Source organism: Strix aluco, chromosome 11 (assembly GCF_031877795.1).
Source record: "Strix aluco isolate bStrAlu1 chromosome 11, bStrAlu1.hap1, whole genome shotgun sequence".
NCBI classification, from domain to species: Eukaryota; Metazoa; Chordata; class Aves; order Strigiformes; family Strigidae; genus Strix; species Strix aluco.
Genome location: NC_133941.1, coordinates 24,817,881 through 24,889,420, shown reverse-complemented (window position 1 = coordinate 24,889,420; position 71,540 = coordinate 24,817,881). Strand labels below are relative to the sequence as shown.

General features: G+C 48.4%; 2 protein-coding genes across 2 annotated transcripts in view; one reads left to right on the top strand and one right to left on the bottom strand.

Annotated features, from left to right (window-relative positions):
- Positions 1-13,696, bottom strand: part of MAJIN (membrane anchored junction protein) — a 15,101-nt gene extending 1,405 nt beyond the window's left edge. Inside the window, exons 1-9 of the mRNA XM_074836014.1 lie at positions 13,596-13,696; positions 8,706-8,751; positions 7,364-7,439; positions 5,479-5,604; positions 4,148-4,179; positions 3,244-3,353; positions 1,635-1,689; positions 862-934; positions 304-448 (exon numbers count right to left, since the gene is read on the bottom strand). Of these exons, the coding sequence (XP_074692115.1) occupies positions 304-448; positions 862-934; positions 1,635-1,689; positions 3,244-3,353; positions 4,148-4,179; positions 5,479-5,604; positions 7,364-7,439; positions 8,706-8,751; positions 13,596-13,696 (764 nt within the window). The remainder of the gene's footprint in view (positions 1-303; positions 449-861; positions 935-1,634; positions 1,690-3,243; positions 3,354-4,147; positions 4,180-5,478; positions 5,605-7,363; positions 7,440-8,705; positions 8,752-13,595) is intronic.
- Positions 13,697-48,875: 35,179 nt separating this feature from the next.
- LOC141928096 (antigen-presenting glycoprotein CD1d-like) lies at positions 48,876-70,531 on the top strand. The gene is made up of 11 exons (XM_074835759.1): positions 48,876-48,897; positions 49,163-49,420; positions 49,577-49,858; positions 50,179-50,248; positions 63,105-63,201; positions 65,613-65,676; positions 66,792-67,049; positions 69,414-69,695; positions 69,797-70,081; positions 70,218-70,314; positions 70,436-70,531. The coding sequence occupies exons 1-11, from the start codon at positions 48,876-48,878 to the stop codon at positions 70,440-70,442; spliced, it is 1,722 nt and encodes a 573-aa protein (XP_074691860.1). The 3' UTR covers positions 70,443-70,531.
- The last annotated feature ends 1,009 nt before the right edge of the window (positions 70,532-71,540 follow it).

Below are 71,540 nucleotides of genomic sequence, written 5' to 3'. Positions count from 1 at the left end.
GCTGGTAAAAGCCACATTGGACGGGGGCTGTGACTGAGGTCAGTGACCCTCCCATGAGGCATTTTCTTCCCAAAGACAGCTCAGAAGAGGAACATTTATTGGCAACACTGCACCTTACCACAAGACAAAAGGACCTCCCTGAATGTTCCTTTGCCTTGGCAGACCTGGGGTTAACCACAGAAAAGAGGTATCCATGCTTCTAGATGCTGTGGTGTCACCTGAACTGCCAGAGTCAGGCTCAGGCTCCGACACGGGCTGGGACAGAGCCAGGACAGCAGCTGCTCACAGCAGCAGCATTAGTACCTTCTCCAGAACCTGGAGAGACCTCTTCCTCCTGACTCCACACTGCCTTTGTTGACCCTGTGGTCCATCTGCTGCAGTGGCTGCACTGCACCCTCAGCCTGACCAGCTGCTGTTCCGTGTCCAGGGTCAGACTCCACAGGTCCCCCTGTAAGAAACAGCAGCAGGAACAAAACCACAAGCTGGCTCTCTCCGCGCTCCCCGCGCACCCAGCGGCAGACCCTGAACTGAGAGGTGGGTCCAGGCTCTGACTGACCCCACACCTGGGAGCTTCCAAGGCAGTCCCACTGCAGACTGACCTGGAGGTAGGCTCCCATCTCCCAGCCCAGCTCTGACAGAGCTGCGGAGCCCAGCTCTATGGGTGGGAATTCCTTATGCAGGGTGAGTCTCTGCCAAAATCACTGGTGACCTACCGCTTCACAGTGCTTCTGATTCCTAATCTCACATGATGGAAAATACCAAACATGATTTTTGAAGAGAAACTAATACCAATGTAATCCTTGCAGCTTTTGATTTAAAATGACCAATTTGAACGAAACAATCCAGGAATTCCTTACTTACAGAAATGCACTTGGTTGCAGCCCACAGTAAGGGATGCTGAACTCCACTCACACTCACTTTCTCTGGAGGGATTCTGAAAGGAAAAGGAACCCCAGAACTGTTACACCATGTAAAATGCCATTGTACAGGAGATTTTGGTTGGTTTTCTTGCTTCAAGAACTAAAAGACAAGGCCTACTCTCTTATTCTGTCATTTGGGGTTTCTTCCTGCTACCTTGAGGACTTTCTTCACCAGTGTGTTCCTGCCCTTCCCTCCTCAGGCCATTGCTCAGGACAGCCACGGGACTGTGGCACTTCCACGCTGCTCCTTCAGGATCAAGTGCCCGTGTTGTACAGGCAATCCCATGTGTGTCAGGCAGACAGATTTCCTTCAGGTTTCACGAGACCCAGGCAGTACGCCCTGGCCACCTGATGTTTTACGCAAGCCCACAGACCACAATTGCGTAAAGGCTCGGCCAGTTGTGGAGAGGTCCGAAAGGGTCCTGCGTGTCACCATGCAGAAACACGCAGAAATCCAGGTATTTGATGCAACTGTTCACCTCCCAAGGAACAGTGGGAGAAGCAGCTGTTCCTTTTATACCACCAGCACCTGTCTTTGGACAATCCCAAGAGGAATGAGTTTAATTCCTCAGAAAATACTCTCAATAGTCACAAATGCAGGTGATGCAGGGAAAAAGGGACTAAAAATACCCAAGGGCATTTTCATGCTTGCCAGTTTAAGAATCTAGGACTAAACATATGATGTTGTCTCTTTCCGAATATTCTGTAGCTTACCCTTTCAAATCCACGCTTTGCTTTACTCACATGGTGAACACACTCTGTTCCAGTCCTAAAAAGAAGTCAAGGAAGTAAGAAATGAGTTTAGGAAAAGTCACAAAAAGGAAGCAATCCTGTAAATGGCTGTTCCAATATTTCATTAGAAATCAGGGTTTTAGCACCTCTAGCCAACAAGACAGATACCCTTAATCTCTAGTTGTACTCATGTTTCAAAGTCTCATTTAAAAAACGAAAATATGCACTCGTTCCAGTATTAGGCTTTCTGCTTTTCTAGTAATGAAAAGAAAAAAAGATCAAGAGGTGATCTGACTGCAGTAGACAAACTCCTTCCCGGTGCGGGGCAGTGCTCAGGCTGAATGAGCTCTTCAGTCTAACAGAGTCATCGGAAGAAAATGACAGAAGGCTTGAAGTTGACACCTCCCCGACTTAATCCTGAAATCAAGAATACACTTTAAAATGATTTACTGTTTTAATCTTCTTTTGAATAGCCTAACTTCTGGGGCAAGACACAGGACTAAGAGAGAACTGCCAGACTGGATCATGACAGAGCCATTTCTGGCCTTGTTTTTTCTGAATCTACAACTTGCATCTTGGCTAAAAGAGATTAGAAAGCATTCTGGATCCTGGTCTCATTCTTCACTCATTTCCAGCAGTTTTCTTGTGACTAGAAACTGTCGGTGGGGGAGGGAAATGAAAGGACTACATTTGTATGAGCAGGAAAAGAACTGGCTTCAGACTTCTCCCCTATCAATCACTGCAGGAAATACGTTTGGGAATTGGGCAGAACAGAAGGCAGCAAGCAGATGATTTGACACGGTCTGTGCATCGCCATGGAAGGGGAAAGGTGAGCAGAAACACTTCTGACCACAGCGCTGCATCTGGAACTGGCTGCCGCATGCTTGTGATTATTAAGTACAGGCACAAATTTTCTTTCTTTGAAAGCTACACTCTACAAAAGAAAGAAGCCTGCTGGACTATAACTAATAACGGGCTTGCCTCTGAAAGGTACTCAAGACCCAAGCCTGAAGTTAGCCACCATAAGCCAGCACCACACCCTCGGGCTGAAGGTGGCCAACAACACCCTGAGCTGCACGAGGAAGAGTTCTGCAGCAGCCGAGGGAGGCGATCCTTCCCTCTGCTCAGGGTGCTGAGGCCACTCTGGGTGCTCTGGCCAGACTGGGCTCCCCAGGCCAAGACTGGGACTCACCAGGGTGAGCCCAGCAAAGGGCCACAAAGATGAGGAAGGCACTGGAGCACTTTTCATATGCAGAGAGGCTGGAGAGCTGGGACTGTTCAGCCTGGGAAAGACTGAGGGGGATCTTATAAACGTACACCTGAGGGGAGGGAATGAGGAAGAGGGAGCTGGGCTCTCCTCAGCAGCACCTACTGGCAGGACAAGAGGCAAAGGGCACAAACTGCAAAACATGAAATCAAATCTGAACACAAGAAAAAACTCTTTGACTGCAGCTGTAGATTCTGTCACCTATGGAAGAGAAGGAAGAAGACAAATGGGGCAAAGGATTACGCAGGAATTACGTATGGAAGGTACAAGAGACACTCAAAATATTGATATGTGCCCTGGAAGAGTATTTTGGAGTCAACTGACCTGTCCATACCCAACTGTGGGCATGAGGTCTCTGCTCGGACTTCCACTCTTCTCCTCTTCACCGTTTCTTCCACCACAGTACTTTCTGATACTGCATTTTTACCCTTCACCTTCAAAACATTGCAGACTTGGTATTGATAAAATTGATTTTGACTTTTCTATTTTAACACAAAATCCAGAGTTAATATACATTCATATTTTGCAAAACTGTTCATGTTTATACAACGAAAATCAAAAAATGATTCAGGAAGATTAACTGCTGTATTCAAACACAAGATAAGTACTGAGAGGCCATCCAGAGAATTATGCTCAACAGTTTTAAACAATACTGCTTTCCAGGACATCCTATTTGCTCCTTTTTTTTGAGGAGGGCCTAGGAATGTAATAAGCAAGAATGTAATGCTAGCAGAGACAGTGGGGAATTTGGACAGGACATCTTCACTAATTCACTCCACCTTCAGACACTTACCTGTGTTGAAAACAAACCTTCCCACCTCCCCTGAGCCCTCACGAAACAAAACCTTTCCAAAGAAGCTTAACGTTGTTGTTTATGACACATACAGCACCTAGGAAAGGACTTAAGTATTCAGCAAAATTGACCTCATAGAGACTCTCCCAGTGAGGAAACCATTGGTCAGCTCAGCTCGGACTTGCAGAAAACACATTTAACTGAAGCCAGCAGGACCCTGCGGTCCTGAGGCAGGACTTCATTCAGAGTCCAGGGGAACTGACAGGAAGATTTCTCCCAACTTGGCTGGTTTTAGGGGAGAAATCAGTGCCACCTGACATTGCCTGACTGACACTCAGAAGTAGGAGAACTATTGCCTATATATATATTCTGCTTCTCCAGACTATTTAGAATATAACTTTCAAAACCAAACCAAAACAAAACCACACAACTTACAAGCTCGTCACTGCCCTTGTTTACTTCTTTACCTGCAACAGAGGTATTATAAAATTTGGTGAGTATGTGGTGACTGGACTTTCTTTAACCAACAAAAGTACATTTTTGCACTGCACCTCACTTTCCAAGAACAAGATAAACTACTTCGAAACAATGCTGGACTTGCATTCCATATGTTGTAATTGAAAAACTGCTGATACAGCTCTTTCAGAACTAGAATTCCTATGAGTGGGATACCACAGCTCGATGGGATGGGGACAATTGCTTTTCCTGAAGAAGTCAAAGGAGTCTTCAGAAGAGAAGGAACGGAAGAACTGTTTGCGTCACCCTGTACTCTGGGCACCAGACGGAAGATGCAAGGACAGCTGGAGCACAGCCCCCAGAGAATACTGGCCAGCTAACCTCTGATGCATGGGATCCATACATGTTTTCCTGAAGAGGAATCCCTGCCAACAGAAACTCGAAACATCACTGCCTGAAGGTAACAGCACCTACAACTATCTGCAGAGGGCAATGAAACAGTGAAGTAAGGTGTACAGGAAAGTGAGTGAATTCTCCACCTTTACAAGTTTTTACATCCAAACATGGTATGTTTGACAGGGGGTGCTACACACCAGCAAATGGGTGACACTAAGAAATGACTACTTGTCCATTTTAGAAAGGAGACCAGAATATCTACTACACAGTCCCAAGAAAAACCAGCAGCTTTTCCCAGGGACCAATAATAAGAACAGGGAATAGTGAAAATAAACACTCGGTTTGCACAACAGAGGAGGTTAAATGTAGAGTCCCACAGAGGCCTCAGCTGGGGCCTGAGGCTGTTCAGGAAATTCACAGAAAACCTGGAAAATGAGACATTAGTGAGGTGACAACATCTGCTAATTATACAAAAGACATATTACTGTCATTATTTAGAAAAACAAATGCATTCTTTCTTTAGGAAAATAGAAACAGAGAGTGTGAAGTTCAATGTCAACAAACATAGTCAAGCATGAGGAAGCAAAACATGCGTTCTATACACACGTGCTGGCTCCAGCCAAGCTACTGACATGAAAAAATGAAGGTTGGGAGCCACTGGGCACTGATTCATAAAAACACTAGCTGAAGAGTCAGCAGTGGTTGAACAGGCAGAGAAATGCAGGAAATTTTAGAAAAGCAATACAGAACAAAAGAGAACACACTGCTCTGCTCTATTTCAAATCCATGGTACAGCCTTACTGCAGTTTTGCTTCCTCTAATTCAAAAACACAGTGGGCGAGGGGAAAGGGAAAAGCAAGACATAGACCACAGATGTTTCCAGAAATCATCCAAACATAACCATACCGACTTACCGCAAGATAAGTTTTGCTGAAACGAGTTGAGCTCTAGATACATAGTGCAGATGTAGGGATAAGGCACAAGATGGACACCCTCATGTTTGAATCTCATCTCCGATACTCTCTCCCATTTACTCAAATCTGAGAACGACGATAAGACTTAAGAACACAGCACTAACATGTCAAAGGGGCAGGAGTCCTGACAGTGTCTTCTCACAAAGCTTCAAAAGCCATACCACATGGCACGGAGGTGTAAGGGAGCAAATACAATCTGTCAGTACGAACTCTGTGAAAAAACACTAGTAGCACATTACAAGAAACACTCACCCAGGTGATACTCTCCTGTCAGTCACTTGTTTTAATAGTGTTGTTTCCTTAACTGTATTTGGCTCCAGCCCTGACATCCTCCCACAAGAAACAAGCCAGGCTCTTCCAACCCTATGAATAAAACCTCACCAGCTTTCCTAACTAAAAAGTAAGTCTTTTCAACATTATTTTAAAAATTGAAAAGGCTAGGAATCATAACAGTAGCATCGTGACATTTACTTCCCAGTTCAAAATGGGAGGAGAAAAGATAACTGACACGGCAATTGCCACAGTTACAGACGCTCCTTCCTGTGGATGCAGCTCTGACACCCAGAGGCTCATGCAGGCAAGAATGGATGAGGCTAGACAGCACTCTCCTTACATGCCTCTCGTCTTGGGAAGAAACAGGTAAAACGAATACTTTGAGTCCATTTGACAGCAGAAACTAACATCCTGAGGACTGTAGGTGGAGCCCAAGATTTGCCTACATGAAGCACTGACACAATCAGTTCCTTTAAGGGATGAAATTGCTCATCTGAGTTTGGTTTCAAGGACTCCTACAGCTGGTGACTGACTAAGGGTTATGCTAGAGCGAGGGGCCTGACGCAGAGACTGCAGGACAACTCACCACGCCAGGCCTCTGAGCTTGCAGTTCTCATCAGGGCCCAGTGCTGGCTGAGCATGTGGATGGACTTCCAAGTTCTAGAAACACACGTTCGTGAATCAAACACTCCTCAAGCATGTGGGCAAAACTGGCTGAGCTTTAGAGAAGCAAAGCAACAAGAGGTTTCGTTTGTTTGCGTGCTTCCTCTCTGATGACGCTCTTGGCTACTTTCTCTTCCAGCAGTAACAGGCATAAGGTACTATCACATGTACCTGCTTCTGACAGAGGAGGAGGATGACCTTGCTCTTCCCTGCTATGAGGAGGTGTGGCAATAGTGCAGCCTCCCAAGACTGGGAGGGAATGCCTTGGAGGCAGAAACACCCGGTTGTTCGGGCGTTTGTTACTCCTGGGCACCCAGAACCACAGGAGGTGATGCCACAGGGCTTGATCTGATTCACCAGCTGACACACCTTAGGACTGGAAAGGCTTCTCATTCAACTAGCTTACTTTTCTCTTCAACATGAGCCTCAGGAGAGTAATTTCTTTTTAACCCTTTACACTACAGCAACAACAATATTTAATCCTAATGTACCTTACAAGAAATCTACTGCTGTCTTCTCTACCAGTGGGCCAATGTCACTGAGCCTGAAAGGAGCATTTTGTGGCTATGCACTGGCTTTGCCTGCAATCGCATTAGGTGGGCTTCCTGTGACTTTATATACACACATTCATTTCCTCTGGCTAAATCAGATTTGGAGCACAGGGTTGTTCATCTGAAAACAAGGCAAAATACTCTTTTCACAACAGTTCTCTCTCTGGTGAAGGCAACAGCTGAGGAGGACCTTCACCTAACATAAAACTGCAAAACTCAAAGGAGTCATACTCCAGCTAAAGACCTGCACGCTGCTAGACATGAATGTTGAATTAAGCAATGCCCAACAGATACAAGTCATTGTATCTTTTCTTTTATGAGCAGGAAAGAAAGGATACACGGAAAGATAGTGAAGTGGTCTGTAGAAAATGGATGTAAATCATCCAGATTTCCAAGAATTACTCGAATCGCCTCCTGGAGAGGCCAAAAAAAGAAAGGAAGGAAGCAAGAATATTAACAATATAGCCACAATTCCACTGGCAAGTACAGTTTCAAGGCTTGGGAAAAATTGAAAATTACTTTACAGTTCGCATGAATCATGGAAGAGCAGGTTCTAGATATTTTGCTTTTCCTCCTCCCCTTCTTCACCCTACTCCCTCCCATCACCTTAGAGAGCGCTGCACTAACAGACTCATGGAAATTGAAGTGGATTAATCTCTTAATCTTCAATTAACACAGAAGCATTACTATGGAGACTAGAGGTGTGCTTTTAAATTTAAGAAATTTTAAATGTAAGAAGTCTCCTTGTTGCCAGCAAAACACTTGTAGTATTGATCGGCTTCAAAAGTAAACATACTCCCCTTTTTCTGAATATTGGCCCAATTCAGTTACAAAGGAACTCTAATTCAGCCCTGACAAACTCCTGCTTTACAAATGGGAAACTTTTTCTAGTAATACCTTCCAATATTTTCAAAAGTGAAAAAGAAAAAAAATTTTCCATACCAATTAAAATCAGCACATTTTCTTCAATAATATTTATAATGCTATTACTATACTCTTAAGATTTTTAAAAACTAAGTAATAGGAGCATTTTGAAGCAGGCAGGATATTTGTCTCATCTCCTGGGGAGTGGCAGGGGCTTTCTTCTGCCTCAGGAAGAAAATGACAACCACAGAACTCGTTGGTTGCGACCAAGCGTGCTCACAAAGTTGTGCCATCATTAAAAGAACATCTGCCGATTCCACTAGCCCCACAGTTATGAGGAAAGCACGTGCAACTGAGCATTAGACTAGCCTGCGTCAAGCTAGCTCACCAGTCCTGCCACAGCTCCTGAAAAAACAGGAGGGTTTGACAGCCAGTCAAGCCTGAGAAGTTAAAAGCAGAGGTCAGGTCTGAGGCAGAGAGCGAAACCATGGGCAAGTGCTCCTGCAGAGTGAATCTGAACAGGAATCACAAAGGAACAGGGTGCAACTAGCTTGACAAATAGGAGCCTTCAGTCGCCTCATTTTAACAGTCAGCAGCTTCTTTGAAATATTTCAGATAAAAGTATTACTCTTCTACACTAATGCTGCCTGGTGATGACAGTTTTCACTTATGTCATTTTTTCACCCTCGTACTCGCCAGAGAAGTTCCCTGTTACTCTCACTTGAAATGCTGCATTTGACAAAATGTCCTCCATCCCATAACAAACAAAAGATTTGCTCAGCTTAACATTCAGCTAAGGTCCCGTGGACCTCCTACCTCTACCTCCTTGACAGCACTTTCCGTGGTGTCGAGATCAGGAGCGCTGTGAAACAAAGAGAGAGTTAGTCCCACCCCAGTCAAAAAGCAATGGAGCTACATTCACTGGAAGAGTTTAAACAACAACAAAACATCATTCCCCCTGCACAGAGAAAACACTTAGCAGGCAGATGAATTCCTAATTTACTGTTCTTGAAAAACATCCATTAATCCACAAGGACTGTTTCTTTTCCATTCTCTGCCCATTTGTGGTTTGTGTGCCTGAGGATACAATGGGTGGCAGAGATCAGATCTTTTCAGCCAATCCTTGGTAACCTTTAAGATTGTTTTTTTGACCAGGTGCCCTCAAACCAGCACCTCTGTCTTCCAGCCTATCGCGACACCATTCTGCTCAAGGGACTAAAAGCAGGAACTGGCAGGACATGTCTCTTAATCCCCTCCACCATGCAAACCCGCAGAGGAATGGGCCTTCACAGCACTGGAGCCAGGCCCTGTGATGCTGGGAGTTGTCTACTACCTGCATCAAACTGTCTTCCCAAATATTAACCACACCTTTTGTAAGCCATCTTCTCAAAAGTTGTTTGCTGTTAGGTATCAGCCAACAATAAAAGTCACAGGGAGAGAGAAAGTCTTAAAGAAAATCCAAACCCATTAAAAAGTAAACAAATCACATAACTGTTACTTGCAAATAAGTCAATGAAGGGGAGTGGGAATTATGGCATGCAAGAATTCTCTGGTAGAGGGTCTGGTAGGCAGCCATTCTCATCTCCTCCACATTCAGGGGCCCCAGCCAGAACTCGGTCAGAGATGAGAACTTGCCTTCCTCTTCAGAAAGGCTCTCTCCTTGCTTGATACGGAACAAGCTAATGAAAGGAATTACACAGCACCCCAAGCAGAAGGACAGATATCACCCACCCAAGGCTTAGGCTGCGGGCATGAAGTCTCCATGAATCAGCAGGGAAACAAAAGTACAATTCAGGAAGGGACGTTGCTGCAGTGATGAGGAGAAGAGGCTGGAAGGAATGGAAGAAAGCAAGGCACCACCCAGGGTCTCATGACAAGGATGTCAGACCTGCTGCATGACTGCAGGGGATTCACTGGCTGGCTTGGGGGGGGGGGGGGCGGGGGCTGGAGAGGAGGGGGTGATTGTTTTCTTTTAAGCCTGGAGTGTAGGGATGCAGACTCATCTTTAAGGAAGGGAAGAACCTTCCTTGTTACCTGGATTTCCCTGGGGATTCAGGAGACCTTCAGTGAAGATGACCTCGCTCTGTCAAAAGCCTGCACACGTGTAGATGACCAGCTCTATGACCAGCTGGGATCAGCTCTTGCAACTCTTTCAATGTTCTTTCAGGAACCTGCCCTCAGATCGGTCACCATCTTATTGTGGGCAGAAGGAGTTTCACTTCCCAAACCTGCAGGCTGGCTGACAGCATTGCTTTGGGCATGAGGCTACGTATGTACTTAGGAATTACACCTGAGGAACTGGGAGTGAATCCAGATGCTCGGAACAAGAACTCCCTACTCACCACAGCCATGACACGGTGGGGGAAGAGTATCACAAGTTTTCCTGTAGAAGGAGTTGCTTTTGCTATGTTTGACCATGGTGATATGAAGACCGACTTGGTGAGCTCACTACAGTTCCAGAGGTCATTATGAAATACAAAAGGTGCCACAAGTCTCCGGTCCCATTCCCTCAAGTGTATCAATGAAAGAGCTTACTCACAGGCAAGAGAAACATTTCAAGGAGCTTCTGAACACTACACAACACCACAAGACAGACAACACCCCTTCCTCTCCAAAATCAACATAGAGAACAAAACAAGGAAGAAGGTTAATCCTCCTGGATCTGACACTGCTATTCCAGCAAAATGCTAATAAGCAAAGCTAAAGAAGCAACTGCGCTTCAGTCCATCCCAAAACCAAGTCATGCAACAGAATTTCAAAAAGCCAGCCTACTTCTACAAAGGAAAAAGGAGACAAGTGTGGCACGAGATTTAATTAATGGAGCTTCAGGCCTGGAGACAGCCTAATTGGCACGATGTTCACAGCACATCCACTTCCATTCCTCTGCAGCTAACAACAGTCCCTTCCAGAGTAAACCCAGGCTCTGGCAATGTCTGTGCACATCTGACTGCAAAAGGAAACCCCCTCACACTCATAAACCCACTCTCTAGGAGATGCTTCAGGCCTTGCCTATGGCATTTTAGCCCCACTGCAACCTCCCTGGGATGAGAACAGGTGTTTCAGGATGTCACCATGCTGTTCTCTTTCCCTGATGCAGGGATGCTTGCTGCCTGAAAAGGATCTCAGTGAGAGTTTCTGCATGGCTGCCACCATCTGAAAAGAGGTTTAACCTCAAGAGTTTATAAGACCTTCCAAAAGCCTTTGAGGGAATCAGCCTTAAACAGCTGTCTGCTGGTGAGCACAGCCTTGAAGGATGTACACAGGGAGCCAGATTATATGGAGCCACTGCTTTGGGGGGGGTGTTTATTAATATTTATGAATACTATCATTATTAATTATTTGTCAGAGGTCAAGACAGCAACAGCTCATAAAGTTTTAGACCAAGTTTGAGCTCTGCAGCACACTCCTTCAGCAGGACACAATCTATAAGCAGCATCTGGTTTGGATTACTACCCTTAAACCTGAGCAGCTCCAGCTCCCTTTCCAGAGTAGCTCAAACTGCTGTGACTACTATAGGCCACAGCCTCCAGGATTCTGAGGCCCCTCTCAAACTAAGAGCTCCAGAGCTCCTTCAGTGAGCTGGTCAAGGTTTTGCCCACCCACCTGTCTGCGTGACAGACAGGCAGATTCCTTCAGGGCAATACCCTCAGGGAAAGTCTTTTTTTCATCCCTAAAAGACCATCTTCTTGACTTCTTTTACATCCTCCCCATCTGACCAGACTACTCAGCACCCTGTGCTTTAGTTTGCTGGCTACTAACTCACACGTCCTCTTTGAGGCTTACCACACAACCGTTACTTCCCACAACCCTCCTGCACACCCAAAGGCTGTTTTCCTTTCTCTTCCTTGCCTGCCAGCAGTATCACAGGCTAAAATACTCTCCCTTCACATTCATTTCTCAGGCTTGTCACTGCAGTGCCTTCCAGAAACTGAGAGAAGCAGTCCTGCTCAGCCCCTCTGCCTGCAGGAGAGGCATGCTGTTGTTTCAAGACAACAGCACGGGTCTGTCACAGAGACATCTGAACAAGGAGTGGCAGTGGAAAGGGAACCTTGAGAAAAAATCCCGAGAGCACAACAAACATCTGCTGTCAGCAGCTGGTGAGAGTTTCCAAAGACTCCTTCTACATCCACGCTCAAGCGCCAGACTGCAAGGCCAGCGAAAGGCACGTTGCTAACAGCCCAAGAAATAAGCACATACCTTGAGTACAGAGCTCCAAGGCAGGGCTGGTTCTGGCTGGGATGGAGTTAATTTTCTCCACAGCAGCTTGGATGAGGTCATGTTCTGGGTTTGTGCTGAAGACAGTGTTGAGAACACAGGGGTGTTTTCAGCACTGCTCAGCAGTGCTTACACAGTGTCAAGGCCTCTTCTGCTCCTCACACCGCCCCACCAGTGAGGAGGCTGGGGGAGCACAAGAAGTTGAGAGGGGACAAGGCTGGGATGGCTGACCCCAAATGACCCCAGGGATACTGCAGACCACAGGACATCATGCTCAGCAATACAAGTGGGGGAAGGAGGAGGAAGGGGGGACATTCGGCGTTACGGCGTTTGTGTTCCCCAGTAACCGTTAGGTGTGACAGAGCCCTGCTTTCCTCGAGACTAAACGCCTGCCCGCCGATGGGAAGCAGTCAGTGAATTCCTGATTTTTCTTTGCTTGCACACACAGCTTTTGCTTTACTTATTAAACTGTCTTTATCTCAACCTTACCCTTCCGATTCTCTCCCTCAACCCACGGTGGGGCAGTGAGTGGCCATGTGGGGCTTAGTTGCCGGCCAGGGTTAAACCACTGCAAAGGCTCTAGAGCTGCTCAGGTAAACACAAAATTTCCAAATACTGTCAGTAAAACCAGCCTCTTTTTCCACTGAAGCACAAAACCCACACACTGCAGTGAAATAGGAGTGGTTTTTACAGTTCAAATTACGCTCTCAGGCCAGTGCCCAGCCTGTGCACGTACAGGAGCAACTTTACAGCGACCACTTTTCATGGTCAGTGAAAGAAAGCAGGAAATGAGGAGCCCCCAGCATAGCCTTGTAGCCCATACCAATGTTTGACCAGTCATCATTGGCTCTGTTGTGTAAGCCTGATACTCTGTGGCTCTATTATGTCAGCCTGATAGGATCCAAGCCTTGCTTACGACTTCATCTCAAAGAAGTGATAAAGGATTGAGAAGAGGTGAGCATCCTGCCCAGAAGATGCCAGAAAGTGGGTGATTGCCCAAGAAGCATGAAGTCAGCAAAAATCTGTGGAAACTGGGGGAGCAGTAAAGGCAGCAGGGGCAGATTGTGACTACCGACTCAAGTCAAGACCCGAAAAAACTTGCCCCCCCCCACCTGCAAGGAGCACACATGCTAATTTACACAGCAAGCGAGGCTAATTTAAATATAACTAACTAATAGCAAGTGGAATGATAACTATGGACCAATGAGTGTAAACTTCGATAGGTTTTTACCAACCACGTCATAGGATAAACGGGCTGTACTTCCTTCGTGTGGTGTGCTGGCTTTGTGGAATCACCCCCCAGCAGCCACCTTTGTGCAACTAGGGAATAAAACTGGTACCTCGGCCCTGTGTGTGAGGCGGGCTTTCGCACACGGAGTAACGAACCCTGCCTGAGGGACACCACCAGGGGCTGAGTTTCGGGTCTCATCAGCTCACTGCTACATGCAGCCATCAGACTGCACATTGGCTTTTCAGCTTGAACACGCTTACCTGTTGAAGTTGCCATACCGGATTTTAAACTTGTACACGAGCCTGCCTGCGTGGAGAAACCTCGTTTCAGGCAATGGATAGGTACATGGTTTCAACGCCATCTTTCTCCCTCCCTGAATGCCAGCCTAGGGAAGCAGGAGAGTCAAAGGTCAATGACTAAAACCCTTCACCACAGCTCATTCTCTCACAGGAGGTGACATGCAGCTTTTCCTCTAGAGGACACCCGTCCTGCCGGCATCTCCCACAAGTCAGAAAACCGCTGATCCTGGTGTCCGCTCCAGCCAAGCCGGCTCTTTCTGAGCAGCACTAGAGGACAGACTCCGAGCTGAGGGCCGCTCCGCCTCAGCTGCACGGCTCTGGCAGGGTCAATCCCCAGGCCCCTGAAGCTGCACAGGCCTCTGGCCCCGGGAGGGCTGTGCTGCGGCCCGTGACCCACCCCCGGCTGCCGCGGGTCCCCACAGAAACCCGTTTCTCTCCCCACCCGCACGTCTCCGCGCTGCCCCCCGCCCCCCCGCGGACAGCCCCCAGGCTGGCCGGGCCTGCTGGGGGAAGACACCGCCCCCCAGCCCCGCTGCCGGCCTGCGAGGCCCCCGGGCGGCCCCGCCGCTGGCGACCCCCGGGCAGCCCAGCGCTCCCCTGAAGGGCAGCGGCCGCCGCCACGGCACCGGCCCCGCCGCGCCCGCCGCGCGCACTTGCCTCAGGCCGGGCCGCGCCGAGCAGTGACAGCGGCGCCCGCAGAGGCCGCGGCCCCCAGCGGCGCGGAGGCCCCGCCCCGCCCCGCCGCTGGACCAGGGGCCGGTGCCCGCCTGGGGCGGGGGGTCCCGGCGGCCGTGCCGGAGCGGGCGGCGGCTGCGGGCGAGGCCGGGCTCTCCTCGGGGGGCTGGCGGGCAGGACTGTGCTCCCAGGGGCGCGTTCCCGCGTCCGTCCAGCGGGCACAGCCCTGCCGCTGCTCGGGGAACCCCCCCCGAGCGGCACGTTGGTGCCTTGGATAGATCGGATCGGTGGCCAACGTTAGCGGGATGGGCTTCAACAGGGCCGAGTGCCAGGTCCTGCACTTGGGCCACAACAACCCCCTGCATGGCTACAGGCTTGGGGAGGGGTGGCTGGAGCTGTCTGGAAGAGAAGGATCTGGGGGTTCTCATTGACAAGCAGCTGAACACGAGCCAGCCAGTGTGCCCAGGTGGCCAAGCATCCTGGCTTGTGTTAGAAATAGTGTGACCAGCAGAAGCAGGGAGGTGATAGTCCCCCTGTGCTCTGCACTGGTGAGGGCACACCTGGAGGGTTGTGTCCAGTTTTGGGCACCTCAATACGAGAGAGATCTCGAGGTGCTGGAGCGAGTGCAGAGGAGGGCAACGAGCTGGGGAAGGGCCTGGAGAATAAATCCTGTGAGGAGCGATGGAAGGAGCTGGGGCTGTTCAGTGTGAGGAGGAGAACGCTGAGGGGAGACCTCATCACTCTCTACAGCTAAATTTTCACCAACGGAAGTGTTAGCATTAGTGCTGCAGCGTGGCAGGGGAGCTGCGTTTTCAGAATTACCTTGCTTGGTGTCGTTTGACTTTTCTGATTGCCGCAGTACTTTGTTGCACAAGTGGCGGTCAGGACTCTCCTGGAAAGAAACAAAGGCATCGGACGTTCCGATTGACGCGTCTTGGGTACGTTGGTGGTACTCGAAAGCCTCCCCTGTCACGCAGTAGAGAGAGAATTGTTGGTATTGGTTCCTCTGAGCCCTTCATAATACTCTTGGATTGAAATGTTATGCTTTGGGTGTTGATATGAGGCTTTTTTCTTCTCGCACTTCTCTCTTTTCCTTGAATTTTCGGTCCTCCTGTACAAATTGTACGGGATTTTCGTGCTGTTGCGGGAGGGTTTCCGTCTGCTGATAAAGCTGTCCAGAACCTCTGGCCTCATTTGAGGTCACCTGCGGTTTCTCCAGTTTGGTAGTTCAGTCATGGTGCCACTTGGATGGCAGTGGAGCCGCTGGGTACCCTGTGCCCTCCAGCTAACGCATTCCAGCTGGGTCAGTCGTTACCTTGGTGCCTGCAGCTCATGAATCAGCTTTTCAGTCTCCCGTGTGAAAGAAAGGGATGAATGGACAGTTGTATGTGTTGTGTCATAACCCTGTCTCTGAGTGCTGTTCAGCCCAGGTAAATGCACTTTTAGCTTTCAAAGAGTATGATCTGTAGAGGCACGTTATGGGCTCCGCACTGTGTGCGATTTTTGGCAGCCGTTAGTGCTCAAAGCCAGCTGAAAAGAGAAGTATTTGTCAGTGCCTTTTGAAACGTTCTGCTCTTTTGTCTCTAGGTTAGCAAGTTACCTGAGCTGCAGAGCGCTCTTCAAAACGGATCTCTTAAACTGTCTTTTCTTGGGAATGGGATTTATTTTCTTTAGGCAGCTGTGGCAACTCTGCGCTGTGCTCAAGCCTTCTTTGTGGAGGTAGCACCGAGGTGAGCAGAGGAGGGGACGGGCAGACCGTTTGCTGAAAGAAACACTAAAGTGTTGGGCTCTGCGTGGTTTCTTCGGGCGAGATGTAACCTACTTGCTCCTCATGCACGGAGAATGGAAGGACTACCGGTATGTCGCGAGGCCTTTCACTGGGGGAGCTGGGAATAAAGCTGGGCTGCGGCTTTGCCAGGGTCAGCGCATCAGTGGAGTCACGTGAGAGACGGCAGCACTTGTGGGAAGTGGGATCCCCTGCGGATCAGCCGGGCGGGAGCAGAGTAGAGGCTTGACGGCGCTGACGGGGACACGAGCGTCTCCAGGTGATGTCTGCGTGTCTTTCTCTCCAAGAATAAGGCACCTACTTGGAGAGCGGGGAACTGTTCCAACACAAGATCCCTTTGGGTGAAGATGAAAGAGTAGTGAGGTGGCAGCTTTTTCCACCAGCTCTTACGGGCCTCCCAGCAAGGCCACTTACCTAGTGAGGACACTGGGCGCAAGGTCTTCTACGGGAATGTTTGTGCTCTGCACGTGTGTTACTGGGAGTACTGGGGATGGCAGAGTGCCTGTACCGCGTGTTCTTTGCAGAGAACAGCGGTTCGAATTTGCAAGCCCACAGCCCGTAATAGATCGTAGCACGTTTCTGCATCTACTTCGTGAACATTAACAGACGTGGAAGACATGGGAAAAGCTTTGGCACTCAAAACTTGTGTTGTACCTAGGTGAACAAAAGACAAAGAGCCAGTTAGGCCAGGGCTATGTTAGACTCGCAGTAAGGATTAAAATATGGTCTTGCTCTGTTCCTGCTAAGCCGTTTTATCTCGTGTATCCTAAGCCCCTCCTGACAATCTGCAAATTCACTGCCTACTATGGGAATCAACATGCAGCTCTCTGGTCTTCTGTCAAACGTCCAGGGATGGTGTTAGTCTGTTAGGATCATCCCAAAGGAGTCGCTTGTACCTTCCCGGCTGCTTCAGATTTCTTATGAACTAGGTGGAATTTGTTTAGAAATGTTTTTTTTTTCTTGCGTTGTAAGCTGCTGCTACTTTTGCAGCATGGTGGTGGTAAAGAATTTCACCAGACTGTGGATATCAGTGGGCGGGCTTTATTAACAATTTCTGGCCCACAGGGCCTGGCTTTCAGCCCTGACCCCCCATATCCCTCCATGCACCCATACCCATGTCCAAGGCTGCCTGTTATCCCATGTTGATGCGTGTTATCCCATACTGACCCATGTTACCCCATATTACCCCATGTTATCCCATGTTCTGTCCCACAGGCCATGGCCTGCAGCTCCTGCCCAGGCTGTCTGACCCGCCATATCCCCACACCCATGTCTGAGGCTGCATGTGCACCCATGTTATCCCATGTAATCCCATGTTGTCCCCCACAGGGCGTGGTCTACATCTCCTGCCCCAGATGCCTGATCCCCCATACCCCATACCCATGTCTGAGGCTGCATGTTATCCCATGGTGATGCATGTTATCCCATGTTGACCCATTTTATCATATGTTATTCCATGTTTTCTCATGTTATCCCATGTTGTCCTGTGAAATCTCATGTTCTCCCCAAGGCCTGGTCTGCAGCTCCTGCCTGGGCTGCCTGACCCCCCATATCCCAATACCCATGTCTGAGGCTGTGTGTTATCCCATGTTGGTGCATGTTATCTCATGTTGGTGGATGTTATCCCATGTTATCCCATATTATCCCATGTTCTGGCCCACTGGGCCTTGTCTGTGGCGCCTGCCTGGGCTGCGGCTCCTGCCTGGGCTGCCTGACCATTCCATATCCTCCCATGTACCCACACCCATGTCCGAGGTTGCGTGTTATCCCATTTTGACGCATCTTATCCCATGTTCTCCCATGTTATCCTGTGTTCGCTCCCGCAGGGCCTGGGCTGCAGCTCATGCCCGAGCTGCCTGACCCCACATGTCCCCCATACCCATGTCTGTGGCTGCGTGTGCACCCATGTTATCCCATGTTATCACACATTATCCCATGGTCTCTCTGCAGGGCCTGCACTGCAGCTCCTGCCTGGGCTGCCTGACCCCCCATATCTCCATACCCATGTCCGAGGCTGCATGTTATCCCATGTTGATGTGTGTTATCCCATGTTGACCCATGTTATCCCATGTTGTCCCCCTCAAGGCCTGATCTGTGGCTCATGCCTGGGCTGCCTGACCCCCCATGTCCCCCATACCCCTGTCCAAGGTGGCATGTTATCCCATGTTGACATGTGTTATCCCATGCTGACACGTTATCCCATGTTCTCTCATGTTCCCCCATGTTATCCCGTGTTCTCCCCCTCAGGGCCTGGGCTGCGGCTCCTGCCCAGGCTGCCTGATGCCCCATGTCCCCAACATGTTCCACACTCATGTCTGAGGCTGTGTGTGCACCCATGGTATCCCATGTTATCCTGTGTTCTCCCATGTATCCCATGGTATCCCATGTTGTCCCCACCAGACATGGGCTGCGGCTCCTGCCCGGGCTGCCTGACCCCCCATATCCCCATACCCATGTGTGAAGCCATGTGTTATTGCATGTTGGTGTGTGTTATCCCAAACTGACCCGTGTTATACCAAGTTATCCCATGTTTTGGCCCACAGGCCCTGGTCTGTGGCTCATGCCTGGGCTGCCTGGACCCAACGTACCCCATAACGACGTCCATGGCTGTGTGTTATCCCATGTTGATGCATGTTATCCCATGTTCTTCCCCTCGGGGCCTGGACTGCAGCTCCTGCCTGGGCTGCCTGATGCCCCATGTCCTCCACATGTTCCACACCCATGTCTGAGGCTGAGTGTGCACCCATGTTATCCCATGTCATCCTTTATTCTCCTGTGTTCTCCCTCGCAGGGCCTGGTCTGGGGCTCCTGCCCGGACTCTTTGATCACCCATATCCCTCCATGTTCCCCATATCCATATCCGAGGCTGCATGTTATCTCATGTTGACATGTGTTATCCTGTGTTCTCACATGTTATCCCATGTTCTCCCATATTATACCATGTCCCCCACAGGGCATAGGCTCCGGCTCATGCCCAGGCTGCCTGACCCATCCATATGCTCCCATATCCCCACGCCCATGTCCAAGGCTGTGTGTTATCACAGAATCACAGAATCATCTCGGTTGGAAAAGACCTTGTAGATCCTCCAGTCCAACCATGAACCTCACACTGACCGTTCTCAACTCCACCAGATCCCTCAGCGCTGGGTCAACCTGACTCTTCAACCCCTCCAGGGATGGGGACTCCCCCCCTGCCCTGGGCAGCCCATTCCAACGCCCAACAACCCCTTCTGCAAAGAAATCCTTCCTAAGAGCCAGTCTGACCCTGCCCTGGCGCAGCTTGAGGCCATTCCCTCTTGTCCTGGCGCTTGTTCCTTGGTTCAAGAGACTTATCCCCCCTCTCTGCACCTTCCTTTCAGGGAGTTGCAGAGGGCCATGAGGTCTCCCCTCTTCTCCAGACTAAACCCCCCAGTTCCCTCAGCCGCTCCCCATCAGACCTGTGCTCCAGACCCTGCACCAGCTCCGTTGCCCTTCTCTGGACACGCTCGAGTCATTCAATGGCCTTTTTGGAGTGAGGGACCCAAAACTGAACACAGTCATCGAGGTGCGACCTCACCAGTGCCGAGCACAGGGGTAAGATCCCTTCCCTGTCCCTGCTGGCCATGCTATTGCTGATACAAGCCAGGATGCCATTGGCGTTCTTGGCCACCTGGGCACACTACTGGCTCATGTTCAGCCGGCTGTCGTTCAACACCCCCAGGTCCCTCTCTGACTGGCAGCTCTCCAGCCACTCCTCCCCAAGCCTGTAGCTCTGCTGGGGGTTGTTGTGGCCCAAGTGCAGCACCCGGCATTTGACCTTACTGAAACTCCTCCAGTTGGCCTCAGCCCATCGCTCCAGCCTGTCCAGGTCTCTCTGCAGAGCCTCCCTACCCTCGAGCAGATCAACACTCGAATTGAGGGTTCTGTCTATGGGGATCAGGCAAGGATCTCTTAGTACAAAAGGGGGAACTGTCCTCAAATAGATGAGGTTGACCACCCAGGGAAGTTGAAGGGACAAGCAGAGAAAGTCTGCACTTGTGTGTAACTAAGTTTTGACTCCCCGTGGTAGATTTTGGTCCCTTCAGTCACTTGGGGAAGAGAAGGGTGACGCAGCAGTGGCTGCATGTGTGTGAAACTAAGTTCAGCCTCCCCGAAGTGAGTTTGGTCCTTTCATAATAACAATGACTGGAAAGGGTGATTATCAACACTCTCCATTAGTGAAAAATCTTGACTCATTCTATGCACTCTTGGCAAAGTATGGAGCTCGACCCTCAATTCGAGTTTGGGGTGCAATACACCAAGGCGTGTGTGGTGTGTGGGAATCTCAAATCACCCCCCCTTGCTTTCTGGACACCTCTCACCCTTTCGGGTGTAGGGCCAGGTGCGGCTGGAATGAAATGTTCTTCCCCTGTTACAGACCACACACAACCTGCATCCCCCTGTCTCTCAGCATCCTGTCCGTGACGCCAGTTTAATGTCACGGTCCACTCAGTGGACTCATGATGGTTCATTTACTATGATCTCAAAAGTGCAAAATTAAGGCGACCAACGCCAAAGGGGGTTGCATCAATCAAAGAGTGAAACTTTATTGTGTTGCCTGTGAAGCGGCACGTGATAGTTAGAGATGGGTGCAAGAAAGGGGAAAAGTAAAGTGTCCTGGTTTTGGCCAGGCTAGAGTTAACTTTCCTTGGTCTGAGAGGGAGCACAGCTGGAGGGCCAGGTCCGGATCGATCACTGGAGTGTTCCATATCATGTGAGATCACGCTCAGCATACAAGGGGACACGTGCTCTCTCAGTTTCCATTTCGGTTTCCCGGTCAGTCAGCGCAGGGGGATTTCGCTGCTGGGGGTGGGCTGCCTACCAGTCACCGGCCGGTGAGCAACTGCTGTTTATTACCAGTTTGGATTTACTATTGTTACTGTTGTTTGTTACTATTACTAAATTGGTTTTTTTATTCAACCTATGAATTTCCTTTTTTTTGTCCCTCCCCTATTTCACCAGGGAGGGTGGGGGGGATGTAAACAACTGGCCACATGCTGATTGGCTACCAGCCAAGTTCAAACCACAACACAAACAACAAAGAGGAAAATAAAACTCAAGAAAAAACAAGTGATGTAAAAGAAGACAATTGCTCACCACCAATCAACCTATGCCCAGCCAATTCCTGAGAAGTGGCAGCCCCTGCCAACCTCCACCCCCCTGGTTTTATTGCTGAGCATGACATCAGATGATGTCCCTTTGGCCATCTGAGGTCAGCTCTCCCAGCTGTGTCCCCTCCCAGCTTCTTGTGCACCCCCAGACTGGGCGTGGGGCAGTCTGAGGAGCACAAATGCCCTTGATGCTGTGTAAGCACTGCTCAGGAGTAACTAAAACATCCCTGTTGTTAACACTGTTTTCAGTAAAAATCCAAAACACAGCCATATACAAGCTACTGTGAAGAAATTTAACGCAGACCAAATCAGTGCATATAAATATATATATACATAGTTATATATATAAAGTTGCATATATGAAAGTGACAGAAAAGTTGTTGCACTGCTTCTTTTGCAATATGGACATAGTGTATAGAGCTTTCCCTTGCACTGAAATGTTGAAGAGTACTTTAATGCAGTTTGGGTAAAAAACACAGTAGTTAAAAGTAAGCAAACATATTTGTCAGGAAATTGGAGTTTTCTATGTAGCCAAAGTTTCATTCTCTTAGCTTGATGAGCTGTTTAAGCCTCTTTTGAGAGTCTGGTTCCTAATAACTGTATGACAGAAGCTGCAGTAGAGTATCTTTGTGGCATTCTTGACATTTATTTACTGATGTGCTTATGCTCCTCACTTTCAAAGACAGAGCATCAGCCTAAATGGGTCTGATGTTGCCTAGCAAATCTTGTAGTCCTGTGCCATTTCTATCTATTGCTTTTCTGAACACAAATAAGTAAGTAACAAGGCAAAACATAATGACATGATTTTTGTTAGAAATGCTATTGTCAAGCTTAATGTAGGTTTGACACTTCATCCAGAACTGTGAATTGCTTGATACTCATTTCTGCTGCCTTTAGCAAGGTGACATCATGCCAGATGTTAGAACTTACCAAGTGTCCAAGCAGTGGTCAATGTTTGGTCCATTTTGGTAATACTGTTAAAAGGTGTGTTGACCATAAAGTTCCATTTTGACATGAAGTTTTCTAGTAGATCTCCTTCCCTCTTCTCTTTTAAAGAACAGAGGCTGTGATAACTTTTCATATATTTCCTTCAAGATGAATTACAGAGAAGAGGGAGTGTTGCAATAATAAAAAGCTGTCCCTTGTCTTGCAGAATGTGTGATAACATATCCAAGGAAAAGAGAAGTTTTTCCTTTAGTGCACTTAAGGGAACCATCTGCTTGCAATGTGCTAATCTAAAATGCGCAGGTATACCTGTGTTCTTTGTGGGTTCCCAGCCTCTTCCTACACCATGAGAGTCTCACCTCTTCCTACTACTCTCTGCTATTTGATAGATTTCTAAGTCTTCTTGAATTTGTTTTTCTGAAATCTTCTATTTTAATATTTTGACAAAAACTACATTAGCTGAGGCTGAGTAAACCATGCAGAAAAGTTGAAAACAAATACAATCAGTAATCTTTTGAAAACATTATTTGCCTCTTTGGGAAGAATTCCCTGTTTATGAAATGTTCAGCTGTGAAGAATTCATAGCACAGACCTGTGGAATGAATTTCTCTGAGGTCTCCCTTTAATACCTAGATGTCAGTTTGATTCAGTTATTAATGTGACAATTCATGAGTAAGGAATTTAAATTTTAACACATTAAAATACCACTAGAAAATGCAGCAAAATAGACTGTTCAGTGATAAGGTCTGCAGTGTTGTTCATATTTCCTTGCTATGCATTTGTTTTTGTCTATAACTAATGCTTCATTGACACGCGTTTCCCTTCAAACAGTTCTGAAGAAATTGTCCATCATCTTTTTATCATATGTTTTTGAATGAAACTTTTATTTTACCTAATTTCAGATGTTTTTTCTTCTAACTTATTACATACTCTTAAATATTAAATGCAAATAAAAATGGCACTCAGAATATATTGAGGCTGAACTGGAAGTAAGTAGCCCATAAGCGTTTTCCGTGTTAACTTTAGAAGTTGGCATAATACATTGCTGTATTCACAGACTACCAAACTGTATTTCCCTAACTAATGCATCATGAAAATTATAGAAACCATTGCGAAAATTTTTAATCTTAGAATCATAGAATCGTAGGATGGCTTCAGTTGGAAAGGACCTTAAAGATGACCTAGTTCCAACCCCCTGCCATGGGCAGGGACACCTTCCACTAGCCCAGGTTGCCCAAAGCCCCGTCCAACCTGGCCTTGAACCCTTCCAGGGAGGGGGCAGCCACAGCTTCTCTGGGCAACCTGTGCCAGAGTCTCACCACCCTCACAGGGAAGAATTTCTTCCTTAGATCTAATTTAAATCTGCCCTCTGTCAGTTTAAAGCCATTACCCCTCATCCTATCTGTACACCCCCTGATCAAGAGTCCCTCCTCACCTTTCCTGTAGCCCCTTTAAGTACTGAAAGGCTGCTATAAGGTCTCCCCAGAGCCTTCTCTCTCTAGGCTGAACAACCCCAACTCTTTCATCGTGTTTTCATAAGGCAGGTGCTCCAGCCCCCTGATCCTCTTCGTGGCCTCCTCTGGACCTGCTCGAGCAGGTCCGTGTCCTTCTGATGTTGGTGTCCCCAGAGCTGGACCCGGCACTGCAGGGGGGATCTCACGAGAGCAGAGCAGAGGGGGAGAATCCCCTCCCTCGCCCTGCTGGCCACACTGCTCTGGATGCAGCCCAGCACACGGGTGGCTTTCTGGTCTGCGAGCACACACTGCTGGCTCATATTCAATTTTCCATCCATTAGTACCCCCAAGCACTTCTCCACAGGGCTGCTCCCAATCCACTCATCGCCCAGTCTGTATTTGTGCTTGGGATTGCCCCGACCCATGGGCAGGACCTTGGCCTTGTGGAACTTCATGAGGTTTGCACAGACCCACTTCTCAAGCCTGTCAAGTTCCCTTGGATGTGGCTTGGGAGGCTTATCGTAATCAGACCACCATTGCTTTAGTTCAAATCCCCCAGAGGGGGTTGCATGGAGGTAACAAGGGAAGAGGACATGCCATGGGAGGAAATAAGAGGACAGGGCTGAGTGCAATGCGATGTGCATATTGTAAGCAGACAGGACACTGGAGAAAGAATTGCACTCAACTGAGAGTAAAAAAACTATTCTCAAACTCCTCTAATGAATATAGAAACAGCATGAAGGGGACCGGAGACCTCTACCCCAGCAGAGCCTCTGGTTACAGCCCAGCTGGGAAGAAAAAAAAGAAAGGAGGTAGAATTTTTAGTTGATACCAGAGCATCCTATTCTGTGTTAAACACTTTAGAAGGACCACTTAGTCAAGAAACAATAACAGTTATTGGTGCCACAGGGGCTGGGGAGAACTGTCCATTCTTCAAACCAATTAAGTTTAAATTAGAAAAACATTGGGTAACACACCAATTTTTGTATCTGCCTAATTCACTTAGGGCATTGCTAGGAAGGGATTTATTGGAAAAGCTAGAAGCAGAAATCAAGTTTGAAAAACGGGAAATATCTATTAATGTAACCTGATTGAAACTAGAGAAAGCCATGATTTACTTTATTGATAATATAGTATCTAGCATTCCAGGTGAAGTAGAAGATGCTATGATTCCTGTTGTGTGGGCGAGTGGAATACCTGGACAGTCAAAGGCAGCAGAACCAGTAAAGATTCAACTGAAACAGGGAGCGAGGCCAGTAAGATTGAAACAACATCCAATTAAAATAGAGGCGAAAAGCGGGCTTGAACCTCTAGTAAATCAATTTTGCATGTTTGCATGGTTAATAGAATGTGAATCAAAATATAACATTCTGATATTGCCAGTAAAGAAAGCTAACGGGAAAGATTACCAGTTGGTACAGGATTTAAGAGCAATTAATAAAATAGTAGAAGATATATACCCTGTAGTAGCAAACCCATATACTTTGTTAACAACACTACATGAAAAATTGAGATGGTTTACAGTGATTGATTTTAAAAATGCTTTCTTTTGTATTCCCTTGAGTCAGGAGAGCCAGGAATTGTTTGCCTTTGAATGGAAGAGCCCTGAGACCATCTGCAAAACACAAGTGACTTGGACAGTGCTCCCACAGGGTTTTAAGAACAGCCCTACCATTTTCGAAAATCAATTAGCAAAAGAATTGGCACAGTGGAAAGACTAATTCAAAAGGGACATTGTGACAGTATGTTGATGAGATATTAATAGCAACAGAAACTCGAGAAGAATGTGTCCAGATGAGATTGACCTGCTGAATTTTCTTGGACTGAGCGGCTATCGAGTCTCAAAGGAAAGGGCACAGATAGCTGAAGAGACTGTTTTATACCTGGGATTTAAAATTGACCAAGGACACCGAAGTTTGAGCCAGGAAAGAAAGGAAACTCTCTGTAAGCTCCCTGAACCTGGAACTCCACACGAGCCGCGTGCCTTTCTGGGAATGGTCGGATGGTGTCGCCTTTGGATTACTAATTATGGGCTATTAGTCAAACTGCTATATCAACTGCTGAAAACTGCAAAGAATGTTCTACAATGGGATGATGCGAGTAAGGCCGTAGTCAGGAGACTCAAGGCACCTTTAATGAAAGCTCCAGCTTTGGGTTTACCTGACCCAGCTAAGACTTTTGAACTGTTCACACATGAGAGGCAAGGAGTAGCCCTTGGAGTTCTGACTCAATTTTTAGGGCCTGAACGGAGAACTGCTGACTATTTTTCCAAACGACTAGACACCGCTAGCCAAGGATGGCCAGGGAGTCTGAGAGCAGTAGCTGCAGCTGTGATATTGATTACCAAGGCCCAGAAAATGGCTTTAGGTCAGAAAATTACTGTATATGCTCCCCATTCGGTACTAGCAGTACTGGAACAAAAGGGGGTACATTGGCTATCTCTGAGCTGAATGTTGAAATATCAGGTTGCCTTATTGGAACAGGATGATGTGAACCTGAAAACAACTGCTATTGTTAATCCAGCTACATTTTTATCCTCTTCAACTCCAGAAAGTGTTCCTGAACATGATTGTCTGCAAACCATCGATGAAGTCTATTCCACCAGGAAGGATTTAAAAGAAAGGAACTTACATGCTGATGGCAGCAGTTTTGTACGGAGCAAAATAATGAAAACAGGATACGCCGTTGTCACAACAGAAGCTATTATAGAGGAACAGGCGTGGCCTTCAAATGTCTCTGCACAGAAGGCTGAGCTTATAGCCTTGACCAGAGTACTGGAATTAAGTCAAGGAAAGAAAGTAAATGTGTGGATAGACTCAAAGTATGCTTTTAGCGTGATACATACTCATGAGGCTATTTGGAAAGAAAGAGGACTTTTGACCTCTCAAGGAAGTGAAATAAAACATGCAAGCCAAATTCTGAAACTATTGGAAGCCATCCATCTACCTGCACAACTGGCAGCTATGCATTGTAAAGCTCATCAGAAAGGAGATAACGATGCTGCCGTGTGAGGAGGTCAACTGACTGACAAAGCAGCAAAAGAAGCGGCCAAAGCAAAAGCCTTGAATCCTGAAAAAGTACCAAGGATATTGGACCAAACCCCACATTATTAAGAACATGATAGAAAATTTATTAGTGATTTGGAACCAATTTGGCTGGGCAATAACCCCTCAAAAGCAAATAGTACTCACCCTTAGTCTAATGAGAGAGGTGGCTGTAAAAGAGCATGAAGCCACTCACTGGGGAACAGAAAGTCTGATTAAACATTTAAGAAAGACCTTACTTAGCAGATATATGGCAGAGACTGTAAAACAATCCTAACACAGGTAAGAGAGTAATCCTAGGAATAACAAAACCAAGAATAACCCCAGGGGAATATTAGCAAATAGACTTTACTGAACTACCAAGGACAAGAGGTTATAAATATCTCTTAGTCTTGGTGGACATGTTTAGCAGATGGCCAGAGGCCTACCCCTGTCACACCGATACGTCACGTGAAGTAGTAAAACAAATGCTAAATCAGATATTACCCCGGTTTGGTGTACCAGCAGGTATGTCTTCAGAGAGGGGTCCCCATTTTGTTGCAGAAGTAGTTAAAAAGGTGGGACAATATCTGAGAGTTAAGAGGGATCTGCATACCCCTAGAGACCTCAAGCTAGTGGAAAGGTAGAACACATGAATCAGACCCTCAAATTGCAATTAAGTAAGATATGTCAAGAAACTTCTTTAACATGGTTACAAGCTTTACCAATAGCTTTGTTAAGAATATGAATACAACCAGGAAGAAACTGTGTGAGTCCATATGAATTAATGTATGGGCGACCTTATCAATTGCCTTTTGTTCCTGGACATTTATTTTTACAGGGAAGTCAGGATCTCAGACAACACCTGCTGGCTTTGGACAAGACTCTCCAGAATCTCCATAACCAAGTGGTCCTACACTGACCAAGTGACTAGACATGCCAGTGCATCCGTTTCAGCAGGAGACTGGGTTTATGTCAAGACATAGAAGGACAAACCACTAAGAACTAAGTGGCAAGGACACTTCCAGGTCTTGCTGATTACCTACACTGCCCTGAAGGTGGCTGAAAAAGGACCTTGGGTACGCTATTCTAGAGTTAAAAGAGCTACAGCCCCATGGACAGTAGAACAGAAGTCACCCCTTACTCTGAAATTTACTAGTCACTCCTGAGTGGAAAATCATAATTAAGTTTTGTGTCCTAACCATAATCCTATGGTGTGTCATCCCAATTATTTCTTGGGAAAACATGTACAATTGATTGCAGATCTGGCCAATATTACTAACCAAAGTTCTTGTTGGATATGTACTGAGATGCCCTGGAGCACCAACTCATACAGTATGTTGGGAGTGATTTTAAATGAGACCCAAGAGAATAGCACACAAGCTCTGTGGGGAAACGAGAGCCAGTGGATCTTTCAAAACAATACTGACAATCCTTTCCCAATTTTTGATCTGATCACAATTTGTAGTGAAGAAAATCAGTTTGCACAGCTGTTAATGCAGAGAATGACATTGAGACAATTTTGGAACCTTTTTATTGCAATTATAGCACTCCTTTGAACACATCAGTAATAGCCAACCTTACTTTATTAAACCATACTGGAATACTTCCTCCCCAAGGATTAGGCTGCTTTTGGTTATGTGATGATATGTGGGGTACAAAAGCTTTGCCTTTTGATAAAGGAAAAGTGGGGTTTGAATTAGGACAACTTTTACCTCATTGTCTTCCTCACCATATGTTGCAAGGATGGACACAAATAAGAAGCTTAATTCACAGATCACAGATCACAGAATCGTCTAGGTGGGAAAAGACCTTGAAGATCATCCAGTCCAACCATTAACCTGACAATGATCATTCCTAACTACACCAGATCCCTCAGTGCTATGTTGACCCTACTCTTGAACCCCTCCAGGGATGGGGACTCCCCCCCTGCCCTGGGCAGCCCATTCCAACGCCCAACAACCCCTGCTGGAAAGAAATACTTCCTAAGAGCCAGTCTGACCTTGCATTCGAGGAAAGAGAACCGCAAATTCTATAGCAGAACGGCCAACCGCGTTTCATTCTTTTGTTCGGTGGTTCCTACCCTGGTTGGGAGTGAGTGAAGAAAGATAATAGTGAATATGTCAGCAATGTTAAAATTATTGCAAACGAAACCTCAGATACAATACAAGCTTTGCAAACAGAAGTCTCTAGTCAGTCACAAATAGTCTTGCAAAACAGAATAGCTTTAGATATGCTATTAGGCTCCCAAGGTGGAGTGTGCACTGTTGTAAATATGAGCTGTTGCATGTACGTTGACCAATCAGGTAGAATAAAGACTAATTTGACCAAAATTTGGCAACAAACAAAAATCCTGTATCAGATTACCAGAGATCATGGGGTTTTGAGGAATCATAGCATAAGCTCACCTCTTAGTTACCAGATTGGACATGGTTGGAAAACTTGTTTGTCATGATCAGAATAATAATTTGTGTCTGTGTTCTAGCATGTATCATGATTCAATGTTGTAGCCATTGTTCACAAATATGTTTTAGGGCCAGATATGGGAAGCTGATACAAAATGAGACTTACAGGATATTGCAGTATCCTATAAGTCTCAAAGGGGGGAATTGTAAGCCACAAAGGTTTGGGCTGTGCCTGAGGAAGGCCGGGACTCTGGGGGGAGAAGAAGCCCCCGCTGTTGTAGTTCGGCACACAGGACTGCAGCACACAGGGGTGACCCACACCGGGGCAGCATGGGAACGGCTGTGGCCTGTGGGAAGAACTCACGACAGAGAAAGTTCATGGAGGACTCTTCCATGAGAGGGGAGACATGTGGAACAAGGGGAGAATGTGTGGAGGTCCTCACCCAGGAGAGGAAGAAGTGGCAGATTGACTGCACCCCCCACTCCCTGCTCCTGTGCCACTGTGGGGAGGAGGTAGAGATATCAGGAACAAAACTGAGCCCGGGAGAAGGGAGGGGTGGGGGGAGGTGTTTTTAGGACGTGGTAACACTTCTCACTGTCCCACTCTGTTAAGTGTTGATTTGTTAGAGTTTGAATTAAAGTGACATTCTTTTTCTTCCCCTAATGGATCTGTCTTTTGCCCATGACCATAATGGGTGAGCCACCCCTCCCTGTCCTTGTCTTTATTCCTGAACCTTTTGCTTCATTTTCTCCTTCCCAGGGCTGGGGGGAAGGGGTGGGTGAACAGCTTTGTGGTGCCCAGTTGCCCTCTGGGCTCAAACCAGGATTACATCACTGGTCATGAGGTTAAACTGCTATTCATATGTGGCATTGTCATTCCTGTACCTTGGGTGCCTTCTCCTGGAATTAATTAGTAATCACACACAATCTATGGGAAGATGGGGTGCATACTTTCTTCTTCAGGCCAATTACAAAAGTTTTTGAGAATTTTGAACATCCCTGGGATGTTCAAGCCAGCATGCTCTTATAGCTGTGTATCCTGAATGTGTCTCAGGTCTTGTTTAGGGTTACAGAAAAATTTTAAAGAATGCCACCCAGAGATCTGCCCCAAGCCTGGATCGTCATGGGTGACATGGCATGGGGGACCATATGGGCAGGTATCCAGAGAACTTCTTGTCTTGACCCAGACTGAGAGCTCAGAGAGTCGTAAAGGTTCTGTGATCCCCTTGGGTTAAATTAAGGTGAAACGACACCAAATGACCATTTAAAACGTGATAGAAAACAATTTAAACTTGGAAAAGGATAATAAACAATGTGGTCTCTTATAAATCTATAAGAAAGAAAAGAAAGGAAAGAAAAGAAGAAGAAAGGAAAAAGAGTCAAAGAAATCTGGATCACCAGCCCATGTTCCAGCGTTGTCTCAGGTTCAGTAACCTTGGGTGGTGGGTGCACACACAGCAAAGTTTTCTGTCACCTTTTTAAGTTCTCCTATCAGCTGATTAGCATACCAGACAAAGAGATTTTGTCAAAGAAATCATTTCCGTGAGAGACGGGGAAATGGTGGAGCATGTGTTCTGTGTGTGCATTGAGGGAGAATGAGGTGCACCAACCCCCTTGTTCAGTTGAGTTGGTTGGGCTCACCTCTTACCAGTTTAGCAAGGTCTGAGGCTTATGCAGTAGAGCCACAAAGTATTGGGCTTACACAATGGAGCCAGTGATCAACGGTTCTTATGCTTCAAGAGAAATATTTGTGTGGCTACAAAGCTACAATCCCCCTCTTTGAGACTTATCCAAGGAATCTGACAATGCAGCTGCAAGGGAGTGGGGGAACATGCATCCTTTGATACATTCCACGCTCCCTTGGGCAGCATTCCTTAGACTAATCACAAAGGTCACAGCTTGTCCTTGAGTTTTTCCGTGTTGATGAATGTTTGAGGCATTAATTCTTTCAGTTCCTTAAAATTGTCACCCCCAATGGTTTGGAATTTTGCTCCTGAACAACTGCAGGACCCTTGTAAAGTGATAGAATATTTGATAAGAAAATGCTGTGGCTGTTCCGAAGAAGCACAACTTATTGCACTGTGCTGGGCCCTAGAGACTATCTACTGAACACTGCTCCATAATATGCAGCACCCTCAGGGGGAAGGGAGGGAAAACAGACTGACAAGTGCTGCAGCTACCCCAACCCTGATGAGAGGCACTGTGACTGCTCAAACCCCAGCAACACACACAGCAGCTGAACCAGAGAACCAACCTGTGCCAGTATCAGTTGCTCCTGTACAGAAGAAATACAAAAGAAAATCACTTTGCTCAGTGAGGGATGAAGGTGAGCCAAGGTCATCACAAGAACTGGAGGAAGAGACACACTCAGAGATAATCACCCCATCTCTACCCTGAGTGAGCTGCAAGATATGTGGAAGGATTTTGGCTGCCAACCAGGTGAACACATTGTTACCTGGCTGCTCCCATGCTGGGATAGTGGGGCCAGTGGTGTGGAATTAGAGGGTAGGGAGGCCAGGCAGCTGGGACCCTTGTCTAGGGAAAGGGATATTGACAAAACTATTGGAAGAAAGGCACAAACCCTCAGCCTCTGGAGGGGACTTCTGCCAAGCATGAAGGAAATGTACCCCTTCAAGGAAGATGTTATATGTCACCCAGGAAAGCGGACCACCATGGAGAAAGGTATGCAGTACTTGAGGGAATTAGCCATGCTGGAGGTGGTCTATGATGATCCGGATAATGAGCAGTTACCCACAGATCTGGATGAAGTCCAATGCACACAAGCCATGTGGCGGAAGTCTCTACGAAGTGCGCCACTGTTGTATGCCAACTCATTGGCAGTAATGTCCTGGAAAGAAGGCGAGGGACAAGCTGTGGATAATTGGATGGTCAATTCAAGCAATACAAAAGAAGTCTCTCTTCCTCCCTATGGGCCTGTGTCTCGGCTGTGGAGAAACTGTCCCAGGAGGTCCAGCAATTCGAAGAAGATATGTCCTACTCCCCACCTGTACAAGCTCATATTTCAGCTATTAGTAGGTGTTCCTCTGCTCCAGAGAGAGAATAGAGAAGATATACACCACAGGGTACCTTGTGGCTTTACCTCCATGACCATGGAGAGGACATGAGGAAATGGGACGGAAAACCTACCTCGACCCTAGACGCCCAGGTACATGAGTTGAAAGGAAAAACAATCAAATAAAGGAAGTCTTCCTGGAAAGATGCTACTCCAGGTTCCAGCAAGCAGTTTCCCAAACAGAGTAGAAGGGCTGATCTCACTTCTGATCCTCTTGAAGGGACTTCTGATTCTTGTTTAGGAAAAGTGAGTAACAAATACTATGATCAGGATTAGAGAGGGGCCCTGCCTCCAGCCAGGTGGAGGAAGGAGACAACTGCGTTTACTGCACTGTGTGGATCTGATGGCCTGGCATGTGAAACCCACAGGAATACAAGGCTGTAGTAGATACTGGTGCACAGTGTACCCTCATGCCATCAGAAGGGGTAGAACTCGTCTGTATTTCTGGAGTGACAGGGGTATCCCAGCAGCTAACTGTATTGGAGGCCGAAGTGAGCCTAACTGGAATGAGTGGCAAAGGCACCTCATTGTGACTGGCCCAGAGGCCCCGTGCATCCTTGGCATGGACTACCTCAGGAGAGGGTATTTCAAGGACCCTAAGGGGTACAGGCGGGCCTTTGGTATAGCTGCATTGGAGACGAAGGAAATTAAACATCTGTTAACTTTACCTGGTGTCTCTGAGGAACCTTCAGCTGTAGGGTTGCTGAGGGTCGAAGAACAAGCGTCAATCACTACCACAACGGTGCACCAGTGGCAATATCGCACAAACTGAGTCCATAATTCCTATTCATAAGCTGATTTGTCAAGTGGAGAGCCAAGGAGTGGTCAGCAGGACTCGCTCACACTTTAACAGCCCCATATGGCCACTGTGAAAGTGTAATGGAGAGTGGAGACTAACAGTGGACTATCGTGGCCTGAATGAAGTCACACAGACACTGAGTGCTGCTGTGCCAGACATGCTAGGGCTTCAACATGAACTGGAGTCAAAGGCAGACAAGTGGTACGCCATGATCGATATCACTAATGCATTTTTCTCCATCCCTCTGGCAGAAGAGTGCAGGCCACAGTTTGCTTTCACTTGAAGTGGTGTCCAGTACACCTGGAATCAGCTGCCCCAGGGGTGGAAACACAGCCCCACCATTTGCCATGGACTGATCCATACTGCACTGGAACAAGGTGAAGCTCCAGAACACCTGTAGTTCATTGATGATATCATTATATGGGGCAATACAGCAGAAGAGTTTGAGAAAGGGAAGAAAATAGTCCAAATCCTTCTGAGAGCTGGTTTTGCCATAGACCAAAGTTAAGGGACCTGCACAGATCAGTTTTGGGAATAAAATGTCAAGATGGACGTCATCAGATCCCAATGGATGTGATCAACAAAATAACTGCTATGTCTCCACCAACTAGTAAAAAGGGAAAAAGCTTTCTTAGTGGGTTTTTGGGGAATGCCTATTTCAAATTATAGTTTGGTTGTAAGCCCTCTCTATCAAGTGACCCAGAAGAATAATGGTGTTACATGGGCCCCTGAGCAATGACAAGCCTTTGAACAAATCAAACAGGAGATTGTTCATGCAGTGGCCCCTGGGCCAGTCTAGGCAGGGCAAGACATAAAAAATGTGCTTACACCACAGCTGGGGAGAATGGCCTTACCTGGAGTCTCTGACAAAAAGCACCAGAGGACACCTGAGGCTGACCCCTGGGGTTTTGGAGTCGGGGATACAGAGGATCAGAAGCCCGCTATCTCCAACTGAAAAAGAGATACTGGCAGCTGTCACGTCCTGCTCAGATGAGGGAGACAAGTGACTCAGATTCGTAAATCCCCAATGGAGCAGACAACGGTGAGACAAGCCTCAAAGTCCAACATTTATTAACTTCCCACAATGTACTAATTGGATACATGATAATTGGCTAAGTATATAATGAGTTATAGCAAGCAATACAGTATGCCTTGCATTAATTAATGGTAGTGAAGGAGAAGAGAAGAAAGGAAAGGAGGGAGATAGACTAAAGAAATAGAGATCACCAGTCTGGGTTCCTGTGTTGATCCCGCCAGCGAGGGTTCCAGGAGGCAGCCGTCTTCTTCACTTCATTGCACTCTCTGAACCCCCCCACCTTCTTGCTCCCCCTCAATTTATACCCACTTTCCTTGGGTCCGTCCCCTAGGTCGACCCACATACCTACATATCCCATGTATGGGGAGGGGTAGGGTGTTTCATGGGATGATGTAATTAGCATGATCTTGTTAGTCTTCATTAGCATATTGAGGGTGTTAACTTTAACATGCATTTTGTGGATAATTAAGCAAAGGTCATTCACCGGACAGATGGCCCTTGGAACGTGACCAGGTGCCCCAGAGCAGAGCCGTCCTGTCTCCACAGGGGTCCCCCCTCCAGCTGCACCCTGTGTTATTGGGGCAGCCTCATCAGCTTCGACCTCCACACCATCCACCCTGTGACTAGAGTTTCATTACTTGCAAGTGTTTGAGACATTCCTTAGCTCAGAGGGCCTTCACTTCCCCCGCTATCCTTTACCTCTTCCTCAGGCTGCTTTTCTCAGTCTTTGTTTCTCACAGGCCTGTTTCTTTCAGGACCTGTTTCTACAAAATGTCTCTCACATCCCACCCCATGGCTCAAACACTCCAAGTACTTCCTTGACCATTGTGATCCATACATAATGAATAGGTGCAGGGGAAAAGAAAACAGAGGGTGAAAGAGCATACATCTAACTGCTGTAAGACATACCATTGAAAGCAAGAATCTGTGTAATATTGTAAGACCGACATTTACAAGCCATCTTCCCCCACCCCATGAGTCCCGAGGATCCCAGTGATGTGACCCATGACCCAGGGTTCCGTCCATCAAACCAATCCTTCAGTCACATTGCTTGAAAAAGTTCTCTGGTCCCATTAGCGATCTCCTTCATCTTGGCACGGGTCATCTCTATAGAGGTGGTGGCATTGTGGATGGTGATGCAGCGTTCTCCCTCAGTTAGACTCAGCACCCTGCACACTCCGTGGTCCTTCAGCAAGGCTAGCTGTTTCTGCAACACTTGTTGGGTATGCACATTTAATTCCCCAAAGGCATACCTTGTTCAATTACTTAGTACGTACAATTGCTAAGTTAAATTTTTCAAAACTCTTTGAGGTTATACAATCATATTATCAGGTAGCATGACAGCTTCTAAGCCCAGGGCCAACCGTTGTTCCCAGGTATAGTAATATGGATATTGTACCCACTGATTATGTGCCTGGCATCACTAGGGCTGTTAAGCCCTCTTCATTTTCGGTGTGGGGTAATGGTGTAACTAAATAAACTCTTGAAAGGCACCTTGTTGGAAAACCGATAGAACATCTTAATCCAGCCATACTATAAGGATTTAAGTGGGAATACAATTTCATATTTAGGTACAATTCATTAATGCTTGATTTGTGGAATCAGACCCCTCCAGCCAGTCTTTGATTACTTCATCTTGCTGTTGGTGGTTGTGGTGTTGTCAGGACCACATCCAGCTCTGTGAGTGAGCACTGTAACTGGTTAGATCCCCAAACCTGTTTGGTATTTGCAAGCACCAGTGTGCAGTCCATGTAATATTACATGGGTGACTCACAGGCTTTTCTAATTTTGGAGGCAATTCCCAATAAGGTAACTTAAGGCACAACTCCGGGTTAACCTTCCAGTAAGTGGGCTCATTAAAAGTATCTGTAAAATTTCCTGGATATAGATACCATTGTTGATTGTAATTGATTGGCAATGATTTATTTCACACCCAGCAGGTATGATTCCACAATTTCTCCCGTATGACATTTGATGTAACCTGATAGAGATGTTTGGGCCTTGCCATATTCCTTTGACAGTGTTAATTTCTGTAGCCTCATCGATTCCTGAGATGGTTTGGAACACCTGGGTTAAATTTGCAGAACAATGCCTAACTACCACCAGTGCAGTGAGATTGACTGGGCTCATGGTGAATTTAAAGCCATCTCTGGCAGATATTGGCAATGTTATACATATGCCCTGATAAGTTTGGGTGATCGGAGGGTGGATCTTGTATTTTGAGCACTTTGGGTGCCCCCTCCTCCATCTGATGTACATGGCAGTAATGATCTAATTGTGCTCACCGCTTCCTCACTATGTCTCGCTGTGTAAACCCCACAGGAGCGGGGTTCCGGCCAGCACTGGTTTCAAGACCTTAAAGGGCCCTCGTAGGATGATTGGTTGCTGCCATATGAGGACCTGTAGGTCCGTAGAGGACCTGTATTGGCATTTAATCGCCAATAGTCAATCGTCAGTCACCACTTTCCATTAGGTTTACGGACTGGCCACACTGGGGAATTACAGGGTGAGTGAGTTGGAATAATTATCCAGTTATTATAGGAGCTGTCTGGGCATCCGTCAGGGGGTGGTGAGCAATTGCATTGTGCATCACTTGCCTTTCTGGGCTTTTTTTTTCTTTGTCTTTTTGTTATCTCCCTTCTCATTACTATTATTATTATCATTACTATTATTATTATCATTATTATTATATTATTGTTTTACTGTTTTATTATATTATATTTCAACTATTAAACTGCTCTTATTTCAACCCACTAATTTTACTTTTTTTCTCAGGTTCTCCTCCCCATCCCACCATGAGGAGGGGAGGAGTGAGCAAGCAGCTGCATGGTGCTTAGTTGCCAACTGAGGTTAAACCAGGACAACACCATAGACCATTCCTTCATCCTCAGAGTCTCTTATTTCTTATAGCTCTCCACCGTCCACTGAGGCTTTCAGCAATCCAGATGGATAATGAAATATTTCTCATAGTATATGTCTGTGCCACCCTCAGAAGAAAAAGAGGATCTGCTGAAATTTACATTGTTGTCTTTGGGGATGAAAAGGAAAAAAAAAAAAAAACCACCAACAAACTGTTGTTTTAGTTATTACATGGGCAACACGACTTTTGCTAGCCAATGCCCAGAGACAGAAAAAAGCATCCTTGTAAACCTTGCTCTGGAAACTACATTGCTGAATGAATATCCACACTTGAAAAAACATCACTAAATTTTGCTATACCACATGCAAGCAATCAATAAAAAAACCTTAAAACTCAATTGCAGGTTAGTAATGTTTTGATGTTAGTAGTCACTGCCTACCACGGTGACTTTTATCCAGGACTTTCCATTGGCTTTTCTAACATTTCATTATTTCTGACAATGTCAGTGGCTAACCATGTAACATAACTAAAAGAAATTGGGAAGGTTACTACAGTTGTGCCTTTTTCTTTATTTCATGTTAAAAAAAAAAAAGAAAAAAAGCAGCTGGAAGGTTTCACCCTTTATTTTCTCATCCCTTCCCAGTGCTTCTTCTGACTCTATGGTTGCCCACCAATCTATATATGAGTGTACCACCATAACAACTCCCTCTACCAAAGACTGGCCAGATACCTGGATTATTATCCAGCCCAAATATATGCAGAGGTCACTTAGGAAGAATGGGGTCAATGGGAAAATTGAGAGCTTGTGAAAGATGAAACTGGAATTTGGACTATTGGAGGAAAACCTGTTTTATGAAGAAAATATGTAATGACTTTTAGTAGGTGGTTTCAGGATAAAACACAGGGAGGGATGGCAGCAATTGTCAACCAGATTGAGAGAATATGGGCAGCCCCCAGAATACATATGGCAGTAAAAAGGATTGTGAATCCTTGTTCCACATGTTGGAAGTTTTCCAATGTAAAGCCCAAACAGGAGGCTGGAGGACGACTGTGGACGTACTTCCCATTCCAAAGACTGCAAATTGATTACAGCGACCTGCCTCCCGTGAGTGGACTTAAGCACCTGCTGGTAAACATGGATCAACTCTCAGGATAGGTAGAAGGTTTTCCCACTAGGAAGGCTGATACTGTGGGATTGATCAAAGCAGTCTTGTGGGAAATCATTCCCGGATACAGAATACCTGAAACCATAGTATCCTACAGCAATTCTCATTTTTCAGAGGGAGTACTAAACAATATGTATAAAAGTTTAGGAACATCGCGACAGCTACATGTTCCATATAATCCACAGTCCTCAGGACAGGTGGAAAGAATGAACAGGACTCTTAAAAATAAAATCGCTCGAACTTGTAGTCAAAGAAGTTTGAAATGTCCTGAAGTTTTAGGAATACTCTTATGAGATATTAGAAATACTCCTCACCAGCAGAAATAGTGTTTGACAGGCATTTAGCTATTCCTGGGACCTTTGTCCCTGCTAAAACCAGCCTCTTAGATGGAGATAAAGGAGTTACCAGATTTGCATTGGGAATACAAAAACATCACAATAAAATAGGGCACAAAACCAATGGTTTCAAACAGTACCATCAGGAATTCAAGTACATGATATCCAGTCTGAGGATGCAGTGATGATAAAAATCCACTCTCACAAAACAAAGTCAGACCCTAAATCAGAGGGTCTATATACTGTGTAACTTCTTACTTTGCTTTAAAAGTTACAGGGAAAGAGAATTGGATTAATCACTCACACATTAAATTGATTCCTAAGGAACATCAGTTAAATTAATAACCTCCAGCCATGCAGAACCCCACCAATCCTTCCGAGGAGAAATTCAAATTCCCTAAGGAGTAAGGAATTCTAGAACCATGTCACTTTGTTTCTTTTCTAGAGCTACCTGGACCAGAGAGGCTCCTGCAGCATGGCCAAGAGGGCCACTGCACACTGTTAGAGTAGGACAGTGTCCTGTTTGGTGTATTCATCATCCGTATAGACCTGCTGTACATCCAAGCGATCCCCCAAGAGAAGAACCATCAGCACAGCTGGCTTCAGTTACCCTGTAACATTTATGGTCCATATCATCCTAGAAGGTATACTAATAATTGTTTTAAAGGTCATTGGGAACGTTGTTGGCAGGGTTGGTGTTGGGAAAGTATCACTAGGGAAGGTGCTTCTGGACACATAAACTGGTTCTGTGCGGACTACACCAGCCACTAACAGTTACAAGAGCTTTGCAACAATACAGGGTATTGACAATTTAGGAATAACATCCTGATGAATTATGCACATCTGTAGTTGCTTAGCCTGTTTATCTCTAATTATATAGCCTTTATATTGATTACAGGTTTTTACAATGGTGGGAACTTTTGATATTGATACTCTTGAAACTCCTTGATTTTTTTTGGTAATACTTTGCATATATCTACATTCATCAAGAACTAAAACAATTGTGCCAAATTGGGTGGCAACCCTCGTAGGGCAGCCCCAAAACCATATATTCCCTGGGCTTTTTCTGTTGTTTAACACTTTTTATTGGTAGTACAGCAGCTAGCTCTAATTTGGCTGTTGCCTCCATACAAGCAATAGTGGACCATCTCAATTTTTCCTCCCCTAATACCTCTGCTTGCAAATGTTTGTTTCCCATCTACACCCAGGCCCCTCAAAAGATTCGTAGGAAATACTGTTCAGCCACTGGGGACTTAATTATTGGTTACCGAGCTTATTAGCCACTCATTAATATTTTACTTCCTGTAGTTATTGTCTTGTTCTGTTGCTTTTTTCAATGTGTTCAGACTTGTGTGACAAACATAATACTTAGGAGTATGCAAGGGAATAGAGGTACCCTTCTTGATGACCCTTTATAAGGTGGGTATGCCTATAAAAACAAAAGGAGGGCTGTTGAAAATTGTTAGGCTTAATAGTCTTACTTAGCACTAGAAGCTAAAGCAGTTGAAGCCTTAGACCACAAGAGCTGACTGAGAGTAAACTTTTTGATAGAACTAATGCTGCAAACACAGAACTAACTGAAACCCACAGATGCAAGCAGAATGAAGAAGAAAAGGACCGAGGAAACAATTCTAAGAGAATGAGGTCACTTCAGAAGAAGGCCAGCCCAGCAATCAAGAAAACCAATAAGAAATCAAGAGACCACCAACCAGAATTAAGTGATTGGATTTTGGGATCGAGTATAACTGGGATGTGTGATCTGCAGTAGAGGTCCCTCTTTGGAGGCACCCAGCTTGAGCTGCTCTCCACGTTGGATAAACAAACCAGTTATTTACTCAGCAGATTGGTGACTTGTCTTCTTCAAGCAGGAACCTAGCGCTGAGCCCTGTTGAGGTGGCATCTGCATAATTCTTAACATGGACTAGGTGTCAGCTGCATAATTCCTGCAACAGTCCAGACTCCATCGCTACTAATGATGAAATCATCATCTGGTACAAAGTAAGCCTGGAGAGACAGTTCACTTCTATGTCTCTATGAAATCCCACTCCGAGTTTCAGAAATCTACAGAAAATTTGTTTCATCATTCAGCGTGAGCATTTGTGTTTCTTAATGCTGAAGCAAACCAGCTAATTTAGTCATACCTAAATTTCAATGCCTTAAACAGGGGAAAATGTATAGTAGGTATCTATATATAAATCAAGGAAAAATAGTGTGAGAAAAGAGAATTTCTCTGTTGTAGACTAAACATCCATTCAAAAACTAAGCATTTCTATACAGCTATGCATTTGTGGAAAAATCATCCATCAATTATTGCATCTCTACATTTTTTAAATATTGGTCAGATTTGCTCACAAAACCAGCTGTATCATGCCCATAATCACAAACCTTTTCCTTCCCAGGCAAACTGGTACAGCTTTGTTGAAATCAGCATTGCTATGATCTTTCATCCACACCTTACAACTCTGCCTTGGTCCTCATAATAATACAGAGCTATAATTTGTGACCCTATTGTTCAAAGATTATAAAAACTAGACCTTGCTATGACCGGTAGGAAACAGCTATTTCTTCTCTGTTGCAAGAAACTCTGAACAGACCTGGTTTTGACTTAGCAAGATGGTTTAAATGGACACTTCCAGCATTATGTTAATATACTTTCCAGGTAATATGAAATTAAAAGAATCAAACCCTAGAAATGCCTTCTGTGTCCTGTTGGCCATAAAAGGTGGCTAAAAACATGGCAACAGAAAGATGACCATGTTGTAGAAATCTAGGGTATGGTCCATTGTAAGTTTAGGAAAGACACAGAGGACTAAACATACATTTCTCAGACATCCAAACCATGGTGCCAAGTATGATAGAAGACATTCAGAAAGCCTCCACTCTTCTAAAACAGCATCTGGAAACCATATCAGGAAGCAGGTGCATGTTAAAAATACTTAATGTTCATATTTCGTCAAGGGAATCCCATCCTACCACCTATAAGAGAGGGGAGAATTCATCTAGAACATGCAGGCAGGCAGAATGTCTACATGTCAGCTGTTCATCCTTGGTCTCCTTCAAAACTGGTGGACAACTGCCCTGCCAAATGCGGTAGTTTAAAACAGGGCAGTGGAATGTCACAGCCTGTTTCTTTGGGTACATTTTCCACGGGTAGATATTTACCCAGAAGGTGGCCAAAGTTATATAAGGTGAATCCCAGCCTCAAATTTATGAAGAATTATATTTCTGAGATATCAAGGAGGAAACAAGATATAAACCATTTATTCCAAAGGTTCATATTGCAGGCATCTTACTTCTCTCTGATTCAGCTCTGGTTAATTGGAGGAATGTCATATACATATGTCCCTGGGTAGATTACCACCATAAATATGGCAAAGTACATGCAGTCAGGAAAGGAAAACATACTTCATCTCTCATGATGATCTCTCATCATACTTCATCTCACCGAATGGCTGGAAACATGTCCCATCTCCCATGCCACTGCCTGGAATACTATCCTGGGCCTTGAAAGAGAAGTCCTGTGGCAACAGGGCACCCCAGAAAGAATTGAGTCAGACAAGGGGACTCATTTCCAAAGCAACCTCATAGACATCTGGGTCAAAGGACATGGCATTGAGTGGGTACATCACATCCCCTATCCTGCACCAGTCTCTGGGAAAATTGAATGATACAATGGACTGCTAAAAACTACACAGAGCAATGGGGGGTGGGACCTTCAAACATTGGGATGCACATTTAGGAAAAGCTACCTGGTTAGTTAACAGTAGAGGCTCTACCAACTGAGCTGGCCCGGCCCAATCAAAACTTCCACGTATTGCAGAAGGGGATAAAGTCCCCGTAGTCCACATGAAGAATATATTAGGGAAGACAGTCTGGGTTGGTCCTGCCTCGGGCAAAGGCAAACCCATTCGCAGGATTGTTTTGGCTCAAGGTCTTATTTCTTCTTTTATCCTTGGGATACCTGAGTGTTTCCTACTTGCAGTTATTGCCTGTGACAGATGCATAGCCATATGTTACACCCTCGGGTTATTGTTGTAAGTAGAACAAGCACCCAGATCATCCTCCTTTGCTGGGTTGGAGGCTGTCTGTCACCTTTGATGCCTGCTGTTTTACTGACTGGTTTACCATTTTGTGCCTCCAGTGTAGTTAACCACTTCTGGGTTATTCTACCACTGCTGCAATTGGCATGTGTGGGCACATATGTGATGCAAATTCGACACTGATACTTTCTTCTCTGTTAATTTTGGGCACCTTCCTCTCTGTTGCTATGTTTTACATCTATGCTGTCATCACTGTCCTGAAGACCCCTTCTACTGAAGCCTCTTCCACTTGTGTTTCCCATCTCATGGTTTTCTCATTGTGTTTTGGCCAGGAATTTTCATGTATTTGAGTCCAACTGCAATGACTTCCTTGAATATGAACAACATTGTACCAACGGTATACAGTGTGGCCACTCACATGTTGAATTCAGTGATCTGCAGCCTAAGAAATCAAGATATGAAGAAGACTTGAGGACAATGCACATAAAAAGAAAGTTGGGAAGGGGGGGTGGATGCGTGTAGCCAATTAGAAAAGAATGAACACTTCCTTAAATAAAGGGTAGATACCTTCTGTTTCTTAATCATTTGATAGCAGGATTTTCTGGAACAATGCTATAATCTCCAGACAACTAGACAAAATGGGATGAAAGTGCTCAAGGGGAAAGAACCATCCTGTATTCCATACTTGAGGACAAGTTTTTATCACTCACTGTGTTAGACTGAACTGAAGTCTTGGTCATTTTCAGATGCATTCCCTCTTACCTTTTTTTAAATACTGCTCTCCTCTAGCTACTTGAAATCCTTAGTCACCCTGTAACACAGAATGGATTGGTCCTGAGATTTCTCCCCTTAGGTTTATAGCATGTTTAAACTCCATGGTTAGGATTCATCCCCTCTCATTTTAGCATTCATGGAAAGGACACATGGGTGTTACTTTGCTTGTTTGGACAGATCTGTCTAGTGTGCTCAGAAATGCCTGGCTATCAGCCATGTCTTCCTGAGGCTGAGAGGAATGTTAGAGGACCTATAGGAAGCTTGAACTGCTCTGAAGCAAGAAAAAGATGCTGAATCACCTAAAATTACATCAGGTATCTCTAGCCTAGGGTCACATCTTCATTTCTAACAGATGAGACATATGAGATCAACCCTTCAGTAATTTCTTCACAAGCTTTTAGATAGTGTTTGACTCATTTGCCCATGCATTAGTAGCTTGCACCACTTGAGATGTCCTTTGGTGTCCAAGATGTGGGACTGGAAGAAAGGACATGTGAAACCTGGACTTCTGAAATAATAAATCAAGGCCATGTTCATCCCTGGGTATGTTGAATGTCACTAGATGTCTGCAGTTAGGAAACAGTTTGTACTTTTACAGTTAATATTTAGAAACAGCAACTTGAGGGGATGAATCTGTTACCCAGGCTTTGAAACCTATGTTAGTATAAGGTGACTTGTGTCCTTGAAGTGAATGTTTCTTCCACTGAAGTAGCTCAGCTGTAATCACCTACAATAAAGTCAATATTGTTTGGATACAAAATTCACATCTACCAAGATTTCTTTGACTAATATCAGCATAAATATGTGCACTCATCTACAGCTGAAATAACAGGGGGGCAGCCTGTTGCTGCAGTTTATACCAAGACTTAAACTTAGCTATCTGAAAAGCTGAGAGAAACCTTAAATTGTTTTTATACCCATAGTGTAATGAAATGTGGGAGATAATGGATGTATTTGAGAAAATAAGAGTACAGGGGATGCAAAAAGTCTACATTGCTCCTTGATGCCAGTTTCTCCCTTGAGGTGTCTTTAATAACTGTGGAATATCCAACCTGAAATAATTAAGTTTCTATGTTTATTCAGCAAACTTTAACCAAGAAATACAAGGGAAGCAATTAAGTGTTGTGTACTACCAAACCCATTCAAAGTTTAGTGAGTGCTAATAGGAGAAACAGGGCAAGTTGTATCATTATGTGAAATCAGCCACAGTAAGTTGGCCCCCAGCCTGAAGCACATCATTTTGGTGTCTAGACGGTTTTAGGTTTCTCTATATCAGCAGAAGAAAGGCATCTTTAAAAGGAAAATCAGGGAGTGATGGAAATGAAGAGGTTCATCCTCTGTACGAATAGGCATGTTCACATTTTGGGTGGGTCTGATCACCTGGGCTCCATCAACACTTCATGAGGCAGGCAGTTCTCAAGTGCGATTCATCCCATTCTTGGGAAAAATTATTTTAGGCTTCTCAGCCTAAAATGTATCAGTGGATCAAAGCCAATTTGACTAGTTGGACAGTTTACTTGGTGGGATATTGTCCCGATCCAATGTCGGGGGAGGTTTCAATACAATCCCAAGAGCGAGATTAAGACACAAACGAGTTCAAATGCCGTATACCCAAAACAGGTTTTTTGTTATTAAAGAAGTGAAGAGGGGTAGCAATAGGACAGAATGGAAGGAAAAGGCAGAAATAAAGCAAGGATGCAGGATAGGGCTGCAAGAATAGTCACCACCATGGATCCAGCGGCGTCCCATTGGTCCTCAGTCTTCAGTTCTTCGGTGGTGGGTGCACACGGATCAAGCTTCAATGGTAGATGCACACAGAGAAAATTTTCTGCCATCTTTTTAAGTTCATTGTATCGGCTGATTAACATATCTGTTGCCTTTAGTTTTTTTTTTCTCTGGTCCAACAGGTTTTGCTGCATCTGGCTTCAGGGCAGGAACGTTTGCCTCTTGTCAGTTCATTAGCCATGCAGGCATGGTCTCTGGCCTACACAATAGAGCCACAAACGGCTACAGGATGGGGCCAGCTCAGCACAGCTCTGCCCCTTTGAGGCTTATCTACAGAGTCTGACAATGCACCCGCAAAGAATTGGGGGGGTGCTTCTCTGGGTGACATCCCCCAGACCAATTCACAGGCCGCAGCAGCTTCTCTTGGAGGTTTGCACAGACACAAGCAAGCTTTGAGACAGTCATAGGACATTTCAGTCTCTCACAGATATAAAAGCAGTTTATAGTTTGGATCACTTAAACCACTGAGAAAAATGTCTTATTTCACAGAAAGGACAAAATAACTTAGCATCACTGAGGAGGACAAAGAATCAGCTCTCCAGCCGATATGAAAATGGTGTAGCTCCAGCAAAGACCAAGTGGCCAGGATTTATGAATAAAACACTCTTCATTGGGCAGTCCTAGGGTAAACCCAGTGTATTCTATCAACAGCTATGGTGTCAAGGAAAGGTGAGCTAGGAACAGAGGGCCACAGCAAGGGAGGAAGGTTGCTACATCACCAACAAGGAGCTAGGAAGTCAAGTCAGCAAACTCAGGGTAAGAATCAGGTCTGGAAATTGTAACCAGCATCAGACAGGAGTCCAGTGATCACCTAGCAAATCTGAGGTCACAATTCAGATCCAGTCAAGCCAATGGGACAGGACTGTTGTCAGGAATGAGGAGGTGCAAGAGTTGCCACAGACAGAGCTGCAATATAGCTCCTGTGTGGCACACATGGGAGCCAAGGACAAGATTCCTGGTTAAAAGCAGTTCCCAAGTGAAGGTGGGGTTATGACCCCCTTTCTTATCTTAATGACAGCTGTTAAGAGCAAGACATCCTTGAGCTAAATTAGAAAGGCAGAAGTGTGCTGCAGTCCCTCAAAAATGTAACTTTTATCCTACTAAGGTGAATATGCACCAACCCCAGTAACATCTCAGCCAAATAGTCATCCAGTTCAAGCCATTGTAGCTGTACTGCAGTAAAGAATTGTATTGGGCATAACTGGCAAGGTTTTGGGGAGGGGGGGAGGAGGGCTACCAGGGTGACCTCTGAGGAAGGAGATCATGAAGTGCCCTGTGCTGATGATGGCTGGTTCCAGTCAGCTCACCTCCTTTGAACAAGAGGAGCTTGTAGTACTTCTGTGACCATGTGTTTAGGAAAGAGAAATAAACACCCAGAAAAAGGAACAGCAAGGTCAGAGCAGTAGGAGGTTCTCCATGGAAGAACAGGTATACCCCAAAGGTACTGTGGTCTATGAATAAGACCGTGCCAGAAAATGTACTTCCCCAGAGGGACTGTGGACCATAGAGGACCCATTCTGAAGCAAAGGAGACAAGCAAGAAGGAACAAGCAGCAGAAGAAAGGTTTAAGGAATAAGGAGTGACCCAAAGAAATGGCTGTGCACTGAGCGCAACCTCCCATGCCACTGCCACTGCATCAAAGGAACTAACTGTAACCTGTGACCATAACAAGGGGAGTGGAGACTGGAAAGTGGGAGAAGAGGTGTCAGTGACATCACATGCACCCGCACAAGCCAGAGGCCTGCTAATGGCCTATCAGCTACTCAGCAAGAAGTGACCAACAGTCACCTTAGGGGGGACCGTGAGGACAAATGGTCACCTCATAGGACTGCATGGACAAAAGCCTGCCTTCTCCTTCCTTCACTGGCTGCCTCATGGCTATGCTTTGCTATCCCACCAGCCAAACACTGTCTTCTGACCCCAGCACTGGTGACCCTGCTGGGAGGGATGTGGTGGCATTGCCAGACATCCCCTGGGTGATGCTGAGGTGAGCTGCTGAGGAAGTTGGTGCCATTTCTGGGCACACCAGGCCACCGCAGTGTCCCTACTTCTCCATGGGACAGCTCCACGGAAGGGAAGGAGTTCAGTGTCCTTGACTCCCCATATTTGACTCATTGTCATGAGGTGCTGGAGCTCAGCCTGCAGCAGCCCCATATGGGCCTTCCCTGTGTCTCCATGAAGCTGGGGATACCCAAGATGGAGACATGGAACAAGGACACAGTTGTGCTTGGAGGGGGTCACATGACACCCTGCCACATTGCAGAGAGGACACCTCGGCTCTGGTTGTGTTTGGAGGTTAACAAGGCACTGCACCTCAAACTTGGCCTTGGCTGTGGTTTCAGTTCTGCATTTACCCCCAGTGTGGGCACCCCCAGGAAAGGGGAAGAGAAACTGAAGGGTGAGGGAGGTGCCAGAGGACAGCTAGGGAGGAGCAATGGGTAGGGAACATTGTGGGGATGAGGCCAGGTCTGGTCACCCCATTGTCCCTTCAGCGCTGGACACTGGTCACAATGGGAACAGAGCAGGGCGACGTTCCCATGCTCAGGAGGCACTTAGGGAGGGGGATGGGGTTTCCCATCAAAGATGGTGGGAAATAAAGGGGAGTGTCAGGCTGCAGCCCAGCCCCAAGCCCTCTCCTGGGGCCATTTATGGGAGAGTTGAAGCTCCCCAACACTGTGGAGTGCAAGGAAACAGAGAGGCAGCTCCCAGGCCCAATGCTGTGGATGGAGCTCCATGGGAATGAGAAGGCTGCTCCCTCGAATGGGCCTCAGAGTGGGGAGACCATGGTCCCATCCCTGTCCCAGCTTGGGCCAAGCGCCACCTCTCCAAGGGTTCGATGACTATCAGTGGGAAACACTCCCTTCTAGGCCCTGCAGCCTGTCTCTCCTATTGGGGACCATCACACCACAGCTGCTCCAGCCCATCCACTTCCTGCCCTCTGAGAGGAGCTCCTGGAGGAGCCACTTCTTCCAGCCCTGACTGCACCCATCCCTGACCCCGCAGCTGTGGACTGGGCTGAAACTGCTTGTCACATCTTCCCTGGTGAGTGCCTTCCCCAGGATCAGGCCAGCAGTGATGAGGGGTCAGGGGATATCACCACCTCCCCTCACTCTTGCACCCCACAGCCACCCATGACCAGGGTCTTTGCTCGCATGCCTGGCCCAGCTCTGCTCCTGCTCGTTTGCCACATCACTGGCTTTTACTCATGGCTCATCAGTGTGGCCTGTCTGTGTGATGGCTGTGTGATGGCTGGGAGGTGACAAAGAGGCATGGGGTCAGTGCATAGTCCGGGGGCATGGGAAGCCCAGAGATGCGGTCAGGCTGTGGGAACAGGGTACGCCTCCCCTAAGGGAAAGACAGCCACATCGGGGTGAACCCACCTGGTTAAGTAGGCAGTATAGAGCAGATGGAGATGTCTGTGCTACACAGGGCCAGACATGCCAGGCACAAGTGGCAGCAAGGGACATTCCTGTCAGGGACAGTGGATGCAGCCCATGGCCAGGTGGCACCTCCATGGAGGTAGAAAAGAGAGGTCAGGTCACCCACTGCCGCAGCCATGAGGAAGCCCTCCCAGAGCCAGTGGGATGGCCTCACTCCCACCCAAATTCCCCCAGCACTCACAGCCATGCTGAGGATGCCCCAGACCAGCCCACCCCAAGCAGGAACTTTGAGGCCCTCCCCAAAACCTCAGTGCCAGCCCCATTGGCTGCCAGGGCCACTAGTACCAGCAGAGCTGCCCAGGCAGAGCCACCCTGAGAAGAAGTGTGCCGCTACATCTCTCACAGCCCCTTCCTCCTGCTGCTGCACCCACTACTCCACTCAGGGCCTCGCTGCCGGCACCATGCAGCGTCCTTGCTGCTGCTTCCTCCTCCTCCTCCTCTACCTTCTCCTCCTCTCTGGGACATGGGCAAACCTAGAGGGTAAGTGGGAGCTCTGGCTCATTCACACCTGCTGCCATGCCCCTGTGGGACCCCACGGGTGAGGGGCTTCCTTCTCCACACCCACCTTGGTCACTTGCCTGCTCAACTCTCCTTGTCCCCTGGATCCACATCTCCTCCCTGGCAGGGATGCAGCCACCCCAGCTAGGTGCAGAGGGTGGGAGCTGGGGCTGCCAAGGCTGTGGGGGGCTTGTGGGGGGTCCCCAGGTACCTGCAACCCTGAGGACCCATCCCTCAGCCCCTCCACATTACCCAGCCCTCTCGTCCCACTCTCACCTCTCCCTGTGGACTTCTGTCTCATGTAGGGAGCTTCACAGTCCGGCTGCTCCAGACCTCCACCTTCCAAAACACCTCCTTTGTGATCACAGAGGGGCTGGGCCTGCTGGAAGACATTGAGCTCGGTTCTCTTGATAAACACACCTGGACTATCCGCTTCTACCAGCCTTGGGTGCGCCCAGCCCTGCCCCGCAGCGACTGGGACACCATTGAGAACATGATCAAGATCTATTTGCAGCAGTTCAGCCACCTGATCAATGAAGGTGCCATGCAGAAGGATGTGACCTGTGAGTAACTGGTGTTCTCTGCATCCCCTCTCTGAACAGCATCTGTGAAGTAAGGAAGGACCCAGCAGGGCTGGTGCTGCACAGGAGATGCTGACCATGTCTGCAGGAAGGTAGTCCCAGCCCCTCATGCAACCTCTCTCCTCTCTGCCCCTCCAGACCCCTTCGTGGCCCAGTGCGTGGCGGGCTGTGAGCTCTACCCCAACAGGACCTCCCGGTCCTTTGCCTATGTGGGCTACAATGGCCAGGACTTCCTCAGCTTCAACACAGAGAATGCCACCTGGGTCCTCTCCCAGGACACTGGCCTGTCACGGTATGTGCAGGCCATTCTCCAGAACTATACTGCCTTCAGTGAATTGGTGGAAGTCCTCTTCAATGATACCTGCGTTGACGACATGGAGGTGTTACTGCACTATGGGAAGGCAGCTCTGGAGAGACAAGGTGAGACCACCCTGACCCTGGCACGGCCACCCCAAACCCTATATACGCTGGGGCCAAGCGGTGCCCCACAGGTGCTCCCCTCACCCCTTGGCTCTCACCCCCCAGAGCTGCCCGTGGCCACAGTCTTTGCCCGCACGCCCAGACCAGACCAGCTCCTGCTCATTTGCCGCGTCACCGGCTTCTACCCACGGCCCATCAGCGTGGCTTGGCTGCAGGATGGCCAGGAGGTACCACCAGGTCCGGCGCTCAACACCAGTGCCATCCTGCCCAACGCAGACCTCACCTACCAGGTCCGCATCACCCTGGCCGTGGCCCCCCATGACGGGCACAGCTATGCCTGCCGCGTGCGCCACCGCAGCCTGGGCACCCGCAGTCTCCTCATCCCGTGGGGTAGGTGCCACCCATGGGGATGGGGATGGGGCTCATGAGCTGCCCTGTCCCACAGGATGGAACAATGCCTGGAAATCTCATGACAGCCTCTGCTCATGTTTCTCAGGGAATTCAGAGGTGGTGCTGCTCGCAGGTCTCGGGGCTGGGCTGCTGGTAGCCATGGCCATGGCTGCCATCACGGCACTTTGGGTGTGGAGACGCAGGTAAGGCCCCTTCTGCCACCTGGAGCAGCAGTGGGAGAGAAGGGGAGGAAATGCCCCAGAGGATTGCTGCACTAAGCACCAAAGCTCCTGCTCTGGCCCTGCCAGTTGCTGTCTGCACACCCACAAGGTGTCCTCCATGGAATACCCATGAGACTTCCCCCTCTCATTTCAGAAAGCACCAGCAGATGGATGAATCAGAGTCCAGGAACTCCATCCTGAGCAAAGAAGCTTAGCGGAGAAGGGAGTCAACAGCCCCTGTTTCCTTCTACCACCTTCACAGGGATAAATACTCTACCTTTTTCTGCCTCAATAAAATTCTGGGCACTGCCGAGTATGAGATCAGCTTGACTCAGAGACACAGGGGGAAAACCTGGAGGGTTCCTGACCTGCTTCAATTTGCTAAGCAGGCAAGGATGCCAGTCTGAGACATCCTCACTCATTACACACGATCACGTCTTAGTTGCTGGTGCTGCCCCATGCACCCACTGAGATGCTTTAGGGAATCCCAATGCCCAGTGGCAATTTCTCCCAGTTATGGTACAATAACATATTTATCAGCAGGCAGGAAGCTGTGCCCTTCTACTGTCCCTTTCTAGTATTTTTTCCTGAAAGCTACCTTTATTAACCACATTCCAGAAATATTTCTGCTGAGACTGAACTGTTCCACACAGACTAACAGCACCTGGCCACAAACTGTTTTACAAAGTGATAAGTAACACTGAATCTCTCATGTAATCTGTGGAAGCTACAGATGTGTATAAAATGAAATTAAAACATTCGTGTTTTCACTAAGAACATGTGTCTTTCCTGAGAATTTGGATGGGCTCGGGGAGGTTTTGACCAGCTGCAAATGGAAGCTGGAGCATCACTGAATTATTGGTGTTAATTGCAAGAAACAACAAAGCAAGAAAAAAAGGAAAAGATTGTTTATGCATGTACAAGCATGTTCTTACATATTTTATGGAAATAAGCAACTGTGCGCATAAGGGTAAAGTGTCCCCAAGGCACCCAATTAAGGAGAAAAAGGAAGACAGTCTCCCAACGTAGACATCAGACTTCTGTCATGAATCCTTATTTAGGATCCTGCCAACTATGCCAATTTGTCGCAGATGAATGATTCAGATCACTTAAAGAATCACTATCAAAGGTATTGGCAAAAGTGATTTTAATATGATGTTGTAAAAGTGCGACTTAACAAGGTTCGATGGCAAGGTTCACTCTATTGCTTGAAAGACTCTATTATGTGGAAGAAACATACGAAGGAAAATCGAGTTAGAATCATGCTAGAATGATTTACACAGAGACCAGAGAGACAAAACGGTAAAGGAGACCCTCCCGTTGAGTCACAAGGTCCAGAGTGGACTTCCTTGCTTTCCAAACTCCTGATGGAGCTTAGGTGCGGCTAGGTCCAGTCTTAGCCTCAGACTTGGACAACAGTTTATGCTTAATGAAAGAGATACAATGTGTAAGGGAGACCCTCCCGCTGAGTCACGAGGTTCAGAGTGGACCCCCTTGCTTTCTAAACTCCTTCTCAGACAGGAGTCTAGCTGCAGCTGGATCCAGACTTAGTCCCAGACTTGGACAACAGTTTATGTCTGATGGAATTTCATTCTACATGGATCTAATTTGTATTAATTCAGCATGCTATCAGTCCCTTACTGAGGATCTGTTGTGAATAAGGGGTCTCTCTGCCTTGGGTAAGGAGGGATCTCTTAGTCTCAGGTACAGGATCTCAAACCTTGAGAGGCATCCCTGTTCAAGGGCAGAGTCACCTGGCATGCAGCCCAGTTGCAATTCAGGGAGAACTCAGATTGGGTTCATCCAATGATCTGTCATTGGTAAAAGGTCTCTCTGCCTCAAGAAGCAACCTTGAGAGGCGTCCCAGCTCAAGCTGAGATCACCACCATGCAGCCACGCTGCCTAGCAAGGAGAGCTCAGAGAAGGCTCCTTTAGGCTGTCCTATTTATGGGCCAAGGTGGCTGACTCGTAGTCAAATCACATACAATGGGAAAAGCAGGCAGGAGACTCCTTGTACCCACAACTTGCTTTGTTCCTTGAGCAATGGGTTTTGGAAAAACCACTCACTATTCATGTGTTAATCGCATGGTCCCTGTTCCAAGCTCGTATGCACTGAAGCTCACTGGGTGTCTCTGCTCCTTTGGGGGTTTTCTAGAGGGGTTCTTGGCCTGGCTACAGCTCAGGCCTTTACCTCCTCTGGAGCCTGTACCAAACTACTGCTAGTTTGGTTAAGGTGGTCAAGCGCAACCATCACACTCCACACCATGACTACAGTCAATCCACTTTATCAACTCACAGAGTGGTAGTATGGTTACCTCTTTCCTCTATGCCATAAATACCTGGAGTACTGCAGATCAGTGGTAAGAGCCCAATTATTGTACAACCTGTTTAATTTAAGTGCTATTTATATACTCTGTTGGTACACTTGCAGATCCATGGTAACCAAATAGCTTTTAGTATAAAATATTACTATTAATTACATTATAGGGGAATTTCTCGTGGTGAACAGGGATTGTTTGCTTTGTTATGTACTGAGCCTTTACACATAGAATTATTATAAATAATAAGCATAATAACTTTAGAGCTAACAAAATCACAATTGGATGAAGCATTATATTCAAAGTTCCTGTTGCTGTTGGTGACAATCCAAATAAGGCACCCTACCAACGCTGTTCTCCATCTTTTTTTTACTCTTTCTAGGACATGGTGTATCTATTCTGTATCATGATGGACACTAATCAGGGTTCTCTTTCCCTTGTTCCAATTTCATTTTAGCACTTGAGTCAGGCCATTATGTTGCAACAGTTTTCTTTATCAGTGTAAGACTCATTCCAATGGGGATAGGTAGTAAATCTTGATATGATGTGTAGTTTGATAGTAGCAATTGGTGGGTTGTGACAGGAGCTGAATAGTTAAAGTTACATCCCATAATTTTGGTAAAATTATAAATACAGATATTTGAGTAATTATTTGTCTTTAGAGTGATGTTGTCTATAAATACAGAATCACAAAGGGTTCTCATACAAATACATCCATTTCCAACACATATAAGTACAGTCTCAGGGTTTTCATCAGGATGTATTTCAAAATTACAAACATTTTGTTCAGTGTCAAGACAAACGTCTTGGGCCTTAATGGTATTACTTTCACAAATAAATCCTTGTTGTTCCTGTATAATGCATGCATCAACATCAATAGTTTGCCATTTGTTTCCATTTTGTTGGGCCCATACTCCACGTTCTAACAGATAGACTACAGTTCCATGGTGATTTAACCCCAGAGCAGTGGTTGGTATATGGTGTGTACTGAAACAATGTGTATTGTTAAAACAAAAGTTGTTATAAGTAAAATTAACTAGATGCCACCAAGATTGGAATTCTCTTTCAAATTTAGTTGCATTATCCCAGATTACCTTTCAAATCTCAGTGGGCAAGGTGCCCTCATCTCCTTCCCTTATAATTGCTGTCACAGATTATACCCACAACTGAGAAACACATATGATGCAGAATGTACTATAGTTACCATATTGGTTAGGGTAAGTAGAGAAGTAAGGGTCTCCACCATGTGGGTCAAGCTTGTTGATGTGTGAACTGAATTTGGTTCATGCTGGCGATGATTATTCCTGCAAGAAGACTAAGCAGTCCTTTGATGGTTAACCCAATCTCCAGGATAGGTGTGCTGGTATCATTCCCAGTATCGTTCCTGGAAAGGCAAAACAATACAAATCTCAGCAGGGTTTTTCCAGACAGGTTACCCCTTAGTGGATCAACTTGTTTAACTGCTTGGACTAGAGACAAAAGTTCTTTTTCCCACTCAGAATATCTCTGTTCTGTCTCTTTAAATACAGTTCAGTTAAACGTTAAAGGCCTCTTTGGTCCATCAGGGCCAGTTTGAAATAGGTTACGGTAAGTACCATGTTCAACAAAACCCCATTCAGCTATGGTTGTGGGGGTGTACTGGTCCCAATGACTTTGTTTTTAATTCCTGTGTTAAGGTTTTGACTGTTTCTTCATGTTCTGGGTTCCATCTCATGGTTTTCCCTTTTGTAAAAGTGAGTACAGTGGGCGAGCAATGATAGAAAATCCATGTACCTGTTTTCTCCAATATCCTAAAGTTCCCATTAACTGTTGTATCTCTTTCCTACACCAGGGCATTTGCAACTGTTCTATTTTTCATAAGGTATCTGGAGGAATCACTGCACTGCCCACTATCCACCAAGTACCTAAAAACTTTACTTCTCTGCTTGGTCCCTGAAATTTCTCAGGTGGGATCTCAACTTCTGCTTTGTATACTGCTTACCACACTGCTGCTGCCACTTCCTCCACCTTTTCAGGGGAAGTCCCTCTGATTAGAATATCATCTATGTACTGGTACAGTTTCACATCCTAAGGAAGTGAGACTGTCTGTAAAAGTTCAGCAACCACAGCATGAGCAATCATGGGTGAATGTTTATACCCTTGTGGGAGTCTGTTAAAGGTATACCTTCCCAAGTAAAAGCAAATTTCCCTTTATCCTTCTCCTTCAGGGGCACCATAAAAAACATATCTCTGACATCTAGCACTGCCTGCCATCCATGGATGTGAGGCTGCTTGTAGTGTGGCTGTTAAAGTTACAATATTGTATACTACAACTGTTAGTGGGGCTGCACTGGCATTTAAGTGCCGACTACCGATTGTTAGATGCCATCTCTCATCTGGTTTTCAGACTGGCCAGACTGGTGAATTGTATGGAGAGTGGGTTCTGGAAATAATGTGCTATTTTTCCAAGTCTACTATTACACCAGAAATTCCATTTTGTTCCGCAGCAGGAATCAGATATTGCAGTACACTGGTAATTTTTAAATTGGGGAGTGCTGGGGCTGTGTGGAGTACACACACTGTAGCCCCTCAATTTCTAACAGAGTTGGGTCGGTACTTGTACCAAAGCACCATATACTGCCATCTGGCAAGCACCAGTTTTGTCCAATCAAAACATCAAAATTCAAAATATTTTCATTGTGCTTCTTAATCACAAAGCGAGGAGATGACATGAGGTTCTCACCTAGGACCCATAAATCAGCTTTTCAAGTTTAGCAAATAACACTTGCTCTGTTTACTCTGGTGACTTCAACTCTCTGCCATCGGGGTCACACACCCAGCTTCTCAGCATCCTGTTGTGTTAGTATGGAACTTTGTGCTCCTGTATCTATTAGAAATTTCACCAGTTGTCATCAAGGACCAACTGCAATCAGAATGTATTCTTCTTTAATGATGGGTTTAGGCTCATATTCAGAGGAATCTGAGGGGAACAAGGGGTCATAATTTTCCTTATCATAGTCATCAGGATCACTCCAAATATCACCATCCCAATCCTCTGGGGACACTATTAATTGCCTAATTTGCATGGGGTTAGGCAGGTGTGGGGCCCACACGAGCACCATCTTAATCGTTTCTTCCCAATTTTGTGTTTTCTCCTTTTCTTCCTGTAACTGCTTCTGTAGCTGCTCAGTTTTCAGACAGTATTAATTCAGCTGTCTTTCTGACTTCTATTTCTTCCTTTAGGTCCTGTCCCCTCTTATTGTTATTCTTCATATCTTGATAAGCACTTTCTAAACAGATATTTAGCATTTTGCAAATAATTCCTCTACATTTTCCAGCTTTTATATGGCCCCGGTCACCTTTAGCTGTTCTTCTACACCTTCCCAATCACACCAATTATCCTGAGCCCATTCTTCTGAGAATTTGGGACTTGGACGTATTGCATGTTTCCGTAAGTAATCAGTGATATTACTTGTCATCCTGCTGACTAGGCCAGTTTGTCGCAAAACCTGATTTAGGATCCTGCCAACTATGCCAATTTGTCGCAGATGAATGATTCAGATCACTTAAAGAATCACTATCAAAGGTATTGGCAAAAGTGATTTTAATATGATGTTGTAAAAGTGCGACTTAACAAGGTTCGATGGCAAGGTTCACTCTATTGCTTGAAAGACTCTATTATGTGGAAGAAACATACGAAGGAAAATCGAGTTAGAATCATGCTAGAATGATTTACACAGAGACCAGAGAGACAAAACGGTAAAGGAGACCCTCCCGTTGAGTCACAAGGTCCAGAGTGGACTTCCTTGCTTTCCAAACTCCTGATGGAGCTTAGGTGCGGCTAGGTCCAGTCTTAGCCTCAGACTTGGACAACAGTTTATGCTTAATGAAAGAGATACAATGTGTAAGGGAGACCCTCCCGCTGAGTCACGAGGTTCAGAGTGGACCCCCTTGCTTTCTAAACTCCTTCTCAGACAGGAGTCTAGCTGCAGCTGGATCCAGACTTAGTCCCAGACTTGGACAACAGTTTATGTCTGATGGAATTTCATTCTACATGGATCTAATTTGTATTAATTCAGCATGCTATCAGTCCCTTACTGAGGATCTGTTGTGAATAAGGGGTCTCTCTGCCTTGGGTAAGGAGGGATCTCTTAGTCTCAGGTACAGGATCTCAAACCTTGAGAGGCATCCCTGTTCAAGGGCAGAGTCACCTGGCATGCAGCCCAGTTGCAATTCAGGGAGAACTCAGATTGGGTTCATCCAATGATCTGTCATTGGTAAAAGGTCTCTCTGCCTCAAGAAGCAACCTTGAGAGGCGTCCCAGCTCAAGCTGAGATCACCACCATGCAGCCACGCTGCCTAGCAAGGAGAGCTCAGAGAAGGCTCCTTTAGGCTGTCCTATTTATGGGCCAAGGTGGCTGACTCGTAGTCAAATCACATACAATGGGAAAAGCAGGCAGGAGACTCCTTGTACCCACAACTTGCTTTGTTCCTTGAGCAATGGGTTTTGGAAAAACCACTCACTATTCATGTGTTAATCGCATGGTCCCTGTTCCAAGCTCGTATGCACTGAAGCTCACTGGGTGTCTCTGCTCCTTTGGGGGTTTTCTAGAGGGGTTCTTGGCCTGGCTACAGCTCAGGCCTTTACCTCCTCTGGAGCCTGTACCAAACTACTGCTAGTTTGGTTAAGGTGGTCAAGTGCATCTGTCACAAGCTCAGACAGGCATATGAAGGAATTTAGTTCATGCTCTCAATCAACCAGCACTTGAACATGCGGCTTCAAAAGGTTTCATTTCACAGGAAAACTTCCTCACGAAGTTTCACAGGATAAGACTGACAGCTGTGTGTGAGCCAACTATCAGCTGAGTCAGAAGAAAACCCACCTGGCCTGTGGCCATATACACCACAGTTCCACTGGGGCTGGTTCTCCCCTGGTCAAACCCTGTCAACCACAGTGCTATGAGCAGGACTGAATTTCCCTGACAGCCAATCTCCTGCCAGCACCACGGGGCTCAAGGATCTCACTGCAGGAGGAGTGATGCTGAGTATTTCCCAGCCCTTGCTGAACTAGGACAGACAGATGAAACTTTTGGCTGTGGGCGGGACTCACCCCAGGGCTGGGAGCCTGCAGCCTCAGCACCAACAGGGCACACAGGGCAATTCGTCTCCCAGCCAGAGTGAAACACCCTGCAGCACTCATGGGACATGGCAGGATGAAGCTCACCCACCGGACCTGGAGAGCAGATGCAGCCAGTAAGGAAACCTGGTAAGAAAAGGTGATCATGTGCATGACCTCCCAAGGAACCCTACAATAACACACACCCAAACACCCAGTACCGGGGAGGTGTCTGCCACTGTTTGTTCACAGCCCCCAAGAAACTCTGCAATAACACACACACAAACACTCAGGTGTTTTGAGAAGTCTCTTCAGATATTTCAGCCCAGCCCAGTGGGGGCTGGTGCCCACATGCCCAGTGCAACACCCAGAGGCATTGTAGACCTGCCCACCCCACCCCAACTCACCCAGGTGTGGTTCTGAGCTGGGCAGGGTTACAGCTCTCACCTGAGGGGGTGTCTGTGGGGACCAATGGTCATGTGAGGTGGAACTGCAAACTCCTAGTCACCTGGGGGTGGACACAAAGAGTGGTCACCTGAGAGGACTCTAAGAACCAATGCTACCTGAGGGAACTGTGGGGACCAATGGTAACCAAGGGGGTAACTCTGAAGACCAATGGTCACTTTAGGGGACTGTGAGGACCAACGGTCACCTGATGGGACTGTGAGTACCAATGGTCTGTGTGGACAAACAGCCTCCTGACCACTTTGGTCATTTGCTGGCCAAAGGAAGTGAAAATATCAAGGAGTAAGAAGTTGTGATCTCTGCTACATGATGTAAGAAAGTGCAAAAAAACAACAAAAACTTGAGGACAAGTACATTCAATAGAGATGAGGAAAAGCTAAAGCAGAACTTCCGGTCCACTGCAACAGTGGGAGACATCTGGAGAAAATTCAGAGGGGGCTGAACACATCATGAGCACCTGCAAAGCCAGGTGCCTGCACCTGCCCATGAGCCACCAGTGACCGCACATGCATCTGCACAAGCCAGAGGCCTGCTAATTGCTTATCAGCAAGAAGTGACCAACAGTCACCGTAGGAAGGACTGTGAGGACAAATGGTCACCTCATAGGACTGTGTGGACAAAATCCCCCCTGCCCCTTCCCTCACTGGCTGCCCCATGGCTGTACTTTGCCATCCTAACAGCCAAACACTCTCCTCTGATTCCAGTGCTGGTGGCCCTGCCAGGAGGGATGTGGACATGGTGGTGACATGGTCAGACATCCCCTGGGTAATGCCAAGGTGAGCTGCCGGGGAAGTGGGAGGGTTGGTGCCATTTCTGGGCCCACCAGGCGACCGCAGTGTCCCTACTTCTCTGTGGGACAGCTCTACAGAAAGGAAGGGGTTCGGTTTTTGGAGGTTACCAGGGTGCGCCCCCTCAAACTTCCCCTCAGCTGTGGTTTCAGTTCTGCCTTAGCCCCCAACGTGGTCACTCCCAGCAAAGGGGAAGAGAAACTGCAGGGTGAGTGAAGGCCCCAGGGGACAGCCAGGGAGGAGCTGGTGACATTGTGGGGGTGAGGCCAGCTCTGGTCACCCCATTGTCCTTCCAGCACTGGACACTGGTGACAATAGGGATAGAGCTTCCACCATTCCTGTTCCCATGCCCAGGGGCACTAGGGGAAGGGGATGGGGTTCCCCATCAAAGATGGTGGGGAGGAGCCTCAGGCCCTCTCCTGGGGGTGTTTAGGGGAGAGTTGGAGCTCCCCAGCACTGTTACCACAGCAGTGGGCAAGCTGGGAACTGCTCGTCACTTCCTCCCTGGGGAGCCCCATCCCCAGGGTTAGGCAGGCAGTGCAGGAGGAGCCTGAGCTGGAGGTGCCAAGGGGGACCCAAAGCAGCACTTCTTCCTGTGTGGAGTCTGAGAGGACAGAGGCCATCTTTCTCCAGTCAGGACTGAAACCCAGAAGTCATTGTCACATCCATCAGAGCTGAAAATTCTCCACAAGAACAGAGATAGGGGCAAGGTACCATCAGTGGGGAGGGGGAGTCAGGGGGATCCAACTTGGGTCCTTGAGCACCCATTTTCTCCTAGTGCCACTTCCTGGGCCTCCCTTTCCTTGCCCTCTCCTCCTGGACAGGCTCTCCCCAGCCTGTCACAGCACTTCATGCTCAAGACCTGATTTCAGCTTTCCTTCCTCCTACACATACCCAGCCCCCAGCTCGGGACTTCTGGGCCCCTCCCCAGCACATTCGCACCAGTCCCATTGGCAGAGAGCTACCGCTGTGACTCCTGGGCTGGGTCGAAGCATGGGACTCCACGGGTTCCTCCTCCTCCCGCCATCACTGCTGCTGCTGCTTCAGCCTTGCCGCATGCACCATGCAGCCCCCTGACCGCCTCATCCTCTTTCTTCCCCTCCTCCTCCCTGGGATGTGGGCAGACCCAGAGGGTAAGTGGGAGCCCTGGCTCATCCCAACCACACTCACCCCCCTGTCAGAGAGCCCTACAGGTTCCTCAGGGGAGGCATGGCCAGGCCACTGTCCCCTGCATGGGGGGATGATCCCCATCACCAAAGGGCCACCCCCTCCACCACACAGCACCCAAAGGTGCCCTGTTCCTGCTCACCCTCTCTGTTCCTGCCTCCAGCTCGGGGCTTCATGTCCCACCAGCTCCAGCACAGAGGCTCAGGCACCTAAGCTGAAGTGAGGCCAGGGGTCCCCAGCCAGGCCTGGGGCATTGGGGTTCCCCCAAAGGTGCCTTCATCCTGCCCATGGATGTCAGGGGGGTCTCTGCCCCACATGGTGCTGTGGGCCCCTTACAGCAGCACATCATTCGTTGGGGAGCTGCACCTGTGAGAGGGTGTTTCGGGCGCTGCCATCACATAGAGCGTTTCACCACAACCCTGTGAGACCTCACGTTTCCGGGGAGGGCAGCAGCTGACATGAGAACACGGGATTGATCTCTGGGCTGGGCTACTCTCCTGCCCCTGTCAGTGTTCAGTCTCCTTTAGCTCCTGATGTCCAGGAGCCCCCAGACCTGGACGAAATGCCTTTTCCCCTCCTCCATTCTCCATATGTGCAGGTCTATGGCAGATACAGGTCCTGGCATGGGTGCTTCTTCTGGGGGAAGCATTGCCCCAGATGAGCATTGACGTGCCCCCCACCATCCACTTCGCTCCACACAGTCAGACAGCAGTCACTGGGCAGGAGGGAGGTGGAGAGGGGAGGGGACAAGGTGCCTGAAATCCTGTAAAGGAGAGAAACGCCTCTTTGAAAATAAAACAGAGAAGGAAAAAAAGCAGCAGAGGCAGAGGAAGTTCAGACAGGAAAGCAACCCTGAGCAGGCTGAAGAGCATAGAATCAGAATCATAAAATAATTCGGGTTGGAAGGGACCTTCAAAGCTCAGCCAGTCCAACCCTCCCTGCAATGAGCAGGGACATCTTCAACTAGATCAGGTTACTCAGAGCCCCGTCCAGCCTGACCTTGAATGTTTCCATAGAGGGGCCATCTACCACTAATCTGGGCAACCAGTTCCAGTGTTTCACCACTCTCATAATAAGAAATTTCTTCCTTATATCTAGTCTGAATCACCTGTTTTCCCTCCAGTCCCCCCCACTCATCTCCTCTTTCCAGCAGCCCTTCCCAGCCCCATCCTCTTTCCCAGCAGAGCCACAGGTTCTCCAGTTTCTCCAGACCAGCTTCTTCACCAACAGCAGCTCTGCTGAGGTGTTCCTGGTGGCTCTCCTGGGGGACGTGCCCATCTTTACACTGGATCCTGACAACTGGAGCACGCACTTCCACTGGCCCTGGGCTCTCCAGGCCACAGCCGAGGGTGACATGGAGAAGATCAAGGGCCAGGTGAAACCCTTTCTGCGCAATATGGTCCGATACATACACACTGTGGTCTGGCAAGCACAACGGGACTGTGAGTATGGGGATGACCCCACCCAGATCCCCAGGCCCTTTCCCCGGGTTCTGACTGTGCCATCCTCCCCACCGAGGTGGCATTTATGGGGTCTCATAGGGTGCAGCAACTCCTGAAAAGGTAATGGGAAATGCTGTGACTGTCGGGGCACATGGCTAGCAGAAGGAGGGAGGACAGTGCACCAAAAACACCCCTCAGGGCTCTTGCCATCTGGCACAGGGGAACCCCTCTGCACACCGGGGACCTGCCACCAGATTTACCAGAGATGCAGGACCCACACAGCACAGATCAGGGAAAGAGAAAGTTGGGGGCAAATATTTTGGGGGACAACATTCTGTTTGAGCAACTACCCTGCACTAACTGGCCCCGAATACACTCTGACCTTCCAAGGGGACTGAGGGCTTGCAGGAGGACCCAGGGCTTCCTGAAGCATGGCCCCATGCCCTGGTCCCCGTTGCACCCCACTGCCCGCAGCACTCCTGCATGTGCCTCCAGCCACATCCTGCCTCAGGCCACCCTTGTTCCACATACTCATGGGGCCTCTCCACTGGTTCTGCCCTTGGTAGATCCATTGGTGATCCAGACCCGTGCAGGCTGTGTGCTGCATCCCAATAGGACAAGCTTGGGCTTCATGGATGTCGGGGAGGGTGGCAGAGACTTAATAACTTTCGAGGTGGAGAGGCAGCGCTGGGAGCCACAGCAGCCATCCCTGCTAGCAGAGCTAGCCAGTCAGTCCCTCACCAGCATGAAAGCCGTCACAGGGCTCCTGGTGCACCTCCTCTCCATCTCCTGCCAGACCTACATCCTCACCCTGTGCAGGTACGGGAGGGCTGACCTGGAGAGACAAGGTGAGACCACCCTGACCCTGGCACGGCCACCCCAAACCCCCCACACACACTGGGGCCAAGCGGTGCCCCACAGGTGCTCCCCTCACCCCTTGGCTCTCGCCCCCCAGAGCTGCCCGTGGCCACAGTCTTTGCCCGCACACCCAGACCAGACCAGCTCCTGCTCATTTGCCGCGTCACCGGCTTCTACCCACGGCCCATCAGCGTGGCTTGGCTGCAGGATGGCCAGGAGGTGCCACCGGGCCCAGCGCTGAACACCAGTGCCATCCTGCCCAACGCAGACCTCACCTACCAGCTCCGCATCACCCTGGCCGTGGCCCCCCATGATGGGCACAGCTATGCCTGCCGCGTGCGCCACCGCAGCCTGGGCACCCACAGTCTCCTCATCCCGTGGGGTAGGTGCCACCCATGGGGATGGGGATGGGGTGCAGGTAGTAGCCACTGGCCCTGCAAGGGGCAGCTCTTGCCTGGTGCTGCCACACTCACACAGACACCCTATTCTCTTCCTGTCCCAGAAAACCGCAGCACAGCTCCAACCATCGGCATCACCATCGCAGTGCTGCTCCTTGTGGCCACAGCCTCTGCTGCATGGGTTTGGCGGTGGAAGCACAGGTGAGGTCTCCCTCCCACCATCTGCTCTTAGGTTTCTGGGCATATGGATAGGGCCAGGGGTTGCAGCAGAAGCAGCTCTGCAGGGATGAACTCCCCAGCCCTGAGCGCAGTTCACGGCGCCCCCCCTTGCAGGAAAGGTGATAAGGCCATATAGGAGACCCAGGAATTCTTCATTTGAGCCCTGGCTGTCTGCCCAGCAACAAGCTCCCCCACCACCAGCTTTCCTCCCTGCTCATCTCATGTCCCATCCCTGACCCATCAGCACTGACAAGGTGTTTACTCTGGAAAACCACTGCATTAAACAGCTACAAAATTTCTCAACAGCACGTGGCTCCTGTGGCTCTCACCCTCCTTCCCCCTCACATGGTCCCCCCAGGAAACCCCCTAGCGTGCTGCAGAGACCCCACATTGCAACCAGGAAAATTCTCCCTTTTCCTGGATACTGTCTGACCTCCCCTGGCATGTCAGGAGAAGCAATTCCTCCACCAACTTCTCCCACTTCTTGGCATCTCCATGGAAAGTGTCTGTCCCTGGCAGCAGGGCAGTGACGACCTGGGGCCAGACCAGTGTGGGGCCACTGAGTGTGATGAAGGATGGAGCAGGCCACAAACCAGGGAGAGATGGAGGGTTTTGAGCTGTATCATTGGGGAGAGAAGGGGAAGGGAGGACCCAAGTGACATCTCCAATCCCCTGATGCAGGGAGGCATTTTGAGCAGGTGCAAAGCCACTCCTGCTCCAGCGGTGACCTCACTCTCCATCCAGGATGGGTTTGGGTCGGGATCTCCTCCACTCCTGACTTGTGCCTTCATGCCTGACTCCTGCCCCTGCAAAAGCTGGAGGGGTGGGGGACAGTCACCTTCCCAATATGCCTGACAGCCATGAAAGAGCCATGCTGAGGCTCTGGGGGACTCAGTCTTTGAGCAACATGCCCCTAAGAAGGGTGGTGTGGTGGGTTGACCTTGGCTAGCCACCAGGTGCCCACCAAGCCACTCTATCACTCCCTCTCCTCAACTGGACAATGGGGAGAAAATATGACAAAAGGCTTGTGGGTCAAGATAAGGACAGGGGGATCACTCAGCAATTACCGTCACAGGCAAAAGAGACTCATCTTGGAGAAACTGATTTAATTTATTGCCAATCAAAACTACAGTAGGTTAATAACACATAAGTAGGATAAGAACACATCTAAAAACACCTTCCCTCCCTGCCCCTTCCTCCCAGGCTCAACTTCACTCTTGACTTCTCTACCTCCTTTTCCAAAGTGGCACAGCAGGATGGGGAATGGGAATTGCCATCAGTTTATTTTATATTGTCTCTGTCGCTCCTTCCTCCTTACCCTGCCTCAGTGTGGGGTCCCACCCATAGGAGACAGTTCACAAACTGCTCCAGCATGGGTCTGTCCCACAGGGTGCTCCAGCACACGTCCCCCACAGGGTCACAAGTCCTGCTCCAGCATGGGCTTCTCTCCATGCCATCACAGGTCCTGCCAGGAGCCTGCTCCAGTGCGGGCTCTCCATGGGGTCACAGCCTCCTTCAGGTTCGTCCACCTGCTCCAATGTGGGGTCCTCAATGGGCTGAAGGTGGATATCTGCCCCACTGTGGTCCTCCATGGCTGCAGGGGGACAGTCTGCCTCACCGTGGTCTTCACCATGGGCTGCACAGGCACCATCTCTGCTCTGGTGCCTGGACCATCTCCTCCTTCACTGACTTTGGTGTCTCCTTAGTTGTCTCTCTCATGTATTCTCACTTCTCTCTCCCAGATGCTATTGTGCATCAGTTTTTACCCCTTCTTCAGTATGTTAGCACAGAGTCGCTACCAACATCGCTGATTGGCTCAGCCTTGGCCAGTGGCAAGTCTGTCTTGGAGTTGGCTGGAACTGGCTCTGTTGGACATGGGGGCAGCTTCTGGCATCTCCTTACAGAAGCCACACCTGCAGGCCCCCTGCTACCAAAACCCTGCCACATAAACCCAATACTCTCTACTAGAGGACTACGGAGTAAACCCCTGGGGGTTACCATGGGAGGAGGCGAAGGCCACCATGGGCCAGGCTCAGCCTACATCTCCTTGGGTGTCAAGGTGCTGCTGCAGCCAGGAGGGATGCCCCCTGCATCCAGGAGGGATGACTTCACACCCACCCAAATTCCCCCGGCACTCACAGCTGCTGGCCAGAGAGCCCCAGCCCAACCCTCCACCACCCATACCGCTTCCCGCTAGGGAACACACCTAGCCATGCCCTCCCCAAAACCTCAGCACAGGCCTCATTGGCTACCGGGGCTGCCTCATGACACTGTCACTGGCAGAGCTGCACAGGCAGAGTAGCCCTTGGGAGAAGTGCGCGGTCACAGCTCATGTGGCCACTTCCTTCTCCTGCTACTCTTTCTCCTGCACACTTGCCGCTGGTACCATGCAGCCCGCATGCTGCGTCCTCTTCTTCCTTCTCCTCCTGCTTCCTGGGATGTGGGCAGATCCAGAGGGTAAGTGAGAGCCCTGGCTCACCCCCACCTGCTCCCATCCCTGCATTGTGGGACCCCACAGAGGTGGCAAGGGGTGGGCACAGACAGACCATTGTCCCCATCACCAAAGGGCCAACCCCCACCTCGTAGCACTCAAAGGTGCCCCCATGCCCACTTGCTCAGGGTTCCCTGCCCCTGGCGCTGGGAGCACCACTGGCACTGGGATTTAGACACCTGAGCAGTCAAGGGGTCCCTCAGCCAGACCTGGGGTGCTGTGGTGTCCTCAAAGATGTCTTCCTCCTGCAGGGAGCCTACAGGCAGCAGGGGTTCTCAGCCCCTCATGATACAACAGCCCTGCACTGGGCTCCAACCCTTTGAGCAGGTCCTGGCACTGCCCTCAGCCTGCAGGATCATTTCTCTTGTAACCAAAGGGTCCCTGGATCCTCTGCATTCTCCCCTGTGAAGCAACGCTCGAAGGTTCCTCCTGCAGCTACAATAAGCCTTCACCTGCATTCCCAGCCTGTTTCCCATTCTGCGGGCAGGCGCTCGCTGTGCCCTGGCCAAGGAAGCACCCACTGCTCCAAAACGGGCTTCACTCTGCCCTGCTTACTACTGAAGCCTCATTCAGTGCTGCGGCACCAAACTGAGTCTCCTGCCTCCTGTTAGGGTTCAGTCTTGAGCACCGCCTGGGAGCCCCTAAAATGCCCCTCCCTCCCAGCCTCCCCAGCCCCTGCACTGTGCGCGGGTCTCCAGTGGATCCAGGTCCTAGCATGGGTGCTCCTTACCAGAGGAAGAATCACCCCAAACCAGCACCGAGGTCCCCTCTGCCATCCCTTCCACACAGCTAAGTGACAGCTCTCAGAAGGCCACACTGGGGAGGTGGATGGCTAAAAAAAAGAAATTAGAGGAGAAGTAGGGGGAGGCTCAGCGAGGGTGTGGAAGGAAACTGCAAACTGAGTGAAACTGGGGATTTCCCCCACCCTGCCTGTCTGCCCCATTTTGCCCTGTTGCCAGGGACACTGCAAGCCAGCCTTCCTCCTGGGGCCACCCACCAGCACCGGAGCTGGCAGTCTCCTGACCTCTGCCTTCATCCTCATGCACCCCAATGCTGCTTCCTCTCCCCCCTCTCCCCACAGGCTCTTGTAAACTCCACATTTTCCAAACCTTTGTCTTCCACAACACCAACTTTGTGGACACTTCGGGCTGGGCCACCCTGGAGGACATCGTCTTTGCTAGACTGCGCAAACCCACCCGGGACATCCAGTACCTCTACCCATGGGTCTACCCATCCCTGCCTGCAGCAGAGTGGGACAACCTGAAAAACCTCTTCAATATCTACATCCACAACCTCATCCTGTCCCTGTTGGGTGATGTCAAGCAGTACCAGATACCCTGTGAGTACCAGGTGCTCAGCACCTCCTCATCCAAGGCAGGAAGCTGTGAGAAGGAGCTCAGAGCCACAACCACCAACTTTCCCAAAATGGGGCTGTCAGAAGGGCATGGAATGGGCCTCATCTTGCATCGGCAAGACCCCCAAACCACCCTATCCTGTGCAGAGGTCACACAAGGCCATCCTGGTCCTCAGCACAAACCTTGGGCTGTCTTTAGCTCCACTTACGCCCTCACACCAGCCCCCCTATTGCTCTCTGGGCACCACAGATCCCACCAGGGGCAGCCCAAGGATGACGAGCTACAGGGCTTAGGACAGGTTTCTCACCTGCAGAGTTTCCACTTGGTGTAAAGTAGAGTAGTAACACGGGGGAATATAGAATAGAATAGAATAGAATAGAATAGAATAGAATAGAATAGAATAGAATAGAATAGAATAGAATAGAATAGAATAGAATAGAATAGAATAGAATAGAATAGAATAGAATAGAATAGAATAGTTCAGTTGGAAGGGACCTACAAGAATGATCTAGTCCACTGCCTGACCAATTCAGGGCTGATGAAAAGTTTAAAGCAAATTATTAAGGGCATTGTCCAAATGCCTCTTAAACACTGACAGTCTTGGGGCATTGACCACCTCTGCAAAGAAAAGTTTCCTAATGTCAAGTCTGAATCTCCCCTGATGCAGCTTTGAACCATTCCCAGGCATCCTGTCCCTGGATCCCAAGGAGAGATCAGCACTTTCCTCTCCACATCCCCTCCTCAAAAAGCTGAGGTCGCCCCTCAGCCTCCTCTTCTCCTAACTAGACAAGCCCCGAGTCCTCAGCCACTCCTTATAGGACACGCCTTCCAGCCTCTTCACCAGCTCTGTTGCCCTCCTCTGGATGCATTTGAGGACCTTCACATCCTTCTTAAACGGTGGGGCCCAGCACTGCACACAGCACTCAAGGTGAGGCCGCACCAACACTGAATAGAGCGGGATAATCCCCTCTCTTGGCGGGGAGGTTATACTCTGTTTGATGCACCCCAGGATGCGGTTTGCCCTCTTGGCTGCCAAGGCACACTGCTGGCTCCTACTGAGCTGCTGCTGACCAGCACCCCCAGTTCCCTCTCTGCAAGGCTGCTCTCCAGCCACTCCCCTGCCAGTCTGTATTTGTGTCCACTGTTACTCCGTCCCAGATGCAGAATCTGGCATTTGTTCTTGTTAATGCCATTTCATGCTGCTGATGATTGCCCAATGCTCCAATCTATCCAGATCCCTCTGCAAGGCCTCTTGTCCCTCAACAGACTCAACAGCACCTCTCAGTTCGGTATTATCAGCAAACTTGCTAATGGTGCACTCAACTCCTGCACCCAGATCATTGATCAAAATATTGAGCAGCACTGGCCCTAGGACTGAGCCCTGAGGAACACCACTGGTGGCCATTCGCCAGCCAGATGTAGCCCCATTCACTACAACCCTTTGAGACCTCCCCTTCAGCCAGTTCTTCACCCAGTGCACCATGAATGTGCTCACCCCACAGTTAGACAACTTGTCTAGAAGGATGCTGTGAGGGACAGTATCAAAAGCCTTATAAAATCCAGGAAAACTACATCCACTGCCTTCCCCTCACCTTATCATAGGAGGATATGAAATTAGTTACAAGACTTTCCCTTTGTGAACACATGTTGACTGTGCCTGATGATTGGATTGTCCTTTAAATGCCTTTCAATAGCCCCCAGTATGATCTTCTCCATAATTTTTCCAGGTACTGAGGTCAGACTAACAGGTCTGTAGTTTGTAAATTGGAATAATGCTGGCTAGCTTGCAGTCAGTGGGGACCTCTCCAGACTCCCAAGACCTTTGGTCAAGAGATCTTTGATCAAGAGGTGTCCTGCCATAACATCGTCAGCTCCTTCAGTACTTGGATGAATCAAGTGCTTGGATGAATCAGTTACTTGGATGAAACAGCTGGTGCCTTACAATTTCAGTGTCCACAAATGGAAAGTCAGTGTTCCCACAGTCGTGGTCCTCTGACTCAGAGGACGGGGCAGCGCAAGGTCTATCAGTATTATTAAAGACTGAGGCAAAAAGAGCATTGAATGCCTCTGCTTTTTTCTTCTTTCCTGTTAGTCAAGTGATCATCTTCAACAAGTATCAGTCCAATGTTTTCTTTAAACCGCCTCTCACTATTAACACACTTAAAAACGCCTTTCTTGTTGTCTAACACAACACTGGCCAGTCTCAACTCTAATTGAGTTCTCACTGTGGAGAATGACCTGGGGTGCAGAGGGATGGGGGAAAGGGTTCTGCTGAAAGAAGTGGGTGCCAGGATGCAATATCAGGTTCCAGCTCGACTTGCACTCATGATGTCCATTGTCCCCCCCAGACCCCTTTGTGTTCCAGTGCGCAACCGGCTGCAACTTGTATCCCAATGGCTCCTATACCAAATTCTACCATCTCGCCTACAACAGCCACAGCTTCCTCAGCTTCAATGTGGACAACATCCTCTGGGAGAGGCAGCAGGAAAGCGAGCTGGCAATGCAAGTTGAGAGGAAGTTCACCACCTTCACTGGCTTCTCTGAGACTGCGCAGCACCTTCTAAATGTCACCTGTGTTGACCACATGAAGAAATTCATCGAGTATGGGAGGGCATCTCTGGAGAGACAAGGTGAGACCACCCTGGCACGGCCACCCCAAACCCTACACACACACTGGGGCCAAGTGGTGCCCCACCAGGGCTGCCCTCACCCCTCAGCTCTCTCCTCCCAGAGCTGCCCGTGGCCACAGTCTTTGCCCGCACACCCAGACCAGACCAGCTCCTGCTCATTTGCCGCGTCACCGGCTTCTACCCACGGCCCATCAGCGTGGATTGGCTGCAGGATGGCCAGGAGGTGCCACCGGGCCCAGCGCTCAACACCAGTGCCATCCTGCCCAACGCAGACCTCACCTACCAGCTCCGCATCACCCTGGCCGTGGCCCCCCATGACGGGCACAGCTATGCCTGCCGCGTGCGCCACCGCAGCCTGGGCACCCGCAGTCTCCTCATCCCGTGGGGTAGGTGCCACCCATGGGGATGGGTGCAAGGCGCGGGCAGAGGCCCCTGGCCTCATGTAGGTGCCTGGAGGATGGTGGGTCAGGCTCTGATGGGAGCTCCAGCCATGGCCTCCTGCAACCCTTCTCTCTCCTCCAGGCAGCTCCAATGTCGCTCTCAGTGTTGGCATCACCATCACAGTGCTGCTGACCATGGCTGCAGTCCTTGCTGGGGCCATCTGCCACTACAGGCGCAGGTGAGGTCTCCTCCTCACCCAGCTGCACCAGCCCCATCAGCTCCAGGCCATGGCACGTGGGACCCGCCTGGCCAGGGCTGCTGCCCTTGTCCAGCCTCACTCACCTCTTCCTCTCCTGCAGGCACTGAGACCACAAGACACAGCACACCTGTGATACCCTGGGGCCACACTGGCTCCCCACATCTCCCTGATAATAAACCACTAATTAACACCCCCACACATGTGGGAACTCTTGGTGTGCCATGACCAGTGCCCATAAGCACATGGCATCACGTGACTCCTGCCCACCCCAGGACAGACCAGAAGAGCCCCAGTGCAACGCAGGAGCACGTCCACACTCCTCATCTCAGGGTGAAACACCGGGACAGCCCCCCAACACCAAGAGTGTGTCCCTGGCCCCAGCCCCTATTCCTGGGGCACCAGGCTCCCCACGAAACAGCAGGACTAGGCCAACGCAGGCTGGGGCAGTGATGTGGCAGGGTAAGAGAGGATCATCCCCCCCTCCACCCTTCTGGGAGCACATCAGCACCTCTGCACCAGATCCAAGTCCCTGGGACAAAGGAATGATGACAAACAGGCTCAGGGACAGCACACAGCTTGGGGACACGGGGAGCCCAGGCACGCGCCTGGCTGTGGGAACGGGCTTCACCTCCCTCGTGGGAAATTCAGCCACCCTGGGGCAAACCTGCCCAGTTCAGTGCTGGGGGCAGCAGCACCGAGGGGACAGAGATGTCTGTGCAACGCAGGGTGTTGTGCGCACACGCGGCAGCAAAGGACATTCCCAGCAAGGACAGTGGATGCAGCCAGCCGGTTCATCCACCTGCGCCGGGGGTAGACCAGAGGGACTGGGTCACCCGCCCGGCCCCAGGTGTCAGGGTGCCGCCGCGGCCATGCAGCCAGGGGCTGGCCTTGCTCCCACCCAAATACCCCCAGCACTTGTGGCCACAGGTCAGGGTGCCCCCTCCAGCCTTCCTGTCCTCCCGTGTCACCCCGTGGGCAAGGGGCTCCCCCTCACCTGCCCACCCAGGCACTCGCCCTCGCTCCCCTCCTCTCGCCCCTTCCCACTGCGTCCCTGCCCCACCCATCACCCTCCCCCATCCCCCACATCCCTCCCTCCCCCACACAACCACAGCCCTGACGCTGGTCCCCTTCTTCATCTCAAAGTGCCCGTTCCCCGTCCCTCTTCCCCAGCCCCTCCTGTCCCTCCTCTGTCCCCGCGGGTCCCT

Coding starts and splice junctions, on each gene's coding strand:
- LOC141928096 (XM_074835759.1), top strand. CDS start 48,876: ATGCCCCTGTGGGACCCCACGG. Junction 63,202..65,612: donor GTTTGGCGGTGGAAGCACAG/GTGAGGTCTCCC, acceptor GGTACCATGCAG/CCCGCATGCTGCGTCCTCTT. Junction 65,677..66,791: donor GATGTGGGCAGATCCAGAGG/GTAAGTGAGAGC, acceptor CTCTCCCCACAG/GCTCTTGTAAACTCCACATT.